Raw genomic sequence first — 72089 nt, forward strand, 5'->3', positions numbered from 1 at the left:
CCTCTAAAAAAAAAGCAGAATTGGCCAAATGGGAAAGGAGGTCTAAAAGCTCACTGAAGAAAATAATTCCTTAAAAATTACGATGGAGTAAATAGAAGTTAATGACTCTATGAGAAATATCTCATTGGAAAAACAGCTGACCTGGAAAATAAGTCCAGGAGAGATAATTTAAAAATTATTGGACTACATGAAGGCCACAATCCAAAAAAAAAGGAGCCTATACATCATTTTTCAAGAAATTATCTAGGAAAAAGTGACCTTATATTCTAGAACTGGAGGGCAAAATAAAAATTTCAAGAATTCACTGACCACCTCATGAAAGACATCCCAAAATGAAAACTCCCAGGAATATTATGGCCAACTTCCAGAATTCCCAGGTCAAGAAGAAAATATTGCAAACATCCAGGAAGAAAAAAAAATTAAGTATATTGGAACCACAGTCAGGATAACACAAGATTCAGCAGCTTCTACATTAAGGGATCTGAGGGCTTGGAATATGATATTCCAGAGATCAAAGGTGGTAGGATTAAAACAAGAATCATCTACCCAGGAAAACTGAGTGTAATCCATGAGGGGAGAAAATGATATTCAATGGCTTAGAGGAATTTAATGCATTCTTGAGAAAAGAGCAAAGTTAAAAACAAAATTTGACTTTCAAATACAAGACTCAAGAGAAGCATAAAAAGGTAAACAGGAAAGAGAAACCATAAGGAAATTATTAAATTTGAACTGTTTACATTCCAACATGGAAAGATGATATTTGTAACTCATGAGACCTTTTTCATTATTAGGGTAGTTGGAGAGAATATATATAGACAAAGGGCACAGGGTTACTTGAATATGAAGGGATGATAACTAAAAAATAAAATTAAGGGATGAGAGAGGGTACTGGGAGAAGGAGAAAGGGAGAGGTAGAATGAAGTAAATTATCTCACATAAAAGAAGCAAGAAAAAATTTTATAGTGGAGGGCAAGAGTGGGGAGGTGAAAGGGAAAGAGGGAAACTTACTCTCATTAGAACTGGTTTAAGGAGTGAATAACATACACACTTAGTTGGGTATGGAAATCTATCTTAGCCTAAAGGAAAGTAGAGGAAACAGGGATAAGAAAGAGGGGTGGTGATAAAAGGGAGGGCAGATTGGGGGAGGGGGTAATCAAAAGCAAAGAGTTTTGAAGAGGATCAGGGTGAAAGGAATGGATCTAATAAACGGGGGTCAGGATAGAATAGAGGGAAATATAGTTAGTCTTTCAGAACATGACCATTATGGAAGTGTTTTGCATGACTATACATGTATAACTGATATGAAATTGCTTGTCTTCTCAATGAAGGTGGGTGGGAGAGAGGGAGAGTAAGAATTTGGAACTCAAAGCTACAAAAACAAATGTTAAAATTGGGGTTTTAAAATATTTAACTTGGAAATAAGATATACAAGCAATAAGGTATAGAAATCTATCATACCCTACAGGAAAATAGAAGGGGAAAGGGATAACAGGTGGTGATGATAGAAGGAAGGGCAAATTGGGAAAATGGGTGATCACAAGCAAAACACTTTTAAGGACAGAATGAAAGAACAAAGAAACAGAATACTTGTAGGGAGGGGAACAGGGTGGAGGAATGGTAACTGTGGGGGAAAAAACTTTGAAGTTTCTCTGATAAAGGCCACATTTTGCTAACATATAGAGAACTGTGTTGAATTATAAAAATAAGAGGCATTGCCCAATTGATAGATGATCAAAATATATAATCAGTTTTCAGATGAAGTAATTAAAGCTCTCTATAGCCATATGAAAAAAAAATATTCTAACTCACTATTGATTGGAGAAATGAGAGATAAAAGAATTCTGAGGTGCTCCCTCATAATTATTGGATTAGATGATAGGACAGAAAAGGTAATTGACAAGTGTTGGAGGGGGTATGGGAAAAATAAGACATTAATGTACTGCTGTTGGAGTTGTGAATTTTTTAAAACATTCTATAGAGCAATTTGGAACTATACCCAAAGGGCTATAAAACCATGCACACCCTTTGACATAGCAATACCACTACCAGGTTTGTATCCCAAAAGAGATAAAAAACAAAATGGAAAAGGGCCTATATGTATTAAAATATTTATAGCAGGTTAACCAGGGGGGTTGGAGCCAAGATGGCCGCATGAAGGCAGTGTCTTACCGGAGCTCTCTCACAAGGTCTGTCAGATTCCCATAAAAAAGTGAATTTGAGCAGATTTGAGAGAGTCAGAAACCGCGAGCAGTCTGCGTGGGGCCAGTTTCCGAGCCGGGAGAGTCTGAAAGGCTGAAGACACGATCCTGTAGGCTCGGAGAGTGCTCGGTGCGGAGCTGCTCCAGACCAAGGCTGAAGCGGCCGGCCGGGAAATCCATGTGGGAGACGGGCTGGGAGAAAGCTGGGCGCCCGAAACCGGCAGAGATCCCCAGGCCTCCCAACACAGGACGGCAGTCTCTGGGAGTGACGAGAGGCAGCGCAACACCACCAGCCGCGAAAACACCCAGTCCTGACCCTTGCAAAACCCAGGAACTCGGCTTCTTGAACTTCCGGAAGACTCAATGGCCAGGTAAACGGCTCTAACCCCTCCCCCCCCCCCAGAGAATTCCTTGGGAAAAAAAAAAAAAGAGAGCTGAAACAGAGGAGAGAGTAGCGGGGCTTCACAGGACAAATACTAGAAGCTCATTAGTCCCAGAGGGGAAGAGTCGGCAGGGGGCCAAGCCAGGAGCCCAGACATAACCTTGCTCCCCCAGGGGAAGCGCCAGTCATCAGATCAAACAACAAACAGCTGAGACCATTGCTGAAAAGCAAGTGCTGGAGAGCACTCACAGGGAGTGAAACGCCAGGGAGCCAGACCCCTCCCCCACACCTCAGGAAACTGAAGGTTATAATTCTAGACTCACAACCCCCAGAATAAGAAAGCTGGGACAGAAAGCCCTGAGACTCACAGATAGAAATTCGTTGTAAAGCCAGCAAAAGGCAAACCAACATGAAGAAGAACACAAAAAAACCGAGGACAATAGATTCTTTTTATGGAGACAGGCAGGATCAAAATATCGACATAGAAGAAGATAGCAATGACACGGTAGATACATCAGATACCTCAAAAGCTAATATGATCTGGTCTCCAGCCCAAAAAGCACTGCTGGAAGAGCTAAAAGAGGATTTTAAAAACCAAATTAGGGAGCTAAAAGAAAATATGGAAAAAATGGAAAAAAGGGAGAAAAAATCCACTGACGAAATCAAGTCCCTAAAGAATAAGATTGGCGAAATGGCTATGGAGATTCAGAATCTAGAGAGAGAAAAGGACACCCTGAGAGGTGAAATCAACCAATTGAAAATGGAGGCTCAAAAGCAAAATGTAAACACTAACTCATTTAAAATTAGACTTGAGCAAGTGGAAGCTAATGAATCTATGAGGCATCAAGAGGTAATAAAACAAAACGTAAAGAATGAAAAAATAGAAAAAAATGTGAAATATCTGATTGGCAAAACAACTGACCTGGAAAATAGATCTAGGAGAGACAATTTGAGAGTTATTGGTCTACCGGAAATCCACGATGAAAAAAGGAGCCTTGACAGTATCTTCGAAGAAATCATCAAAGACAACTGCCCAGAGGTCCTAGAACCAGAGGGCAAAATAGTCATTGAAAGGATTCACCGATCACCCCCTGAAAGAGATCCCAAACTGAAAACACCAAGAAATATTATAGCCAAATTTCAGAGCTATAAACTCAAGGAGAAAATACTGCAAGCAGCCAAAAAGAAGCAATTCAAATATCGTGGAACTACAGTCAGGATCACGCAGGATCTCTCAGCTTCCACATTAAAAGACAGGAGAAATTGGAATATGATATTCCGAAGGGCAAAGGAGCTGGGACTACAACCAAGGATCAACTACCCAGCAAAACTAAGCATAACTTTCCAGGCAAGGCGATGGACATTCAATGAAATAAGGGAATTCCAGACCTTCCTGATGAAAAGGCCAGAACTCAATGGAAAATTTGATCTCCAAATACAAACCTCAAGAGAGACATAAAAAGGTAACCAGGGGGAAAAACCCCACAAACTTCATTAACCAATAAGCTTAGGTTGTTTACATCTTTATGTGGGATTATATCATCTTATGTATGTTTTTTATGTATATGTATATATATATATATATATATATATATATATATATATATATATATATATATATATATGTATACATATATATATATATATATACATATACATATATAAGTCATTCTTGTGAGTGGTACAACTATTGTGACAAATGAAAGGGATATACATAGGTTGTGAATGCCTGTATAAATTAACTGATGTAAAGATATAAAATATAAATAAGAGATATAAAGGGAGGGCTATGAGGGAAGTGGTAAGGAGGTTGTAGAAAAGGGTAAATTACACCAAAGGAAGTGGCAAAAAAACATATCATAGTAGAGGGAAAGAAGGGAGGGAGAAGAGCAGTATTTGAGCTTTACTGTCATCTGATCTAGTTCAAGAAGGGAATAACATACTCTGATAAGTTTAGAAATCTAACTTGTCCTACGGGAAGTGGGAGGGAAAGGGGGGAAAAAGGGAGGGGGGAGGGCAGAAGGAAGAGGAGAAGTAGCAAGTGGGTAACGGTAAGATAAGGGAGGGGAATAAAGAGGGAGGGTTAACTGAGGAAAGCGGCGGTCAAAAGCAAAACTTTGTTGGGGAGGAGAAGGGGAAAGGGAGAAATAAAAGCATAAACAGGGGGAATTAGGATGGAGAAAAAGACACAGCTAGAAATCATAACCCTGAACGTGCAGGGAATGAACATTCTCACAAAACAGAAGCAGATAGCAGAATGGATTAAAAACCATAATCCTACAATATGCTGTTTACAAGAAACGCATCTGAAACAGGGGGATACACTTAGGGTTAAGGTAAAAGGCTGGAGTAAAATATATTGTGCCTCAGCTAAAGTAAAAAAAGCAGGTGTAGCAATCCTAATCTCAGACAAAGCAAAAGTAAAGATAGATCTAATTAAAAGAGATAAGGAAGGACATTATATCCTGCTAAAAGGCACCATAAACAATGAAGCAATATCATTGCTTAACATATATGCACCAAGTGGTAAGGCATACAAATTCTTAGAGGAGAGGTTAAGGGAGTTACAGGAAGAAATAGACAGCAAAACTATAGTATTGGGAGACCTCAACCTCCCCCTTTCTGAACTTGATAAATCTAACCTCAAAATAAATAAGAAAAAAGTTAAGGAGGTAAACAGAATTTTAGAAAAGGCACATATGATAGACCTCTGGAGAAAACTGAATGGGGATAAAAAGGAATATACTTTCTTCTCAAAAGTACATGGCACATACTCAAAAATTGACCATGTACTAGGGCATAAAAACCTCACAATCCAGTGCAGAAAAGCAGAAGTAGTCAATGCATCCTTTTCAGATCATGATGCAATAAGAATCATTTTTAATAAAGTACCATGGAAAAATAAGCTAAAAACTAATTGGAAACTAAATAATTTAATTCTAAAGAGTGAGTGGGCCAAAGATCAAATCAGAGAAACAATTAATAATTTCATTCAAGAGAATGACAATAATGAAACAACATACCAAAACTTATGGGATGCAGCAAAAGCAGTTCTTAGGGGAAGTTTTATATCTCTAAATGCCTACATGAATAAAATAGGAAAAGAGGAGATCAATGATCTGGGCAGACAGCTGAAAAAGCTCCAATTAAATACCAAATTAGAAATACTGAAAATCAAAGGAGAGATTAATAAAATTGAAACCAAGAAAACTATTGAATTAATAAATAAAACAAAGAGCTGGTTTTATGAAAAAACCAATAAAATTGACAAACCTTGGCCAATTTGATTAAAAAAAAGAAAGAAGAAAATCAAATTACCAGTATAAAAAATGAAAAGGCTGAGGTCACCTGTAATGAAGAGGAAATCAAAACAATAATTAGGAATTATTTTGCCCAACTGTATGCCCATAAATTTGACAACCTTAGAGATATGGATGAATATCTACAAAAACATAAACTGCCCAGACTAACAGAGAAGGAAGTGAAATTTCTTAATGACCCCATATCAGAAAAAGAAATTGAGCAGGCCATCAACGAACTCCCTAGGAAAAAATCTCCAGGGCCAGATGGTTTTACATGTGAATTCTATCAAACATTTAAAGAACAACTAATTCCAATACTTTGTAGACTATTTGGGAAAATAGGTGAAGAAGGAGTCCTACCAAATTCTTTTTATGACACAAATATGGTACTAATACCCAAACCAGGTAGAGTTAAAACAGAGAAAGAAAATTATAGACCAATTTCTCTAATGAATATTGATGCAAAAATTTTAAATAAAATATTAGCAAAAAGATTGCAGCAACTCATTACGAGAATAATACACCATGACCAGGTAGGATTTATTCCAGGAATGCAAGGCTGGTTCAATATTAGGAAAACTATTAGCATAATTGACCATATCAACAACAAAACTAGCAGAAACCATATGATCATCTCAATAGACGCAGAAAAAGCCTTTGACAAAATACAACACCCATTCCTATTAAAAACACTAGAAAGCATAGGAATAAGTGGAACCTTCCTCAAAATTATAAATAGCATCTACCTAAAACCATCAACAAGCATTATTTGTAATGGGGATAAACTAGATGCATTCCCAATAAGATCAGGGGTGAAAAAAGGATGTCCATTATCACCCCTATTATTCAATTTGGTTCTAGAAACATTAGCTGTAGCAATAAGAGAAGAAAAAGAAATTGAAGGAATTAGAATAGGAAAAGAAGAAACTAAATTATCACTTTTTGCAGATGATATGATGATTTATCTAGAGAATCCTAGAGAATCAAGTAAAAAACTACTTGAAATAATAAACAACTTTAGCAAAGTTGCAGGATATAAAATAAACCCACATAAATCCTCAGCATTCCTATACATTACTGACAAAGTCCAACAGCAAGAGATAGAAAGAGAAATTCCATTCACAGTTACTGAAGGCACTATAAAATATTTGGGAGTCTATTTGCCAAGACAAACCCAGGGCCTATATGAACATAACTATGAAACACTTTTCACGCGAATAAAATCAGATCTAAATAAATGGAGAAATATCAGTTGCTCATGGTTAGGCTGAGCTAATATAATAAAAATGACAATTCTACCTAAATTAATCTATCTATTCAGTGCCATACCAATCGAACTACCAAATAATTTTTTTACTGAGCTGGACAAAATAATAACAAAATTCATTTGGAAAAACAAGAGGTCTAGAGTATCTAGGATATTAATGAAAAGACATGCTAGAGATGGTGGTTTAGCCACACCAGATATTAAACTGTACTACACAGCAGCAGTCATCAAAACTGCCTGGTACTGGTTAAGAAACAGGGGTGTGGATCAGTGGAATAGGATAGGTACACAAGTAGGTGAAATCAACAAGTTTAGCAATCTACTCTTTGATAAACCCAAAGAAGCCAGTTTCTGGGCTAATAATTCACTATTTCACAAAAACTGTTGGGAAAACTGGAAAATGGTAGGGCAAAAACTGGGCATAGACCAATATCTTACACCATATACCAAAATAAAGTCAAAATGGTTTCATGATTTAGGAGTAAAAGTTGATACTCTAAGTAATTTGGAAAAGCAAGGAATAGTTTACTTATCAGATTTGTGGAAAAGTAAAGAATTCATGACCCAACAAGAGATAGAGAGCATTACAAAATGCAAAAAGGATAATTTTGATTATGTCAAATTGAAATGTTTTTGTACAAAAAAAGCCAATGCAACAAGAATTAGGAGGGAAGCAGAAAATTGGGAGAAAATCTTTGCAACTAGTATCTCTGATAAAGGCCTCATCTCTAAAATATACAGGGAGCTAAGCCAAATATATAGGAATACAAGCCATTCCCCAATTGAGAAATGGTCAAAGGATATGAACAGGCAGTTTTCAGAGGAAGAAATTAAAGCTATCTACAGGCATATGGAAAAATGCTCTGGATCGCTGCTGATTAGAGAAATGCAAATCAAAACAACTCTTAGATACCACATCTCTCCTGTCAGATTGGCTAAAATAACAAATCAGGAGAATGATAAATGCTGGAAAGGATGTGGGGAAATTGGAACATTGTTGCATTGCTGGTGGAGTTGCGAGCTGATCCAGCCATTTTGGAGGGCGGTGTGGAACTATGCCCAAAGGGCTATAGAAATGTTCATACCCTTTGACCCAGTAATACCACTTCTAGGGTTGTATCCCAAAGAAATCACACAAGCGGGAAAAGGACCCATATGTACAAGAATATTTATAGCAGCTCTCTTTGTGGTAGCCAAGAGTTGGAAAGCAAAGGGATGCCCTTCAATTGGGGAATGGCTGAACAAGCTGTGGTATATGAAGGTGATGGAATACTATTGTGCCATAAGAAATGGGGATGATGCAGACTTCATAACAACCTGGAAAAACCTACACGACATAATGCTGAGTGAGCGGAGCAGAGCCAGGAGAACGTTGTGCACAGCCACAGATATGTGGATTCCGTGAGGACGAACCCTGACATACTGCACTTCTCTCAGCAACCTAAAGGGGCAAGGACAACTCCAGGGGACTCACGATGGAGAATGCTATCTTCATTCAGAGAAAGAACTGCGAAGTTTGAATACAGACTGAGGCACACTACATGCTCACCTTTTCTGCTTCTCTTTTGTTTTTGTTTTTGGGGTTTTTTTTTGTTTTGTTTTGTTTTGTTTTGTTTTTTTTTTGGTTCTGTTTCTTTTTTCTCATGATTCATTCCATTGGTCAAAATTCTTCTCCACGACTTGACTAGAGCATAAATTAATTCAATGCGAAGTTATACATGACAGTTATATGAGACTTCATGCCGTCTTGGGGAGGGAGGGGGGGAGGGAGGGGAGAAAAACTGGAACTCAAAACTATGTAGAACCGTGTGTGGTAAACTAAAAATAAATAAAGAAAAAAAAATTAAAAAAAAATATTTATAGCAGCTCTTTTCTGGGGGTAAAGTGTAGGGAGTTAGTGCCGACCCCGGGGCTGCTCGGACCCTAGCGCTTGGCCTGTTTCCTGGGTAGTACCAGACAGGCTTAGTAGGAGTTGGAATGGTAGGTGCCCGGAGGAAAGACTTCCATCCCTAGCAGCCCCCCTAGCAGCCCCCCTCTTGCTCTGATAGCCATCCTTTCTCATGCAGGCAGAGACCATTCACCAAGGACTCACAAGCCCAGTAGGAAGAACACAGCTGGCCACTACCTAATGCTCTTGAACCAGTGCCTAACACAAACATGCTTTAATTAATGGGAACTTCTTTGATACTTTACAAGGGCATCCTGCCCAGTGCCTCACATAGCTCATACAGTTCTGATAATCAGTTTGTATCCTGCCTGAGCCTTCCCAGGCCTCTTTAGATACTGTAGAACAGCACTCCCCTCCTGTTCCCATACTCCTATGGAAACCACCTTACCACAGCCCTAGTTTTCCCATATGCTTGTAGGCAGTATAGTTTACAATAATCCAGATTCTTCCCACCGGATATCGCTACTAATCTAAGTGCAAAAATACATTACTAAAGCACATCCCTTTTTTCCCACGCTTTCATCCCCTTGAACACCTGCTACTGCTTATGCAGTGCAAAACCCTATAAAACTGGATAATGTCTGCCAATAAATAGGAGTTGTAACCATCATTGCTTCCACCTGATCATTGGGTACTGAGATAGGGCAACTTGCTGGTCGACCCTAACAGTAAAGAACTGGAAATTGAGGGGATGTCCATCATTTGGGGAATAAGTTGTGGTATGTAATTGTGATGGAATACTATTGTACTATAAGAAATGATGAGCAGTATGCACTCAGAAAAAAGTAGAAAGACTTACATGGGTTGATGCAAACTGAAATGTAATGGTTACAAAGTAAGAGCAATATTGAAGGATGATCAGCTGTGAATGACTTAGTTATTCTCAGCATTACAATGATCCATGACAACTCTGAGGGACTTAGGATGAAAAATGCTATCCATACCCAGAGAAAGAAGCAATGGTGTCTGAATACAAATTGAAGCAACTTTTTTTTTTCACTTGGGGCTTTCTTGTCAAAGATACCGGAGTGGTTTGCCATTTCTTTCTGCAGCTCATTCTATAGATGAGTAAACGAGAAAAACAGGGTTAAGTGACTTGCTCAGAGTCGAATAGCTAGTTAGTGTCTGAGGCAGGATTGGAATTCATGAAGATGTATCTTCCTGAATCCATACCACCTAGCTGCCCTAATGTGTACTTAAATAAGAGCAAACCCAATATGATAGGAGTATTCCCACAGGGTAGTAGCATACTTGAGAAGTAAGACCCCTGAATTGAGGAGAGCAGTGTGGGCTCTGATCTTTATTTTGATAATTGCCAAAATTGTGACCTTGGATGACACAACTTTTCTGCACCTCACTTTGCTCTACTACAAATAAGGAAAGAAAATTTATAATTGATGAGATAAAGTTACATTTTTATGTGATGGGGCAAAGTTTCCATGTGATAAAGTAGTTTATTGTGCTTTTCAATAGTGACTTAAATGTTTTAAGTCATATAAGTGCATCATTCATACAAACTAATAAGTTGTTTTGGTATAACTCCCTTTTAAATTTAGAAGCCTTTGAAGGAATAATAATGTATTTAGTACTGCATCCCTGAAAAGCTATGTTCTGTATCAATTATTTTTGATGGTGTCATTATTTTTTAAGGTAAAGAGAAATTTCCTGTGTGAAGATCAAATATTCTAACATCCTTTGTATCCATTTTATATACTCTACACAATTCTAAGCTATGAATGCGAGACTGAGTCAAAGGATTTGTGACACATCATATGAGGAATAAATGTTACAGTATTTTTAATACTCTCCAAATCAATAATAGGTTGTTATTAGTACTTCCTTCCAACTTTTTCTCTTTCAGTGATTTATTGTTTTCTTGTAAGTATTTAAAATTTTTTGAGAGATACAAGTTGGAAGTAATTTGTATAAAGTACATGAAATGGTAAATTATCTATCAAAAGGTTACTCATATTCTCATATTTTAGTTATAAATGTGTGACATACTTTGTTAGAAGAAAATGGGGAAGATTTGCAACAGAAAGGAAACTAATGAAATACCTCATTAGTATTTCATAAACTGTTGTGGAAAACTTGAGATAATGATTATGGATCTTAGTGTTACTCTCTAGTTTCCCAGAGAACTTAGAGTTTCAGTCACCTATCTTGACATTTTTCCATGTTTTACATTATTTGTGAGCTTCCCTTTTAGCATTTGATTGAATGTCCCTGTTGTTACACTGAACTTCTTTCAAACACAAAGCTTCTATATTCTTCTTATTTGAATATTCTCTCTTTCTCAAGAGTTTGTAATTTAGTTTATGATTGATACTGAATTGCTTATTATGTTATTTGTGCTGCTTTTACTCTTCATATCAATTAACTTTTTGGCTTTCCTTTCAGTAGTTAAGACAATCTAGAATTTTCAATGTGCTCTCATTTTCCAGAAACCATTCTTCATGTTTCTTTTTTATTACCTTTAATAGGTTTCTTTTTTATTAACATCTAATACTTTTGATTTTCTACTATGTGTTCCAGCTGGATAATGGTATAATCTTATAATGCATTTCATAGCTCAATCAATGATATTCTTCAGTCACTTTTATATTTATGGTATTTTACTTCTGTAGCTAAGTGGCACACTGGATAGAGTTCTAGGCCTGGAGTCAGGAAGTTCAAAGCTAGCCTCAGACACTTACTAGCTACGTGAACCTGGGTAAGTCACTTAACCCCATTTGTTTCAGTCTCCTTAGCAGTAAAATGAAATGGACTAGGAAATGACAAAGAACTTTGGTATATTTGCCAAGAAAATCCCAAATGGAGTCACAAAGAGTCAGACATGACTGAAAATGACTGAACAACATTTTATTTCTACCCTTAGAGCATTCCTTAAGAAATCCCACCTTTCCTAATTACCATGGCACCAACTACCACAGTACTGTTGTATTCAGACCCAGAAATATTTTTAGGCTAAAAAAAATTAAAAAGAACATTTCAAAATTCTTTCATAAATGTGTATGTCCATCTCCTTTTCAAAACCACCCAAGAGAAAGTATATGTCTATATATATTTATATGAATATGTATATATCTTTAGATATAGAGAAACATATCCAAACTTAATTGTAGAGGGGTGGGGGGGGGCAGGAGGAAGGGGAAAAAAAAGAACTAAGTAAAAAAGTGCACAGCAGAGAACAAGAGAAAACTTACAAAGGAGCAAAGAAAAGATGGACAGGACCATATCAGCGCAGGAACAGGCCTGGGGCTGAATTGCTAGCTGTGGTGGCAATCCCCAGGCCTCTTGGTACAAACAGGAATCTGTTGGGGCTAGCTGAGACAGAAGTGCAGAGCCTGCAGCAGTAGGAGCAGCTACTCCTGGAGCTATCAGCCCACATCATAAAGGTTTGAAACTCACCTCCTTGAACTTCCAGGAGCCATGATGACTCAATAAACTCTAAGAGCCCTAGTCCTTCCATTGAATAAATGCTGAGAATACTGCCCTAGAAGAAACACTAGAATAGAGGAGCCAGAAATGGGGGTTCAACAGTCTTTTAGCTTGAGAGGCCCCTGTTGCCGTAATGGAAGGAGGCCAGTGCAGGAAGGGAGACATCCCAGCTAAGGTGGGAGAAGAGTTCCTGAGCCCAGGGGTGGGTGGAGCTGTCAAGCACCATCACCAGGACCCCAGGCATACCTTTCCACAGGTAGGGGAATTGGCAGACACCAGTGTATACTTATGCCTAAGACAACCCGTGCTACATAGCATAGCCCTAGGGGAAGAGGAGACTTCCAGCAGTCAGACCACCCCTCCCCCATACCTCACACAGTGACCTCCCTGGGGAAACTCAGAAAGACTTCACTGGGTCTCCATCCTTGGCACACACCAGGCAGCTTCAGTTCAGCATTAGGTGAGCTGCAGCAGTATACAGCTTGTAGCTGACAAAACCAGAGTCCACAGTAAACAAAGCCAGTAACCAGGCTCTTAGCTCCTGACACAAGAAGTTTGGGACAGAGGCCCCTGCACTCTAGAAGCAGATAGCCACTTTAAAAGCCAGGAAAAAGACAACCACAATGAAGAAGCAATCAAGAAGAACAAGGACCATTTTTTCATACTATGGAGACAGGGAAGATAAAAATACCAATTAAGAAGAGGATAACATTGACACTATAGCCACATCTGAAAGCTCAGAAGGGAATATAAACTGGTTTCAAGACCAAAAAGAATTCCTGGGAGAGCTCGAGGAGGATTTTAAAAGCCAAATTAGAGAGGTAACATGAAAAAATGGAAAAAAAGTTCACTGATGAGAACAAATCTTTAAAAAGTAAAATTGGCAAAATGCTTTAGGAGGTACAGAACCTAATTGGAGAAAATGACTCCTTAAAAAGTAAAATTGGCTAAATAGAAAAGGAGGTACAGAGGTTAAATGAAGAAAACAATAACTTAAAAATTAAAATTGGACAAGTAGAAGCTAATGATTCCGTGAGGAATGAAGAACCAATCAAAAAAAATCTAAAGAATGAAAAAAATAGAAGAAAATAAAAAATATCGCACTGATGAAACAACTGACCTGGAAAATAGATCCAGAAGAGATTATTTAAGAATTATTGGTATACAACTAAGCCATGATAAAACCAATAACCTGGACAGTAACTTCCAAGAAATCATCAAGAAAAATATCCCTGAGGTCCTAGAACAGAGGGCAAAATAGTCATTGAAAAAAATCTACCAATCACCCCCTGAAAGAGATCTCAAATTGAAAACTCCAAGGAATATTGTAGCCAAATTCCAAAACTATCAGGACAAGGAGCAAACACTGCAAGCAGCCAGAAGGAAACAATTCAAATATCATGGAACTACAGTCAGGCTCACACAGGACCTTAAAGCTTCTATATTAAAAGATAGCAGGGATTGGAATATGCTATTTCAAAAGGCAAAGAGGCTTGGACTACAACCAAGGATCAACTACCCAGCAAAATTGAGGATAATTTTTCAGCCTAGGAGATGGACATTTAATGAAATAAGGGAATTTCAGGCCTTCCTGATGAAAAGGCCAGAGATCAATGGAAAATTTGATCTTCAAATACAAAATTTATGAAAGACATAAACAGGTGAACAGGGTGGCGGGGAAGCTTCTTATTCAATAAGGGCAAGTTGTTTACATCCTTATATAAGGTTGTGTTGTTTTGTAAATGATATATATATAATGTTAATCCTGAAAAAGGGCATATATATTTTTTTCTTCTCATTCTCTTTTTTTCCTTTTACTTGAAATTGTAGTTGAACCAAGAATGGCCTTAAAGATCAGTCTGATTTTCTGGTGTTAGGGTACTGGGTCAAAAAGAATAAGGGATAGACCTTTTCCCTCTCATTCTTTTCCTTTGATTCCCACATGCCAAGGACTAGAAGTTCATTCTCTCTATGTCTACTCCCTTTCCTGATACCTCCATCTTCCTGCTGCCAGACTTAGAGCTAAAAAAGATCTCAGAGAAACATCAAGAACATAGTTCACAAAAAATACCTTTCATATTATCTCCTTTACACACAGTTCTAGAGCCATAGAGACAAAAATGAAATACCTCCTGCCCTCAAGGAGATTATATTCTCTTTTTTTTGGTGGAATTTTAATTTATTTATTTAATTTATTTGATATTTTTAGTTTTCAGCATTGATTTTCAAAAGAGTTTGAATTACAAATTTTCTCCCCATTTCTACCCTCCCCCCACTCCAACAGGGCATATATCCCAGTTGCCCCATTCCCCAGTCAGCCCTCCCTTCTGTCAACCCACTTCCCCCCCCCCCCCCCCCAATCTCCTTTTCCCTTACTTTCTTGTAGGGCAAGATATTTTTTTTTTTTTTGCCACATTGCCTGTATATCTTATTTCCTAGTTGCATGCAAAAACTTTTTTTTTGAACATCTGTTTTTAAAACTTTGAGTTCCAAATTCTCTCCCCTGTTCCCTTCCCACCCACCTTCCCTAAGAAGGCAAGCAATTCAACATAGGCCACATGCATATCGTTATGTAAAACCCTTCCACAATACTCATGTTGTGAAAGACTAACTATATTTTGCTCCTTCCTATCCTATCCTCCTTTATTCAATTCTCTCCCTTGACCCTGTCCCCTTTTGAAAGTGTTTGTTTTTGATTACCTCCTCCCCCTTTCTGCCCTCCCTTCTATCATCCCCCATTTTTAACCTTGTTCCTTCTTCTTTCCTGTGGGGTAAGATATCACTTGAGTGTGTATGTTTTTCCCTCCTCAGGTCAAATCCAATGAGAACAAGATTCACTCATTCCCCCTCACCTGCACCCTCTTCCTTTCCTACAGAACTGCTTTTTTTCCACTTTTATGTGAGATAATTTACCACATTCTATCTCTCCCTTTCTGCCTCTCTCAATATATTCCTCTCTCATTCTTTATTTTCATTTTTTAGATATCATGCCTTCATATTCAACTCACCCTGTGCCCTCTGTCTATACATATGTATATTCCCTTCAGCTACCCTAATACTGAGGTCTCATGAATTATACACATCATCTTTCCATGTAGGAATGTAAGCAAAACAGTTCAACTTCAGAAAGTCCCTTATGATTTCTTTTTCTTGTTTACCTTTTCATGCTTCTCTTGATTCTTGCGTTTGAAAGTCAAATTTTCTATTCAGCTCTGGTCTTTTCACTGAGAAAGCTTGAAAGTCCTCTATTTTATTGAAAATCCATTTTTTGCCTTTGAGCATGATGCTCAGTTTTGCTGGATGGGTGATTCTTGGTTTTAATCCTAGCTCCATTGACGTCTGGAATATCATATTCCAAGCCCTTCCATCCCTTAATGTAGATGCTGCTAGATCTTGTATTATCCTGATTGTGTTTCCACAGTACTCAAATTATTTATTTCTAGCACTTGCAGCATTTTCTCCTTGACCATGGAGCTCTGGAATTGGGTGACAATATTCTTAGGAGTTTTCTTTTTGGGATCTTTTTGAGGAGGCAATCAGTGAATTCTTTCAATTTCTATTTTACCCTCTGGCTCTAGAATATCAGGGCAGTTCTCCTCGATAATTTCTTGAAAGATGATATCTAGGCTCTTATTTTTTGATCATGGCTTTCAGGTAGTCCAATAATTTTTAAATTATTTCTCCTGGATCTATTTTCCAGGTCGATGGTTTTTCCAATGACATATTTCACATTGTCTTCCACTTTTTCATTCCTTTGTTTCTGTTTTCTAATATCTTGATTTCTCATAAAGTCACTAGCTTCCACTTGCTCCAATCTAATTTTTAAAGTAGTATTTTCTTCAGTGGTCTTTTGGACCTCCTTTTCCATTTGGCTGTGGCTGAGTGAGAAGAGCAGAACCAGCAGAATATTATACACATTTACAGACATATGGTATCTATGATGACTAATTTTGATAGAGTTGGCTCTTCTCAGCAATGCGAGGTTCTAAGACAGCTCCAAAAGACTCATGATGGAAAAAGCTATCTACATCCAGAAAAAAAAATTAACGAGTCTGCATTCATATTGAGGCAAACTATTTGCTCTCTCTCTCTTTTTTTTCTTTTTGGTTTTATTTCTTCTTTCTCATGGATCCTTCCATTGGTTATAGTTCTTCTTTACAACTTCACTATTCATAAAATAAGTTTAACGTGAAGGTATATGTAGAACCTATATCGGATTACATGCCATCTTGGCAGTGAGGTGAGAGGACAGGGAGGGGAAGAAAATTTGGAACTCAAAACTTGTGGAACTAAACGTTGTAAACTAAAAAAAAAAATAAATTAAAATATATATATATATATATATATATATATATATATATATATATATATATATATTTCCCTTTCTAGCAGAAGGGGGTGGTGGTGAATCAAAGATCATCATCCATTCTAGAAGAGGGATTGATCAAAAGTTAAGTTGCCTTTTCTGGATGCTCTAAAAAGGTTAGCCAGAGGTTAAGTTCCTTTTTCCAGTCTAAGGTGATAAGCTCCTTTTTTTTGAGCTAGAGTCTAAATTGAGTAATGGAATCTTCTAAGGAAGATGGAAGGGGTGGGGGGGGGGGAGTATATCACCAATGCGATACTCACAGTGGCTGCTATGAATATACTACTGTATTTACAGATTTGAATCACAAGATATAACAGACTTTCTTCATTGAAGACAAAACCAACACATTTATTCAAACATTAGAAAGCTAAATTCATCACGGTAATAAAGAAGTCTATACACATTACCAGTGCAGGGGCCACTGCCATCCCCAAGCCTTCCCTCTGTCAGGCCTCCCCACAAACAAGCTCCCTTAAGCAAAGTTACTCTCTCTCTTACTCACTCTAGTAGCGGCCCTGTCTCTGTCCCAGCTGTTACTGCTCTGTTCACCCACTCACTTCCTGCTCCACCCCTTCCTGCTCCACCTGTGTGGCAAACTCTTCCCATCACAGGCTCATGTGACTCAGGCTTCCATGTGACTCAGGAGCTCAAAGCAGGTCACATGGGCCTATTAATGGATGGGAAAGATCTTCCTATTGCATTAACATTACAGAGGGTGACTGCTAAATACTGACCACAAGTTCCTCTTTCCCAATATACTTTCAGGTTACAAAAGGCACCACCTCCAAGGTAAGGAATTTCTGGGTAAGGATTAAGGAAGTCTGCCTTGTCCAATTGAATTATGTTCAAAACCAGTTTCTGTCAATTTTTCATTCCTCTTTTCTGTTATAAAAATCAGCTCTATAAATGACCCCTTGTCTCTGACCTCTGATGAGTCAGGTGATTTGATTCAATAGTCAAATGATAGCTTTGCAATTTAGTTGAAGATGGCTTGGTAACTTTTTCCTCAGTTACCTTTTTATTTGAGTTAATTAATTTTAAGTGGGTAGAGCTCTGGACTTGTAATCCAGAAGATCTGGATTCATATAATGCCTCAGACACTTGCTAGTCTTTTGACCTTTGAAAATTCACTTAACCGCTGTGGGACTCAGTTATCTGAATAATGAGAATGTTTTATACAAGTAGATACAATAACACTTAAATTCCCATTCAACCATAAACCTATGATGCAGTGATCCAAAAAAAAAAAGTTCCATCAAATTTCAATTGTCCTTGATGTTATCAAGTTGGTAGTATATTTTCAACAGAGTAGATATCTATATAGATGAAATCAGGGAAACAGACATTTATCAAAAGTTTATTAAGTCCCAAGCATAATGCAAAACATATTCTGATGTTGCAATATCCTTGTGCTATCATGATTGTGGAATTTACTGAATGACTTTGCAATAACCAGTGATCAGTATATATGTACGTGTGTGTGTGTGTGTGTGTGTGTATGTATATATAGACTTTTCTGAGTGATCATTCTAATGGGGTGCTTAGGTGCCTGTGCTTGGAATCCAATCCCAAGATCACATTTCTCCCTAGCCTTCAAAACACTATCCCTGGCATTTTCTCCCCAGCCCATGAACACTATGCCAAGCAATTACTCGTGAGTGGCCCTCAACAAAACCCTTATCTTTTTCCCTGGTATAGTAACAAATCGCACCTGTAGGAATTATTAGATTGCACTGACTTTGTACCAGCTCATAATGGTATTAAGTACCCACTGGACTATCTATACCAAGTCCCTGTCTCATTATATGCATGCTGGACTCTTTATCATGTGTATCCTAGACTTCAGACATATGTATACTCCCTACATTTATCTTGTCAAATAAGACATTGATTGGTGGAAGACTGGGCAATCCTCAGTTGTCCTCGACCATTATTTAACTTAGTGGCATAGAAGACCTAAAAAACACACACCCCTGTGGCACCCTCTTAGGCTTTTCCTGGGGAACTCTGGGTAAAGCACCAGCACAGTAGATACAAAAAGCGTATATTCCTTTAAGAAGTGAGCACTCCTTAACCACTCTTAATCCTACCCTGAATCACCTAGTTAACATATTTGGCTCATGTTTTACTATAGTTTATCTTATATAAACTTTAACTGTACCCCTCTAAGGTCACAGGTTCCCTAAGAACTACCTTTGCCACCTTGACTTAAAGAATGCTTGAGACTGTGAATTCATTCCAGATGACCCTCTCCTGTACTTCAGTCCTTGAGGTATCCCTGAACCCCCTCAAACCACATCAATTCAATAATTAGTAAATTGATAATAAAGTGCTCTTTTTACTCTCTCAGATGTTTTTGGGATTTTGAAGCAATTCACTTTCAAAGCTGATATTGTTTTCTTCTTATTATTTATAGTTTCTTTAAGATGATATGTATTGTAAATTCATATAAAGAATACAAACAAATAATCTGCCTATATTTGGAACAATTACTATTGTTCTCTTCCTTTAGTAATAGATTATTGGTGCTTTCTCTATTAGAATAGGTGAGATCAAGCTTATATATCGAGGAATATGGCAAAGTATAATGCTAATGATTCATTCACAATTGCTATGTCTTGGAGCCAAGCACTATGAATTTTGTACACCCGCTTTAATTTCCATTTTTTACAGGGAAACTAGCATTTCACATCCTTTCATATAACTGTTCTTCCATTCATTATATTAATGGGGTACAAGTTTTCTTTTTGTTAATTGATCCAACTTGTGTTTTACTTGTGTCAAGCTTCTTGAAGTGATATAAATGATGAGAACCCTCTAAATTCGGGGTCCCTCTCCCTCTCCTCCCTCTCCCTCTCCCTCTCTCCCTCCCCCTCTCTCTCCCTCTCCCCCTCCCACTCTTCCCCTCTCCCCTTCTGCCCCTCTCCCCCTCTGCCTCTCTCCCCCTCTTCCCCTGCCCCTCTCCCTCTCCCTCTCCCTCCCTGCTTTTGGTTGCTGGTGAATTATTTATTTTGTTCTTTGGACTTCTTTGGCTTATTGTATCACCTAATGAAATATTAATTGCTGGTTAAGAGAAAACAAAAATTTGGATGTGTTTTTATTTTCTGAATTCTTTTTTAAAAAGATTTTTTAGTTTTGCATTTCATTAGGAAATAGGGCATTCAAGTTTTCTTCTCTATATATTAGTTATATAGTGATACAAAATCCCAATGCATTTCCACAGATATTCAGAAACTTTCTCAAGTCATCTCTACCATGGTGGTGTTTGATACCTCTCCTTAGGGAGATTTCTTTGTGGATTGAAGGCTAGGATACATAGGACCATGTTCCCTTCTATAATTACTCTTATGGCAATGGATGCTTCGTAAATAACTGTTTGGAAACCTTGAAAAGTTTTTGAACTTTCAGTCAAACATTGTGGGAGAATGCATCAATAATTATTACAGGTGACACAACCATTTAATATTACTGTTTTTGATATGATTGATCTGCTAGTTGAATTTTTGCCATAAAATATTAAAAATGGCTTTTCAGAGTTTCAATCTAAGCATGAGCAAATCCTCTTTCAAAGTCATTTGAAATATTTGTTCAATTTTTAAATTAATTTCATTAGGTATAGAGTTTGTATTAAGTGAAAGTCATTTAATATGTTTGACATACTCATGAATGTTACTTTATGTTCAAATAGCACACAGTTTTCTTTCTTCCTTTTTTTCTTTTATCCTTTCTCTCTCATTCTCTCTTAGACCAAATTTGAACTTTGTGCAAATAACATGTCTTTATTAATCTTTATCAATATTGCTAATTTACCACCCAGTAAACTTTAAATTCATTAATGGCAGGAACATTTCATATTTGTATGAGATCCTGTTCATAGTGTGTTGTACACTTGATAAATACTTGATGAACTCACTTCTATCTGAAGCCCTTGGGATGCATCTTTGGCTTCCATCTTTGGCTCCTATTGCATTTTTTTCATCCTTTGACTTCCAAGCATTCCAGAAAAGATACATACATACATACACATGTACATACATATATATGTACATACAAAATATACCTAATTTTAAAATATAATTTTAGTTTTTTGATTGGATTTAATTTGAAATAAAAGGAGATATTGGAAATAAAGTGAACACTCAAGAGAAAGCTTATTTATGAGTGACTTTAAAGAGCTTTTCTCATGAAGGCTAAAATATAGCTTTATCTTTAAAAGAGTGTGGAACAAATTTGACCATTGGCTATAAAACATATTTCCTTTCTATCCAGAGCAGTCAAATTAAGCTTAATTCAATTCAACAAATATTTAATGAACATAAAAGAGTATTATTCAATATGACATAAAACAATAGAAGACAAATTATAGTTGTTAACATTTTATACTTTTTAACTAAACCTTATCTTTCAATTTAAAAGTTATAAAGTCTAGATTTGTGCAATCAGTGTGTATGTCAATATAGAACTCACTAAAAAAAATGGCCACAAAGATGAAACTGAACTATTTCACTGTGCATTTTTACAGCTAGCACTTATTCTAGACAGAGCCACAGGGTTGACATTGATCTCCCTGTGGATTGACTTAATTGACCATTGATTTCACCATAGGCCAATGTAATAAATCATACTGCACTGCTGGTTGATACTAATTCAGTCCATGTCCCTGCCTCCATTCTATGCCTTCGCCTATCCATCCTCTACAGTGTTGCCAGATGAATCATCCTAAAGCACACAGCTAATCATGTCACACAATCTCATTTAAAAACTTTTAATGGCTACTCATTACAAAGAAGTAAAATTCCAAAGGCCCATGCCAGGAATTCAAGGACCTGCATTATTTGCCCCCCAACTGACTTTTCCAACCTTATCTCCTCTTATCTGCCTTCATGCTCTTTACGTTACAATCATTACCTATTTTCTCTGAACAAGGTCCACATTTTTCTCACTTTGTTTCTTTGATCATGCTGTTCAATCTATCTCTAATGTTTCCCCTTCTACTCCAGCTCTAATGGTATCATCCTTCAAGGCCTAGGTCAAATTCCTACTTCCCCCTGAGACTTTACCTAATCAATAGAGGAGAAAGTACATTATCTTTCTTCTTCATTCTGTACCTATTTTATTCACTAACTCATTTTATTTTCCATTATTGTTATTTTATGTGCTTCCTATCTACCAAACTCTACTATTTGTCTTTGTAACACATTTGCATAGTATCTATCACATTGGATTGTACATAATAAGTGCTCAAAAATATAATCTGAATGAGGAAGAAAATTCATTGGCAAAATTTATTGTAAGCATATGTTAAAATTTATTGGCATATTGACCAATGCTCCATATTTCTATCCCAATTTAAAATATAAATAGATAATTTATTGTGAACTTTTAATATACTGTCAAGAAAAATAATGTATCCTTAGGAAAGTCATATGTAATGAAGAAGAGAAAAGCAATAAAGGTAAAACCATTTTAAAGAAAGCTTGGCAGGAGATCCAATCATCCAAATTCATCTCAAAGATATTTAAAAATTAAAATAGAAGCACAAAGAGAAAATGGGAAAGATCTAAAAAAAATTTATCTTAAGAAATTATTTTCAACTTCAAGGAAAATGAAGCCATCTCACTTGGAATCCAAAACAACGATCCAAGATATGATTAATGCAAAGGTAGAAGTAATAACAAACAGAAAAACATAGAAGAAATGGGTATGTTAGAATGAGTGTATACCACAATGATATTTTTTATGTGAGAGAAAATTGTAAAGATGGTGAGGGATTGATATGCAAGGTATTTCAACCAGGGAAAGATGCCAAAGCTGTGTAAAAATATACTACCTTACCTTATCAATACAGAAATGTTGCAAATAAAAGAATCCATAAACTCTGACATATATGTCAGTCTTACAAAATACAGACTGTGACTCATGTAAATATGAATTGAGGGAAGACAAAATGAGAATACTAGTAGGGAACAAGTAAGCTTTTGAAAGCAATATTCAACAACAGATTGCATCTTTACCATTTTTACAATTTACAAAGCAGATCACACATGTTATCTCATTTGATGCTCACAAAATCTTTGTGAGTTAGATTCTATTGTTATTCTCATTTTATGTACCTAAGGAAACAGAATAAATGAAATATTGACTTACTCAAGATAACATAATTAGCAAAAATGTCTGAAGTAGATTTTAAACTCAGGTATTCCTAAATCTAACTCCAGAACTTAATCTACTATGCTATTTTAGTTGCTTGAAAATCATATTGTATTTTCTGATTATAAAAGCCTTTAATTCATAGATTCAAAAAAATCTTGTAAGATTTTCCCTGACATTTCAAAACTACGTAAGATTCCTTACCAAGCACACAGAGAAAATTCTGTTTAGTGACCCTATATGTAAAATGGGAAGATGTAATCTCAACCAAGATGTCTGACACTGATGGAGGAGATTCAGTGCAGAGTCTAGTTTGAAGAGGTTTTTCTATGGATGGTCAGGTGTTCCAGATGTTTAATGCTGGTGGTTTAATGCTGGTTTAATCAAGATCTGGTATATTGCATAACCTTTTCTAAGAAATGTATGACTACTCTAAATATTTTAATATGACCATCCACATAGTAAAAAGAATATAAATGCATAACTGTTTTCTAGGTTACGGCTTGCAATTGCATGGTCAGTCTTATCCAAGTGCCTTTATTTATAATTGGATCAGATAGGACAAAGGGACCATGAATTGGAACTAGAATTAAATCATTTAAGGAGTGTGAGTTAGATAGCCCTTGGAAAATTAAATTACAAAGATCTTTTTTTTTTATAATTTCAAGATTCTCCAGGAAACAAATAACCATCTTTTTCACTTTCTTTTTTTAAGATACCTCTATTCTACAGGTATATATTCAGATAGATAGATAGATAGATAGATAGATAGATAGATAGATAGATAGACAGATAGATAGATAGATGTAGATGTAGATAGATAATACCAAAACTAAAAATATCTGTAAATAATGAAAAATGAATACCACACAACAGACAGTTGAAAAAAGAACCATATGTCCCCAATAATGAACTTCAAGGAAGAATGGGTGTATTAAGATATCCTCAAAGGAATGTATGATAGGGAAAGAAGATGAGTAGCTCTTATGACAAGACTGAGGAATGACAAATGGTCAGCCCTAACTAACCACTAGTATTTTTGTGATACCTTTAGAAATCAACTGGTATCTCTAGTATTTTGGTCAGTAACCTGTGTTTAATTAATGAGAGATGATGTCCAAGAGTAGAATAAGAGGGTCGGGAATGGATGTCTCATGATAATACCCCTGGAGAAAAAACTCAAATGAATAAGATAACAGATCTATTTAATTTCTCTAATGTTATATAATTTTAGACCTGTTTAAGAGTATTACTATTTACTAAGAAGTAAAAATAAAATATTCTCAAAGTGGAAGGTTTTTAGGGAGCTTTGGGAACTAGCCATTCTATAGGAGAACGATTTCTGCTTTGATTCCATTTATTGGTATACTATAAAACTGTCTTTGAATAAAATTCATGTTCACTTTTTCATGTAGCGTAGATGTGTATTCATGCTTTATCTGTTATACTGTTTATAAAATAACTTCTTGAACAATTCCTATCTTAGAAAGAAGAAAAATATGAGGTGTTTTTTTTTTCATCTAAGCTTGGGAACAAAAAATTTTTCTGATGATATCTGGAGAACAGACTGCTTTAAAACTTAGGAGAATACATGATAATTCTGTTTTTAATAATAAAAAATCTTGGCACAACAGGATTTGAAATCCTGCCCCTAATTGCATCTTTCTTTCCCTAATGAAGCCATTTAATAAAATATATAAAAGCCACGAACATATTTTTTCCTTTAATATCAAAAAAAGGATTAAATATTTTTCAAAACATTTTAAGAATTAGAATTTTTAAAATATTAATTTTAAGCATTATAGATTTAGTGCTAAAATGAACCATAGGAAGATAGTAGTTATTGAGTCTAACTGCTACATATTATTGGTTAGTAGAGAGGCCATGAGACATTAAGTGATTCTATTACATGACATATTACTTACTGTACTTACATTCCAGTAGTTCTCAAAGTGTGGCCCATTGACCCCTGGGGATCACTTGATGCCCTTTTGGCAGTTCAGAAGGCCAAAACTTGTTTTTAACAATTCTTTGAAATTTTAATTTTCTAGTACAGTAAATCTGTGATATAACACACACACACACACACACACACACACACACACACGCAAACTTTGAGGATCCCCAATAATTTTTAAGAGTGAAGAGATCCTAAAGCTAAAAATGTTTGAGACCCACTGCTCTAGCATATGTAACTTGCATTAATCTCCTAAAATTCAATTTAGTGTAGTATCTGAAGTACAAGATTTGGAATCAAGGAAACCAAAATTCAAAAGACTCTTACAATACTTTCTAGCTGTGTGACAATGGGTAGATCTTTTAATGTCTCTGGGCCTCACTTTTTTCATCTGTAGAACCTTTGTGATAGAACAGAGAGGATGATATGAGAGAATTATGTAAAGTAGTTTAGAAACCTGATGCTGCTGCTGATGATGGTGATATAGCAGAATGGTTTATTATAACTGAAAGTAATTATATTCACACCAGTTTTATATTGTCTACCTTGGAAAATTTATTTTAAATTATAGATTTTAAAAGAATGCATACATACACACACACACACATACACACACACACACACACACATATATATATATCTATAACACATACTGTGGAGCTGCTCTTCCTACCCTTCCCTGCCACCTGAAGGTTTCATCATCAGACCTCAGCTACTATATCACATTAATTAAAAAAAAGTACAAATTCTTTGGTCCCCAGAAGTTCATGTTGCCTTCTTTTGTCCAAAACAAGGAGAAGATAGATAGCAAGGTTAAAGTGATCTTGATTTCCCAAAAGTGAACTTTCTAGTGTTTTTCTGTTTGTTTGGGGGTTTTGTTGTTATTTTTCTTGTTGTCTCCTAAAAGGCTTTCACCACAAACTACCAGGTACTTGAAGCCCCCATTTGAATTAGTTTTTTTTTTTTTTATTTTAGGTAAGGGTCTTAGGACATAAACAAATTCCTCAACTAATCCAAAGAAAATTCTGATGTATTGTCCCTCTAGTTTCTCCAGTAGTTTCAAGAAGATACCTAAATTATTCAAGGACTTTTCACAGGGTCAATAACCTATCATTGGTTGATTGGTTAATCCAAAGAAAATGTCCAAACTTTGTTTATGTCTACTGAAAAAGTTCTATGTATTCTGAGCTGGTGAGATAGTTTGGTGAGTTTTGTTATTCTAAGTAGGGTGGAGTCATTGTCCTGCCTCCACCCTACCCTTACTCAAGCATATTTATCTTGTCTTAAAAGTTTGCATAGTAACACTTCACTGAAATATATCATTTCTGCCAAATCATGTTCATCTTTTTTTTCTAAAAGTCAAAGAATGAAGTGCTTTGCAGTATTCCCCTTGATGCTGTAGCACATTACAAGAAAAATATATTACTTCAGGTTCTTATCAATGAGATTAATTAATCATTTTTTTTTCCTTTTTCTTTTTCTTTTCCTCAATTTTGTTTTCATTTTTTTATTCCTGTTCTCTTTTCATTTTTCTTAATTTTCTTTTCCTTTTCTTTTCCTTTCTTTTAGCTTCCTTCCTTTCTTCCCTCTCCTCTACTCTCATGTCTTTTCTTATGTCTTACATATGTCTTTTCTGCTCTTATCTCATGCCACAGGCTAAAAATGCAAAGTACAGTGATTATCTGTGTTATTTATGTTATTCATAACTAAGGGAATTTGTTCAGAGTAATGGAAAACTATAAGGCCATATTCTAACATTTTTTTTCACTTCATTGATATGAATATTAGGAAAAAACTAGTTTTGGTTTTTTGCCCTTCTGCCATTTGGGTATACTTCACTTATTGGAATCAGAGTATCAAACTAGTTTATTAATTCTCTGACTTTCCCTCTCTTTTAAAAAAAAGTTATATTTTCATGGGAAAATTTTAGTGTGTTTTTGTAGATAAATCACTGAAAATATGATCATAATCCTATAATTATGAAACATCTATATTTGATCTATATCTGTGCTAGGAGACTGACAAAATGAGTTAAATATAGGTCCTACGACAAAGTAGACAAACTCAGCTTAAATAATTAGGTAAAGTTAAATAAATAAAGGAAATGATGCAAAATTAAATAAAGGAAACATGATGCTTTTACATACATACAGTCAAAGGCCAAGCGAATGATGGAGATTGAGTATATTTCAACATTATAGTGTCTGGGAAGATACTTCCTAGCCTTTAAGGAGGAAGTCCTTCAGAATTTACATATTTATAGAAGTGGAGTCTGTTATTGCTCTAACCATTACAAGACTTTAGAAATGCTTTACAAAGATTCAAATTAGAAGTAGGAAAAGTATTGCTCAAATTCATTTGAATGTAGAAAATAATTTTTTAAGAGATTAAATATATATGTATATGTGTATATATATACATATGTATATATATATATATATACACATATACATATATATGTATATATTGAATCTCTTCTCATGGAAGATAGCATGATTACATGATAAGTATTTTTTAATCCTATGATTCTTACAAGACAAATGATTCAGATCTTTCACATTTTATGTCAATAGACCATAGAATAGTTTCAGTAAGACTTTAATGTTTTCTGTTGACCTCAGCTGACACTTTCCTTCCTATAATTGCAACATTTTTTTTTCATTGTTACTGGATCCATGATAAAATGATGCTATGGTCTATTTATTTTTAAGTGGCCCTTCATTGTGCCAGCAGATGGCATTAGTGACTATTTTTGGAAATGAACATCTGTGTGATAGAGCTGCCCGATTGAGGAAATAGATTTTAACAGAACAAATATGATTGTAAAAGAATTTAATTCCCAGCACCTAGAATGGTGCCTTGAACATCATAGATGCTTAGGAAATATTTGTTGAATTGTTGAGTTGAATATTGAATATCAAATAGTTCTATTACATTGGTGAGGTTTGGTTACTCCTTCTTTTGATCTTTCTTAAAGAATGGGGATCTGGATGTATAACATCTAAAATTACTAATTGAGAATATGATTTTGTTATTGCTTGATTTTATTGTAATTTACTCTTCAAAAATATGCATAATCTTTATATCAACTTAATCTAAAAGAAAAGATAGCTAAAAATTAATCATCTTTTACTGTAATGAATTAAGATGTGCCAAATACATACAAAGCTACTCATGATCATCTAAAGTGAATTCAGTTTAGAAAAGTTTGAAGGTATTTCTCCTATGAATGAGAGAAAATCATGTGAAAAGGCATGAACTAGAGAGAGCAATCTGATCTATAGGCACTAGATACTATTAAAGGTCTTCCAGGATGACAGAACCACTAATGCAAAAAAAAAAAATCACACTGTTGTTAATGCATTTAAATATTTATATTCTATCAATTGAGAAAACTCCAAACCCCTCCCCAAAGGGGATCAGTAGTACCTGATGCACACACACACACACAGACACACACAGACACACACACACATACACACATGACATACATATATAGAAACATATGTTTCTATATTTGTGTGTGTGGAGAGAAGCAAAGTAATACATAAACACGTATATTTGTGTGTGTATATGTATGTGTATATATGGTATGTGTGTATGTGTATATATGTGTGTGTCTAGAGAAGAAGAGAGAGGGAGGGAGGGAGGGGGGGAGAGAGAGAGAGAGAGAGAGAGAGAGAGAGAGAGAGAGAGAGCATGTTTCCAATAAGCCAGGAAAATTCAACTGATGAATTTTGTCAGATATTAATTTGTCTTGAATGTGCTCTGATTTTCATGGTATTAAGTGGTAAGCCAGAATAGTAATTAGCTTATATTAAAGCTTAATTATAGCTTAATCAATCTTTCAAGTATGAGATGAATCCATGCAAGACCAGATGTTATTGACCTGAAGTGAAGATTTTAAACTAGAATAGGAATACAAAACACCATTTAGATGAGCTGAGTTGATAAACCACAGGTAGAAGTATACATTATTATGTCTGCATGCATACAACATATTGGTATTTATTTAAATAGTCTTGTCAACATTAAGAAAACACAAAGGAAGAAAATATTCTCTTTTGCTTTTATATCCTTGATTCTCTGACTTACACTTTGGAATTTCACTGGTATGAACACTCTATACACCTACGCTTGTTATAGAATTAAGCCATTTTTTTTACTGCTTTAGATATATTTCATGCAAATTCAACCCAATATCAGAGTATATTCAATAGGAACAAAAAATCTGATATGCTTCAGATTTTACCATAAGAGTAATGGACATCCCTATGGATGTAGAGCTAGAAAGGTGACCATTTCATCCAATGCTCTAATTTTCCAGTTGAGGAAACTGAGAAACAGGGAAGTTCTTGTGCTAGCATCTAATTCTCCTCAACCCAATCTATTCCACTGGAGCTACAGGTATCTTTGGACAATCTCTGAGTTGCTAAGTCTGATCTGAAAAATTCACCGAATATGAAGTTCCTCATGATTACCTGCCAGTCATTTCATCTGGGATGGAATTGATTTAGTATCCTTGTGAATGGACAAAACACCATGGAAACTATTTTCTTCCCTTAAACTTTTTTCCCCTAAAAGGAGTTATTTCTTCACCCTTTTTTAAAAATAATTTTACCCTCTGATTTCTCTATGTAGCATCATAAATACATTGCTTCAGATTAATCACTTCATAAAAACCTAATCAGTGCCTCCCCTTCCACAATCAGAGGGCCCCCAACGTATATGGTACTGATGAGTTTTGTGTTACAGGGCTGATGGGATCTTGCAGGATGAAGATGTTCCTGAGACATATTGCTCAAAAGTTCAGAGGAGTGCAGCTGGATGGGTTTAGCTATGGACAGGAAATGGGGGAGGAGGTAGAAAAACATGAAATCTCTAGGGTGAATCTGCAGTTCTGATAGAAGTGGCCAGAGATCTCAAAAATATAATAGCAACTCAGAAAGGGTTGAGTGCTCCTTCATCTTACTCAAGAGACTGCTGTTAGAAGAGACCACTTCCGGGAACCAAGATGGCAGAGTGAGCAGTAAATGACCATGAGTCTCTCATACTTACCTTCAAACAACCATAAATTAGCATCCCAAAACAAATCATGGGATAGCAGAACCAGCAAAAAGATGGGGGGAAACAATCTTTGAGCCCCCAAAGCTTTTAAGATCAGCAAGAAACATCTCTTTCAATTAAGTAAAGGAGGAATGTAGGCCAGGATAGGAAGCATCTAAGCAAGCCAGCAGCAAGTCCCACTTCAACAAACCAGTAGTAGATTCTGAGCACTAGTTCAGAGAAGCAGGCAAATGCCAATATCAGAAGTTCCCACTTCCACCCCTGCCGCCACCTACATGCCTCACCGTGGCCAGGGAAACTGGCAGACTGCAGCACTGGAACTTCCAGGTGCTTCAGGGTAGCCCTTGACAAAGAGACATACTCTAATGGCCAGACTCCACATGCTTTGGCATAGCCTTGGGCAAACAGCCAGCAGCCAGACTGCCACATGCTTCAGTATTGCCCAGGGCAATGCAGAAATATACTACCAATATCAGTACACATCACACACCACCACTAGGACCCTAGCTCAGCACCACATAAGCTGCCAGATCCCTAAGGCCCCCAGCATTGCCAACCACCTGTAAAAATAATGTGGCTAGCAGCTACTGTGGGGGTGAAAGACCAACACAAGACCAGCAACAAGAGCTGCTAGCACATGTTCTTTGATCTGCTTTTCTAAGGAAAGCAACTTTAAGGGGTTTACAACCTCACTTTAATTAAACCTACATATATCATTCACTTAGTTCAGGAGGAAAAGCCAGCACCCCGAACTTCAGAGCAAATGCAAATAGAAATTACAAACAGAAAATATCGACAGATCAAATAACACAATTCAACAGATAGACTTTGTCTAATCAAGATATCACATACATAGTTAACAAAAAGAGAGGCACCAACATCTGGGTTTTCTTTAAAGCTGGGGGGCTCCTGTGGCTACCCAGAGTCTCCACACCAACACTCTTCCAGTTAGTGAGAGCCCCAGACAAAATGCTAACCTCTGAGTTTTTATATCCTTTTTAGGAGCTGAAGAGTTCATGCCTAATTAGCAAAAGGGTGTGGGCCTGGGGCTTAGCACCTAGTAAAACTTAATCAAAGGCACTTGATTACTTTAGCATTCTTGAAGAGAAAACAGTAAAAAAAAAAAAAAAGTCCTGTCTTAATTACCAATACACCACCTCTCACCATAGGACCTCAGCATAACACCAGACATGAGGGTCAAGAGTAGGCTTCAGGACAACATAAGTATGGCACCAGGTAAACAGCCAGGGCTGGCAGCCTCTGGCATTGGAAACCTGAGAGAGCGCCCCTTCCACTCTCAGAGCAGAGCTCATTTTTTTTTAGAGCTCAAATTTTAAAGAAAGGATAAAGGCCAAAAAAGATGAGCTAAAAAAACAACAAACAATCTGACCATAGAAAGTTATCATGGTGACAGTGAAGACCAAGACACAAACTCAGAAGAGGTCAACAAGGTCAAAATGCCTATGAGGAAAACCCCAAAGAAAAACAGGGAGTGCTCTCTAGCCCAAAAAGAATTCATGGAAGAGCTAAAAACAAATTAAAATCATATAAGAAATGTAAAAGAAAAATTGGGAATAGAAATGAGAATGATGCAAGAGAATTAGAAAAAAGAGTCAAACAGCTTGAAAAAAGAAAAGAACTGCTTATAAAGTAGAATTGGCCAAATGGAAGAGAAGATACAAGAATCCACTGAAGAAAACAACTCTTTGAAGAATACAATTGGCCAAATGAAAAAGAAAGTATAAAAGCTAACTGAGGAAAGCAACACCTTAGAAGTTAGAATTGGGCAAGTGGAAGCTAATAACACTGTTAGATGTCAAGAATCAACCAAACAAATTTAAAAGAATGAAAAAAAATGGAAGAAAATGTAAAAGGCCTCTTTGGAAAAACAACTGACTGGAAAATAGATCCACACGAGACAATATCAGAATTATTCAGCTACCTTAAAGCCATAATCAAAGGATGAACATTTTTCAAGAAGTTATCAAGGAAAACTGCCCTGATATCCTGGAACCAGAGAGCAAAATAGGCATTGAAAGAATCCACTGATCACCTCAGTAAAGAGATTGCAAAATAAAAACTCCTAGGAAAATTATAGGCAAAATTTGGAACTATCAAGTCAAGGAAAAAAGTATTACAAATGGCCAGAAAAATAAATTTCAAATATTGGGCAGCCACAATCAGAATTACACAGGACTTGGCAGCTGCAACATTAAAGTCAAGGTCAAGGAAAATTGATATTCTGGAAGGAAAAGGAGTTAGGACTACAACCAGGAATCACCTACCCAGCAAAAATAAGCATAATACATCAAAGGAAAAAAATGTTAAATTCAATGAAATAGAAGGATTTCAAACTTTCATAGAGAGAAGACCAGAATTAAACCAAAAATTTGATCTCTAATATCAAGACTCAAGAGAAGCCTAAAAAGGGAAAAGAAAACACAAGTTATTAAATAGAGCTAAACTATTTATATCCCTATATGGGAAAAGGATACTTATAAATGTATCATTAATAGTACAGCTAGAAGGAATATACATAGACAGAAAGTACAGGTATAAGGTGAATTTGATGGAAGGACATTAAAAAAATAAGGAATAAGAAAACAGAGTACACTAGGTACAGAAGGAAGAGAGAGGGAGAATGAGGTAAATTATTTCACATGAAGCAGTGGAAAGACTTGTTACAGTGTAGGGGAAGATGTGATGGTGGCTGATGGGTATTGCTTAAACCTCAGTCTCATCAGTACTGTCTCAAAGACAGAGTAATGCACAAAGTCAGTTGAATATAGAAATCAATCTTACCTGACAAGGAAGTAGGAAGGGAGGAGATTAAGTAAAGGATGAGAAGAGGGACAAGGACTGACAGAAGGTAGAGCAGATCAGGAGGAAGAATAGGATGGAGAGGATTACAAAGTTAGTAAACATGAATACGAATGTGATGAACTCTCCCATAAAAAAGAAGTAGAACAAAATAGATAAAAAAACAGAATCTTACAATATGTTGCTTGCAAGAAACATCCTTGGAGCAGAGAGACACACATAGTATAAAAGTAAGGGGCTTGAGTAGAATCTATTATGCTTCAGCTGAAGAAAAAATAGCAGGGGTAGCAATCCTGACCTGGGTGGGGGGAAAACAAAAAGTAGACCTAAATAAAAGATATAAGAAAGAAACTACATTTTTCTAAAAGGTACCATAGAAAAATGAAGTAGTGTCAATACTAAACATATATGTACCAAGTGGTATAGCATGAAAATTCCTGAAGAAGTTAAGTGAGTTGCAGGCTCATGACCAACAAAAAATAGACAGTACTATGAAATGTAAAATGGATAATTTAGATTGTATTAAATTAAATTAAATGTTATTAAATTTAAAAAGCTTTTGCACAAACAACTTAGAAAAAGAAATTGAACATGCCATCAATGAATTCCTTAGGAAAAAGTCCCCACAGGGTCAGAAGGGTTCGCAAATGAATGCTACAAAATATTTAAATAGTGATTAATTCCAATGCTTTGTAAACTATTTGGGAAAAAAAAGGCAAATAATAAGTCCTACAAAACTCCTTTTATGACACAAATATGGTTCTGATACCTCAACCAGGAAGAGCTAAAACAGAGAAAGAAAATTATACAATTTTCATCCACCAATTTGCATCAACATTGATAGAAAAATTTTGAATAAAATACTAGCAAGGTAATTACAGCAATATATCACAAGGATTCTAAACTAGGACCAGGTGGAATTTATAGTAAAAATTAAGTGTTGGTTCAGTATTAGGAAAACTGTCAACATAATTGCTCATATCAATAACAAAAGCAAAAGAATTATATGAACATATCAAAAGGTGCTGAAAAAGCTTTTGACAAAATACATTCCTATTAAAAACACAAAGAGAAAAGGATAAAGGAGTTCCTTAAAGTGATAAGCAGTATCTACCTAAAAGTATCACAAGCATTATTTGTAATGGAATTAAGTTATAAATGTAACAAAATCAAAGGTGTAGCATGGATGCTCCTTATTATTATTATTCAATATGCTACTAGAAATGTTAGCTATAGCAACAAGAGAAGAAAAAGAAATTAAAGAAATTGGAATAGGAAATGAGGAAACAAATCTTTTACTCTTTGTAGATATGATGTTATACATAGAGAACCCTAGAGAATCAACTAAAAAAACTACTGGAAACAATTGACAACATTAGCAAAGTTGCAGGATATAAGATGAACCCACATAAATCACTGGGATTTTTTATATGACCAAGAAAGCCAAGCAACTAGAGATAAAAAAGAAAATGCCATTTAAAATAATTGTAAACAATATAAAATATTTGGGAGTCTACCTGCCATCATACACCAAAGAATTATATGAACATAATTACAAAACACTTTTCACACAAATAAATTCAGATATAAACAGTTTGAAAAATATCAATTTCTCATGGGTAGTACAATCCAATATAAAAACATGACAATTCTGCCTAAACAAATTTACTTATTCAATGCCATACTGATCAAACTACCAAAAAGCATTTGATAAAGCTAGGACAAATAACAATAAAATTCATCTATAAGAACAAAAGGTCAAGAATATCAACAGAATTAAGGAAAAAAAATACAAAAGAAGGTGGTCTACCAATACCAGATCTCAAAATAAAGCAGTAATCATCAAAACTATGTGGTATAGGCTAAGAAATATAGTAAAGGATCAGTGAAATAGATTAGCTACATAAGACACTGCAGTCAATGACTATAGTAATGCATTGTTTAACAAACCCAAAGACTCCAGCTTTTTGGGAAAAGAATTCACTATTTGACAAAAAAGTGGTGGGTAAACAGGAAAATGACAGGACACAAACTAGGAATAGCTCAACATCTCAAACTATATACCAAGATAAGGTCAAAATGGGTGTGTGATTTAGACATAAAGGATTATTTCATAAGCAAATCAGAAGAGCAAGGAATAATCTACTGATCAGATCTATGAGGAGGAGAAAAATTCATGACCAAACAAGAGATGGAGAGCATTATGAAATGTAAAATAGATAATTTTGATTATATTAAATTAAAAGGCTTTATTTTAAAGAAACAAAACCAATGTTACCAAGATTAGAAGGAAAGAAAAAACCTAGGAAACAATTTTTTTTTAGCAAGTGTCTCTGATAAAGACCTCACTTCTCAAATATATAGAGAACTGAGTCAAATATACAACAATACAAGCCATTTCCCAATTGATAAATGGTCAAAGGATATGAACAGGTGGTTTTCAGAAGGAGATATCAAAGCTGTCTGTAGGCATATGAAGAAGTGTTCAGAATCACTTTTGATTAGAGAAATACAGATTAAAAAACCTCTGAGGCACCACTTCACACTTATTCAGATTGACCAATATGACAAAAAGGAAAGTTGCAAATGTTGGAGAGGGTGTGGGAAAACTGGCACACTAATACACTGTTGGTGGATTTGTGAACTGATTCACCATTCTGGAGAGCAATTTGGAACTATGCCCAAAGGGCTATAAAACTTTGATCCACAAATATCACTACTAGGTCTATATCCCAAAGAGATCATGAAAAGAAAGGAAAGGAACTACATGTGCAACAATATTCACAGCAACCCTTTTCATGGTGGCAAAATATTGGAAATTGAGGAGTAGCTGAACAAGCTGTGGTACGTGTATGTAATCAGTAGTGACATTCTGCCAGTTTGCATGGGTTCAATAGAACCAATATCTAATTTTAGGTTTAGTTCCATGAACCAGTTGTTAGTGTTGTGCAGGGGTGCCGTGCTCGCTAAGTCAGTGGTCATGGTGGTGTCTCGGCTAGGTTCCCTGGAGAAAGAGTGGTTAATTCATTTGAATCCCAACACTGAATGTAATGGAATACTATTGTTTAGATTTCAGAAAAACCTGGAATGACTTGTAAGAATTGATGCAAAGTGAAACAAGCAGAACTAGGAAAACATTGTATAAGTAGCATTGTATGATGATAAACTATAACTGACAGTTTTTCTCAGTGACACAATGATCCTTGACAAGTACAGAGGACTCATGAAGGAAAATGCTGTCCACATCCAAATAAAGAACTGATGGGCTCAATGCAAATCAAAGCATTTTTAAAAATTTACTGTATTCTTTTTTGTGTTTTTTTTCTTTTGATCTCTTTCTTCTTTCACAACTGTGACTAATACAGAAACATATTTTACATGATAGCACATGTATAACCTATATTGAATTGACAATCACTTTTGGAAGAGGGGAGGGGAAAGAGGGAGGAAAAAAATTGGAATTACAAAATCTTGTAAAAATGTGTGCTAAAATATTTCTTTAGAGGGGCGGAGCCAAGATGGCGGCTGGTAAGCAGGGACTAGAGTGAGCTCTGTACTGAGTCCCTCCAAAAACCTATAAAAAATGGCTCTGAACCAATTCTAGAACAGCAAAACCCACAGAACAGCAGAGGGAAGCAGGGCTCAAGCCCAGTACAGCCTGGATTGTCTCTGGGTGAGGTTTATCCCACACGGAGCTGGGAGCTGGGAGCTGGGAATGGAGTGGAGCAGAGCCCAGCCTGAGCAGCGTGGAACAACCAAACTTGGAGTCGGGTGGATGGGGCCCCTAGCGCCCTGAATATGTGAGCTGCGGCAGTTACCAGACCCCTCAATCCACAAACACCAAAGACTGCGGAGAAGGTTAGTGGGAAAAGCTGCGGGAGTGGAAGGAGTTTGTGGTTCAGCTTCCAGCCCTGGGGGCAGCGGAGGTGGGCAGCTACAGTTGCTGCTGCTTCTGGCCCCAGGCCCACCTGGTTGGAGGAATTAAGTGGTGGATCAGAGCAGGAGTGCACAACCTGTTGAAGATCTAAGCCCAGCCCGGGCTGGGGGTTCTTGGGGAAGGAGGAGTGCTGGTGTGACAGAGCTGGCACCTCCCCCCCAAACGTGGAACATAGAACTCGTTACTCTACAAGCAGTCATACCCCATTGAAAAACTCAAGGGTCAAGTTAGTTGGTTGGGAATATGGCCAGGCAGCGAAAGCACACCCAGATTCAGTCTCAGACTTTGGATTCTTTCTTTGGTGACAAAGAAGACCAAAACATACAGCCTAAAGAAGACAACAAAGTCATAGAGCCTACAACAGAAGCCTCCAAGAAAAACATGAACTGGTTCCAGGCCATGGAAGAGCACAAAAAGGATTTGGAAAAGCAAGTTAGAGAAGTAGAGGAAAAAATGAGAAGAGAAATGAGAAGGATGCGAGAAAACCATGAAAAACAAGTCAATGATTTGCTAAAGGAGACACAAAAAAATACTGAAAAATACACTAAAGAAAACAACACCTTAAAAAACAGACTAACTCAAATGGCAAAAGAGCTCCAAAAAGCCAATGAGGAGAAGAATGCCTTGAAATGCAGAATTAGCCAAATGGAAAAGGAGGTCCAAAAGACCACTGAAGAAAATACTACTTTAAAAATTAGATTGGAGCAAGTGGAAGCTAGTGACCTTATGAGAAATCAAGATATTATAAAACAGAACCAAAGGAATGAAAAAATGGAAGACAATGTGAAATATCTCCTTGGAAAAACCACTGACCTGGAAAATAGATCCAGGAGAGATAATTTAAAAATTATTGGACTACCTGAAAGCCATGATCAAAAAGAGAGTCGAGATACCATCTTTCAAGAAATTATCAAGGAGAACTGCCCTGATATTCTAGAGCCACAGGGCAAAATAGAAATTGAAAGAATCCATCGATCGCCTCCTCAAATACAGCCCAAAAAGAAATCTCCTAGGAATATTGTAGCCAAATTCCAGAGCTCCCAGATCAAGGAGAAAATACTGCAAGCAGCCAGAAAGAAACAATTTGAGTATTGTGGAAACACAATCAGAATAACCCAAGATCTGGCAGCTTCTACATAAAGAGATCGAAGGGCTTGGAATGCGATATTCCGGAGGTCAATGGAGCTAGGATTAAAACCTAGAATCACCTACCCAGCAAAACTGAGTATCATGTTCCAAGGCAAAATATGGATTTTCAATAAAATAGAGGATTTTCAAGCTTTCTCAGTGAAAAGACCAGAACTGAATAGAAAATTTGACTTTCAAACACAAGAATCAAGAGAAGCATGAAAAGGTAATCAAGAAACAGAAATTGCAAGGGACTTACTAAAGTTGAACTCTTTTGTTTACATTCCTACATGGAAAGATGACATGTATGATTCATGAGACCTCAGTATTAGGGTAGCTGAAGGGAATACACACACACACACACACACACACACACACACACACACACACACACACACATATATATATATGTTTATGTATATATAGAAGTGAATGTGTGTGTATGTATATATCTATGTGTATATGTATCTATGTGTATGTATGTATATATATATGTGTGTGTGTGTGTGTGTGTGTGTGTGTATATGTAAAAGAGAGAGAACAGACACAGGGTGAGTTGAAGATGAAGGGAAGATATCTAAAAGAAATAAAATGAAATTAAGGGATGAGAGAGCAACATACTGAGAGAGGGAGATAGGGAGAGTTAGAATGGGGTGGATTAGCTCACATAAATATGGCAAGAGGAAGAAGTTCTGTGGGAGGAGGGGAGAAGGCAGGTGAGGGGGGAATGAGTGAACCTTGCTCTCATCAGATTTGGCCTGAGGAGGGAATACCATACATACTCAGATGGGTATCTTACCCCACAGGAAAGAAGAGGGAGGATGATAGAAAAAAAATAAAAGCGGGGGGGATGATGGAGGGGAGGGCAGATGGGGGTGGAGGTAATCAAAACGAACACTTTGGAAAGGGTCAGGGTCAAGGGAGAAAATTCAATAAAGCGGGATGGGTTGGGAAGGAGCAAAATGTAGTTGGTCTTTCATAACATGAGCATTGTGGAAGGGTTATACATAATGATACACGTGTGGCCTAGGTTGAGTTGCTTGACTTCTTAAGGAGGGTGGGTGGGAAGGGAAGAGGGAAGAGAATTTGGAACTCAAAGTTTTAAAAACAGATGTTCAAAAACAACAACAAAAAAGTTTTTGCATGCAACTAAAAAATAAGATACACAGGCAACGGGGCATAGAAATTTATCTTGCCCTACAAGAAAGGAAGGGAAAAGGGGATGAGAGGGGAGGAGGTGATAGAGGGGAGGGCTGACTGGGGAACAGGGCAACCAGAATATATGCCATCTTGGAGTGGGGGGGAGGGTAGAAATGGGGAGAAAATTTGTAATTCAAACTGTTGTGAAAATCAATGCTGAAAACCAAATATGTTAAATAAATAAATTTAAATTAAAAAAATTTCTTTACATGTAATTAGGAAAAAATGCTACTTAAAAAGGAAAAAAAAATATGAAGAGGATGTGATGAAAATTTTTTAAAAGATTCCTCTTTTTGATCCTCTAATCCAGTCCAGCACAGATAGGTAAAAGGCCTGAGCCTCAGAGAGAGCAAGTAGTTTGGGTTTCTTCATGAAAGTTTATGGTAAAGGGTAAAATGACATTATTCATCCAGAAAAGACAATGGGGAATTTAGAATTTCCAGAAAGATTGGGTGAAGGATTTCCTGCCAGACCTAATCCAGTGTGGCCCTTCACTGGCGAATGGAATCTTGGTCTTTTACAAAGTGAGAACTGGTGAGAAGGATAAAACCAAGTGAATCTCAGGACTCAGCTCAAAGAGACCCAATGAATAAAACTCAGCTAATAGTTAACCAAACTAACATTTAAACATAATCAGTGTTTCTTATCAAAATAATTTTTGGATTTTTGATGCAATTCTATGTCTTGAATTTCCACTGCTAGGTTTTCTTTCCCCACTGTCTATTTTAAATCACTTTCTTAGTCCCATCCACATTTTCCCCCTCTTTATCTTCTCCTACATATTGCTTCTTGCATATAGAAATTTTCATTACTACTTTATCACATTATCCTATTAAATAGTCCAATTTTCATTAAAGTTAAACAAAATAGAAATACATTAAACAAACAAACGAAAAAACTCTTCTTCAATTTTTCAAACACAAGTAATAACTCCCATGCCACGAATACTCTAAGAAGTACCAAATCTTTTGGATAAATAAGTAATGCACACCTGTAATTGCAGGTGATTTATTGTAGTAATACTAGATGGCAAGTTGATGACAGCAAGCACATACCATAGAGATCATTTTATATAAATTTCCTGGTTTTAGTAATGCATGTATATATTACCAATTGCCAGAAAATTTCTTTCTAACAAATTCATTATTACAATGATGTTCCCATTAATCTATTTTTGTTGTCCTGCTTTACAGAATCAAATTTATGTGCAAAGTATAGATTATTTGCCATCTCAATGAATCTATGAGTCACATGAAATTAATTAAATTCATTAAAAAAACATGAATTCATTTCTAGGCACACAGAAACAAACAAGAAAAAAAATTCCTTGCTATTATATTAAAAGAATATAACATATACACAAATAAGTACAATCTTCAATTGAATATAGATCTCATGAATTTGAATGCTGCTTCTAGGGATTCAAATGATAACCTACCTAAATCTATCCATACTATAGTCAGCACAGTGCCCGGTATATAGTAAATGCTTAATAAACATTTGTTGCCTGCCTGCTATACAACCACTTAAGTCATACCCATGACATTTTCTAGGGACAGGCTGCTTAATGTACTTCAGGCTGCCTTGCTTTCTCCTGACATTTCAAGGTTATTGAATGGCTATTTGTAATTTCTTTCCATATAACCATGTGCCTTTTCATTGCCTTCTGAGTGATATTTGTTTTCGTTTCTGAGATTTTTTTATATTTATAATTCACAGCTATATTATAACACTAGATTATTCTTATTAAAATGAAGAACACTTATTTCTAGGAAGAACGTAGGTGTGTATGAGTTTTCATATACATATACATATAGTACATGAGCATATAAAATATGCATATGTATACACATACAGGTATATAAGATATGCAAATACATATACATATATGTATATGAAAAAACAATAAAAAGAAAATTATTGAACACAGAATTCAACAAGAAGATGAAAGTAAGCTATATGGTATTAAAGTAGCAAAATCATTCTAAGTATATAAAACATATACATGTGTATACATACAAATATATCATATATAATATATTTCTATATGGATATATATTCATGTATATGTGCATGTGATATAATAGACAATTTTCTATCACATTCTAGGTTCTTCTTTATCCATTTCCTTGTGGATGGTCAGGCAAAATTTCTTTGAATAATAATGATCTCTTATATAATGCTCTAAAATATTCCAGGGCTTGTTGAAAGAAAAAAATTGTCTTCTGAAAACACTCAGATCTGGGAGATCTCACCAAATAAGTTCAGTGCAAGCAAAATTGAGAAAGATGAGAGTATTTTCTATATTTATTTTAATCTTTTATTAGTACAATAATATCCCTATTAGTCCAACTTTGGCTATACTTTATAGACCCAAAAATGTATACAAAGTATGTATTTTGGTATCCCCCATCTATGAATTTTAATGAAGTCAATAAAATCCATCAACCACTTATAAATCACTTACTCTATGAATGGAATTATATTAGGTACTGAGCATATAAAGCCAAAAGTGAATAGTCTTCTTTCACAACATGACTAACATGGAAATGTGTTTAATATGATTTTAAGTGTATAGCCTGTATCAAATTGCATGCCACTTGGGGGAGGGGAGGGAGGGGAAAAATTTGGAATTCAAAATCTTATAAAAGTGAATGTTGAAAACTAAAAATAAATAAATAAATAAATGATTTTTAAAATCAACAGCAAAAAGTGATGATAACAGGGGGAAGAGGGGAAGGCAGAATACATCTCATTAAATAGAGGTAAAAGCAGGCAGAGATGTAGATACACTTTGTTTTCAAATTGCTCAATAGATAATATCTCACTTGATACTTACATGAACCCTGTGAAATAGATGGTGTCATTTCCCCCATATCACAAATGGGAAAGCTGAGCTTCAAGTACTTCAAGAAGTCAAGTGCCTTGCCCAGGGACACACAACTATAAGTCTATGAGGCAGAATTCAAGTCAAGGCTTTCCTGACTCAAAGTCTAGCATTGTAGCCACCATGCCACCTAACTGCTGGGGAGGTAGACCAATGGAGATAGCCTGTTAAGTTTGGGGAACAATTAATAGTCTAGTTTCACTGGATTATATAGTTCATGAATGGAAAAAGTATAAAATAAAGTTGAAAATGCATGTGCATCATATTGTCAAAGACTTTAAATTCCATCAATAAATATAAGTAAAATACAAAAGTATTTGCATTCTATCTGATGAATGATGGAAATAAACTGAAGGGTTTTGTTTGTTTACTTTTTACTTTTGGCAGGAGATTAACATGGTCATTCTAGCACTTGAGGAACACTCTTTTGGCTGTTGTGTGGAGGATGAATTGAAGAGGATAGGAATTGAAATCAGTGAAATCATTTAGGATTACAGATGACCAGATGAGAGGTGATAAGAGTATGGACTATGTGAGTAGAAAAAAGACACAAATGAGAGCTGACATGAAAGCAGACTCCATAAGACTTAGTAAGTGATTCTGAAGTCAGCATAATATAATATTTCTATTGTTAATTCAGCTTATTCAATTTTAGATAGTTGCATAACTGATTTTAATATAGTTTGATAGCAGCTAGCACCAAACGCCTCTCTTTATTATTTTTTATTTTTCAATATAATCTTTCATTCTGACCCTTGATAAAATCAGGGAGGGGAAATAAATGGCTCCTAATTACCTCCCAGTTTTAAAATCATGACCTATGGTTGGATATGGTGGGGAGGGAGATAGAAAAAATATGTGAGAAAGATGTTTGAAAAACAAATTTGTGTCACTGGGAGAAGTAACAGAAATAGTAAAGTTTAGAAGAAGGTCATGAGGCAACCTGAAAGTGATAGTTATAAAGAATTTGATGATGAATGACTGGAAATCAGGAGAAACATTAGATCCAGAAATACAGATTTGGGCATAAGTTTCATAGAGATGACACTTGAACTCTCGAAAGTTAACAAGTGCCATGAAAGATCTATAACTATATGACAAAACAGGAATCATCAAAAACTGTTTGGTACTGGCTAAGAAATAGAGTTGTGGATCAATGGAAAAAGTTAGGGAAAACAAAACACAGGAGTAAATGACTATAGTAATCTACTGTTTGATAAACCCAAAGATTCCAGTTTCTGGGATAAAAACTCACTACTTGACAAAAACTGCTGGGAAAACTGGAAAACAGTATGGCTGGAACTAGGCATTGACTAAAATCTCATACCACATCCCAAGATAAGAACAAAATGGGTACATGATTTAGACATAAGGACTGATACCTTAAGCAAATTAGGAGAGCAAGGAATAGTTTACCAATCAGAACTATGGAGAAGGGAAGAATTTTTGACCAAACAAGACATAGAGAACATTATGAAATGTAAAATGGATAATTTTGATTACATTAAATTGAAAAGTTCTTGCACAAAAAAAGTGAATGCCACCAAGATTAGAAGGGAAACAGGGACCTGGGAAACAAGTTTCACAACCAGGGCCTCTGATAAATGCCTCATTTCTAAAATATATACAGAAATGATAATTCATTCCCCAATTGATTAATGGTCAAAGTATATGAACAGGCAGTTTTCAGATGAAGAAATAAAAGCTATCCATAATCACGTGAAAAAAAATTTCTCTAAAACAATATTGGAGAAATGCAAATTAAAACAACTCTGAGACACACCATCATACCTATCTGATTGGCTAATAGGACGGAAAAGGAAAATGATAAATGCTGGAGAAGTTGAAGGGAAATTGGAACATTGATGCATTATTGGTGGAGTTGTGAACTGACCCAACCATTCCAGAGAGCAATTTGGAACTAAGCCCAAAGGGTTATAAAACCGTTCATACCCTTTGACCCAGTAATACCCACTACTAGGTCTGTATCCCAAAGAGATCATAAAAAAGGGAAAAGGACCCACATATACAAAGATATTTATAGCAGCTCTCTTGTGATGGTAAAGAATTGGAAATTGAGGGAATGCACATCAATTGAGGAATGGCTGTGGTATAAAAATATAATAGAAGGCTATTGTTCTATAAAAACGATGAGCAGGTGGATTTCAGAAAAACCTTGAAAGACTTATATGAACTGATGCTGAGTGAAGTGAGCAGAACTAAGAGAACATTGTACACAGCAATAGCAAAATCATGCGATATTAACTATCATAGACTTAGTCCTTGTTTTCAATACAATGATCCAAGAAAATTCCAAAAGTCTCATGATAGAAAATGCTAACCACATCCAGAGAAAGGACTATAGAGTCTGAATGCAGATAGAAGCATACTATTTTTACTTCTTTTGTTTTTATTTTTTTGTTTTTTTTCTTGTGTTTTTTTCCTCTTGTTCTGATTTTAGAACTTAACATTTTACAGAAACGAACACTGAAAACTATGTTTACATGCAATTTTAAAAATCTTATTGAGATTTGAAAAACAAAAGAAAGTTAATGAGTAATTTTTCTTCTTCCCTGGAAAGAAAAGAAACTCTTATACTACTCATTCAAACAGTGTATTCTTAGCCTAATATACCTGTCCTTTCTTCCACTAAGGAGTACAGTTGTAACTCAAATTTGTAGTCTAAAAATTTAAAAGAAAATTGTACAGAAATTTTAAGCAGTGACAATGAACAAATACAAGAGATGAAGGGAGCAGAAAAAATATAAATGCCAAGAGCTAAATTTGGCCTGTTAAGGAATAATTAATTATTCTATTAGCTCTTTTTCTCTTATTAAATTTAAACCAATATGATATAAGAATATGATCCAAGGCAAATAGTTGGGGTCTTTTTTGTACCTCATATTTTTTTTTAATGCTGATATATTTTGTTTTAGCACAACTATCCTTTACCTACAAATATCCTATTTATGCTGCTATACAAAATGGATTCCTTCCACCATTAAATTAAGAAAAATTGTTTAATAGTTGGATTATAATTGATTATTCATGAAAATTTTGACTTTTGTAGCTCACTGATTATTAACATAAAGGAAATCTGTGCATCTTAAACTTAACAGAATGATACCAACATTTTCTCTTTTATTTGCTATTAGCTTTATTGCTTCTAGATGCTGTTTTTATTTTTATTGCTATTATTATTTTGTTTAATATTCTTTTAATTCAGCTTCTTTTAGTTCTCTCCTTCAAGGCTTCATGTATTTTACCAAATTCTTCATTTTTCATTGTTTTAAGAACAGGAACAATGTATTATATTCCCAAAAGATAGTTGATATAGCTATTGCAAAATTTGGGGTATACCTATAGTTTTTTTTTCCAGATTTTACTTATTAGAAACAATGTATGTATACACACAGACACACATACATACACACACACACACACACACACACACACACACACACACATACACATTGCTCATTCATTGTCAAAAACCTACTTCAAATACAGGCCCTTGGCATCTCTGGGTCAAAGGCTAGGAAAAATTTATACATATTATGCTTGCTTAATTCCAAATTAATTCCTAAAATAATTGAACCAATTCATAGTTATACTAGTAATGAGCCTATATGTCTGTTTTACCACATTTCCTCCAATTGCAAAATTCCCCATATTTATTATTTTTGAGAGGCTACATAATGTAGTGAATGGAGAACTGCCCTTGGAACCAAAAACCAAACAAATAAACAAACAAACCCCTTTAATTGAATTCTTGCCCCTGAGAAATCCTGGCAAAAAATGTCTTGATCTTTCATTTCTTTTGATGAAATAGCTAGCTATGTTTTACTTATCATCTTTTTTCTCAATTTAAATCCTGATTATTATCTCAATTTCCCAGTCTCAAATCTTATCTAATATTCCTTGCATTTTTGCTCCATTTATTTCCCATAAAGACAAGTGTCTTAATGAACTTTTTTGGCTATAGTAATGAAACTTTTTTGTTAAATGCTGCATGACAACAGTTGAATAAAAATCTATCTATCTAATATACCCACCTACCTATCTATTATTTATCTATTTCCTTTTTTGTCTATCTGCATGTAGGAAAAATTTAAATGGTAAACTAGAATACCTGGAAAATCCTTATTATGTAAAATTATATAGTCTGTTGACAAGTTTAGCTATCATCATGTGGGAACATCTTATAATAAGGCAAATTTCTTAGCAAAACAAAGAGCTATGTGTTTCTAATATGAGAATTGTCCTCTTCATTGTTCCAGTTTAGATCCATCAAGTTAGATGCTTTTACATGCTAACATTAATGTGGTGAAACATTTGTAAACTTTAATTATATTTATAGTCATAAATATCATAATTTCTTGGAGAAGTTACCAAATTTAGTTATATCTTCCCATTCAGCTTTCATACACAATCAAATGTGCTATGTTACCATAGCATTGATAATATAAGATCAACCTTCCAGTCCAGCCTTAGAAACAGGGTTTTCAAAAGGAGCTAAATATTTGCTTTGAGTCACATTCTTTTTTTAAGTTTCTCTTTTTATCCATACCTCTTTTGTTATTTAATATTTTTAGTTTTCAACATTGATTTCCACGAGATTTTGAGTTACAAATTTTCTCCCCATTTCTACCCTCCACCCCACCCCAAGATGGCATATATTTTAATTGCCTCTTTCCCCAGTCTGCCCTCCCTTCTATCACGTCCCACCCCCTTTGTCCTCTTTCCCCTTACTTTCCTGTAGGGCAAGATAGATTTCTATGTCCCATTGCCTGTATATCTTATTTCCTAGTTGCATGTAAAAACAACTGCTTTTGAGCATTTGTTTTTAGAACTTTGAGTTCCAAATTCTCTCCCATGTTCCCTCCCCACCCACCCTCCTTGAGAAGGCAAGAAATTCAACATAGGCCATACATGTATCATTATGCAAAACACTTCCATTATAGTCATGTTGTGAAAGACTAACTTTATTTCCCTCCATCCTATTCCTTTACACTTTATTCAGTTTTCTCCCTCGACCCTTACCCTTTTCAAAAGTGTTTGCTTTTGATTACCTTCTTCCCCATTCTTCCCTCCCTTCTACCAACCCCTCTTTCTTATCCTCTCCCCCCACTTTCCTGTAGGGTAACATACCCAATTGAGTGTGTATGTTATTCCCTCCTTAAGTCAAATCTGATGAGGGCAGGATTCACTCATTCTCTTTCACCTACCCTCTCTTCCCTTCCAACAGCACTGCTTTTTTTTTTTTGCCACTTTTATGTGAGATAATCTGCCCCATTCTATACCTCCCTTTCTCCTTCTCCCAATATATTCCTCTCTCACCCTTTAATTTAATTTTGTTTTTTTAGATATCATCCCTTCATATTCAACTTACCCTGTGCCCTCTGTCTATAAATATATATATATATATATATGTATATATATATATATATGTATACATATATATGTGTGTGTGTGTGTATATATATATATGTATATATATATATATATATATATATATATATATATATATATATATATATATATATTTGTATATTCCCTTCAAGTACCCTAATACTGAGAAAGGTTTCATTAGTTACTAATATCATCTTTCCATGTAGGAATGTAAATAAAACAGTTCAACCTTAGTAAGTCAATTATGCTTTCTCTTTCTTGTTTACCTTTCCATGTTTCTCTTGATTCCTGTATTTCAAAGTCAAATTTTCTATTCAGCTCTGGTCTTTTTATCAAGAAATCTTGAAAGTCCTCTATTTTATTGGAAATCCATATTTTGATCTGGAGTATTATACTCAGTTTTGCTGGTTAGGGGATTCTTGGTTTTAATCATAGCTCCTTTGACCTCCAGAATATCATATTCCAAGCCCTTCATTCCCTTAATGTAGAAGCTTCTAGATCATGTGTTATCCTGATTGTGTTTCCACAATACTCAAATTGTTTCTTTCTGGTTGCTTGCAATATTTTCTCCTTGACCTGGAAACTCTGGAATTTGGTGACAATATTCCTAGGAATTTTCTTTTGGGCATCTTTTTCAAGAGGTGATTGGTGGATTCTTTCAATTTCTATTTTACCCTCTGGTTCTAGAATATCAGGATAGTTATCCTTGAGAATTTCTTGAAAGATGGTATCTAGGCTCTTTTTTTGATCATGGCTTTCAGGTAGTCCAATAATTTTAACATTATCCCTCTTGGATCTATGTTGAAACTATATCAGATTACATGCAATCATGGGGGAGTAGGGAGGAGAGGAAGGGAGAGAAAATTTGGAACTCAAAAACTTGTGGAACCGAGAGTTGTAAACTAAAAATTAAACAAAAAAAAACAAATCCCTATGCCTTTGTACCCACAAGGGGAGTCAGCCTGGGTGTTCTTGAAATACACTCTTCTAGCTAATTATATTCAAACCATATTCTCTGCCCACGTTGGATTGGGGATGACTCTCTGTTAACTTCCAAAATCCTATTGTTGTCTTTCAGACATTCCAAATTGTATGACCAATAGACATCTAAAACACAGTATGTTCAAAACAGAACTCATTATCTTTCCCCCTAAATCCTCCCCTACCCCACTACCTTCCTTTCTCTATTACTGTAGAGGACAACACCAACCTCTTTGTCACTCAGGCTTACTACTTAGGAAACATCCTGGATTCCGCAATATCTCTCAACTGCCATATCAAAACTGTTGTCAAGGCCTATCAATTCCACTTTTGCAGCATCTCCCCAATATAAGCCCTCCTCTCCTCTGACATTATGACCACTCTAGTGCATGCCTTCATCACTTCATGCTTTGGTTATTGCAATAGCCTGCTGGTGAGTCTGCCTGACTCAAGTCTCTCTCCACTCCAAATCCAGCCCCCATTCAGGCACTAAAGTGATTTTCCTAAACTGTAGGCCATGTCACCTTCCACAAACCAACACCCCCTATTTCCACTCAATGAACTCCACTGGCTTCCTACTGTCTCAAGGAAAAAATACCAAATGCAGTTTGGCATTTATAGTATTTCATAATCTGGCTCATGCTAAATTTTTAGTTTTCTTATACCTTATTCCTAAGCAAAAATTTTTTGATCTAGTGATATTGATCTCATGGTTGTACTATGAACAAGACCCTCAATCTGTAGGCTCTGGGCATTCTCTCTGGCTATCTCCCATGCCTAAAATACTCTGACTACTGATCTCCTTGGTTTCCTTTAAATCCCAACTAAAATCCTACATTCTACAGGAAGCTTTCCTCACCCTAATGTCTTCTAATGTCTTTCTTTGGTTAATTATTTCCAATTTATCCTGTAGATGCATCACTTTGTTTATATTTGTTTGTATATTGTCTCTTCCATTAGGCTGTAAACTCCTTGAAGGTATGGACCAGTGGTGAGATTCAGCCAGTTCGCACCAGTTTGTTAGAACCTGCAACTAATTTTAGGTTGAGTTCCACAAACTGGTTGTTAGCAGGGGGTGGGGCCTGCCCCACCACATCAGCAGTGTGGGAGGTGCCTCAGCTCAGTTCAGTGGAGAACCAGTTGTTAATTCATTTGAATCCCACCACTGATAAAGACCATTTGCATTGTATCCTGAATGTTAAGCACAAATGCCTGTCATACAGTGGGCACTTAATAAATAAATATATTTATTTATTATTCATTCATTCACTTATTTATTTGTTTGTTCTCTTGGAGAACTGGAAATCAACCATCCTGACCTTTAGATTATTCTCCATGATGCCAAGATAGTATGTACAAAAGGTAACTCCAAATAGAAGTAAAACCAAATCAAAGACAAGGGTTGTCATACAGAATTCATTGATATGTTCTTCCACAAAAGTATTATTGTAATGCCTCGAAATGATGCAGAGGTTGACTTCCCTTCCAGTTCACACTTCTAACAGAATACACATTCAGTCAGTCTAACAAAGTGGAAAGACTTCAAATACAAAGTGAACAATCGACTTTTTAAAAGAATATTATCTACCAGGTGATTATTTGTTTTCAGCCATAGTTTCTCACTAAGAGCACTTAGCAAGATATCAAGATTTTGAGATCTATGTTAGTAGAGGGTTGATACACACCCATTTAATCAGAGGATCCTTGAAAGGTTAAAGTCGATAGCATCTTGATAATTACAGAGCAGCCAGGTGGTATAGTGGATAGAGCACCTGACATGGAGTCAGGAATCCTTGCATTCAAATCTGACCTCACACACTGACTGGCTTTGTGACCTTGAGAAAGTCACCTAACCCTAGTTTGTTTCAGTTTCCTTATCTGTAAAATGGGGATAATAATAGCACTACCTCCCAGAGTTTCTATGAGTACCAAATGAGATAAAACACTTAGCACAGTTCCTGGCACACAGTAAGTACCTTATAAATTTTAGCTGTTATTATTACTACCTGATGGCAATGAGACAATGGTGCCTTTTCTTAAAGTGCAAACTAAGATGTTTATGGCCCCTCAATTAGGACAAGCTAAATCTCTGAGAAAAATACTTAAACACACACATACACAAACACACACGTACATATACATATATGCAAATATATAATATGCTTATATATATAGAAAAATAGGAATTATAATAAAAGCACAGGAAAAGACAATGCAATATTGTTGTATAAACATAGATGTATAAGTAAGTTGTCCTTCTGGTATCATGATTGCTTGTTATTTACTAAAATTTTAAATTATCTTTTTCTGTTAATATATATTTTGAACTACATTGGACATATTTTAAAAATTATATGGTTTGCCTGATAAACAACATGACGCATTCAAAAATAGGTTAGAATTAAGATTTTGGAGGAACATAGAGGGAGCATGGTATCAGGGAACAAACACTAGGTTCAGAGTTATGGGACATGGGCCTCAGTTCCACCTCACTTACGAATTACCTGTGTGACCTGGGACAAGCAACTTAATCTCTCTGGGCTCCTGATTTTTGTCATTGCTGCTGTCGTTGTGGCCTGCAAAAGAAGAGAATTGGATGTTATGGCCTATGATGTCACTTTTTCCTCTAACTCTATGATCCTCTGAACTAACTTACTAAATCGCCTGACTGAGAATTTGTTATATTTTTCACCTTTCTCAAAGCAAATGTAATTTTGCTGACAGAAATTTTAAAAAAGTGAACAAGTAAAACCTAGGACCTCTTATATCTTACCTTTTGGGCCCTGATTGGCAACGCTTTTTCAAGTAGATAGAAGGAAGTTGGTAAGAAGACACCATCATTCAGCAAAGATTACAGAATTCTACTTTGACTCATCTATTGTTGAAAATTATATTTATTTGTTCAGATTGTGACATATATATATATATATGCACATATATATATATATATGTGTTCTCTTTTTTTTTTCCATTTGTCTATCTGTCTGTCTGTCTAGGTATGAATGAAGAAGCCCTGACTCCTATATTAGGGATTATTTTTTGTCTATTTCACCCATCCTGCTTCATTTTAGAGGTTGCTTCCTTGCTCATTCTGTTTACCTGATTCCACTTTTTTTCTTTACCTTGTGCTAAGCAAACTTATTCAAAGTTTCCATTCTTTCCCAGTCCCATCCCTGCTATCACTTACCAATAGCTACAGACTTAAAGCCAAAAGTTATTGGAAGAGCTTATATTCTTACTATAAAACTACAACAATCAGCTATGCCTCTGGGTTGCCAGAGGCAGATGTCATCCAGAGTGAGTTGAAAGGAATAATGACCTTCTGGGACCTTGACATTAATAGTACAACCTGAATGAAATATGCCTCTTTGGAAAACTCTATATTTGTCCAAAATTGGAAGGTAACCTTATTGTGAGGAAGTTAAAGCCTGGTTCCCAAATGACTTGGCCTCCTTGCTTCTGTGCAGAAATAGAGTGCAAAGTGGTAACAGATAAAATGTTATCTTTGTTGTTTATGGAATACTCTGAAGTTTTAAAAGCCACTTCTCTTCCAGCCCCTAAGGAGTTTTAAGAATGAGGAAAAGGTGAGCTGAAAATATGCATTACCTTTTGGTTTGAGTGGCGAAGTAAAAAAAAAATCTGGAAAGTCAAAAATTCTATTAAAAACATGATTTGCAACCACAGCTATATGTTCTGTTTTATGCCCTGAAAAATTGAAAAGAGGGTTTGTCATCAGTGAAACTGAAACTGGGACTACCGAACTGGATTCAGTAGTAATAGGGACTGCATCATCAACATTAATTAGGTGTAGAAATGGTTCTTTCCTAAACATTTAAGTGAAAATATCTTACTTGATCTTTTTAGGGGGTAACATGTGGGGTCATGGGAGGTTGAAGGAATGGACAGTGGAGTAAGACAGAATATTGGAAAACATTTTACTGTCTTCCTAGGCAAAGTGAATATAATGAACACATTGTTACACTTAAAGGACATAAGAGGAATTACAAAACATGACAATTAAAACAAAGGAGCCCCTTTTTCCTCAACATACTAATTAAAGTTCAACTTCTCAAATCATTCCCTCACAATATGCTTCATACAATTTTAAATACAAAAACAGGGAAGGTAGTAAGAAAATACAAATAATATATTATGGGGTTTATCCAACCTTATGTATATACACAAATGTACACATATAATTACATATATTCATATGTACAGAAACATATATACATGCATATGTTTATATGTGTATATTTACATATACTTGCACACCTGTTATAAAGACAAATTATAATTATTCTAAAAACAACAAGAGGGGGTAGCAAGGTGGCGCGGTGAGTAGAACACTGGCCCTGGAGTCAGGAGTACCTGAGTTCAAATCCGGCCTCAGACACTTAACACATTTACTAGTTGTGTGACCTTGGGCAAATCACTTAACCCCAATTGCCCTGCCTTCCCCCCTGCAAAAAAAATAAATAAATAAATAAATAAATTCATGAGTATTCAGAGTGCCTACTTTTGTGAAAGGTACTGTAGTGTTTGTTTTAATAGGACCTGTAATTTTGTTGATGTTGTAAGGAGCTTCTGACCAGACAGTAGCCAATATGGAAAATCATAACTCAATCTAAAATCTTTGAAGACAGGCCAAACTATGCCTCTCATTTGAGGCCCAGCTTAGTTGTACTAATTTGTTGAAGATCAACACCAGAAGGCTGGCTTCTAGATTGTTTTCGCATGACTTTGGCAACAGAAATTCATGAAACTGCCTGCTATTTTGATGAGACACCCTCAATAGAAGGAACACACCCACATATGAAGTAATACATTTTTAAATACTGAAGAATAAATCAATTGATTACCCCAACCCCTCCATCTTTATTTTACAGAATTGAGTCTCTATTTTTCTCCTCTTTGAATCCTGCATTTTTAAAAATATAAATATTGGGAAAAAAAAAACTTTCTCATCACTAATCTACTTCATAAAATCCTGAGGTCCCAGCCACTCTGGAATAGTCTTATACCTATTCCCACAAACTCATGTTCCTGTGACTCCTGCTATGGGAAAGACTTTGGATTTTCAAAGGAATTGCTAGAGGTGGATAAGCTCTGGAATACTGAATTATACTGAAAATATTTCAAGTATATTCCTGGAAGGATCTTTACAAAGACCAGGATATCAAAACACAGAAACTCAGTATCAATAGCTTTACTAATTTGTTGTAGCAAACAAGAAAAATACAAAATGGCTCTCAAACCCATTTTAGACATCTTTCAACAAGTAGAGGAACTAAGGTCTCACACTGTGTCCTGAGTTATCTCTCCCATTATCCTGATTGATATCTGGCCACTGGACCCAGATGGCTCTGTTGGAGAAGGGGAGGCTGGTGACTTGCACAGACTTCTCCCACTCAAATCCAGTTCAATTGCAAGTCACATCATCATCTCCTTGATGTTATGGTCCTCTTAAAGAATAAAGGACAAACTACAACAATCACAAAGGAGCCAACAGAACAAGTCTTATGTCTAAAGATAATTTGAACTATTCTTTCCTAGGACACTTGGTTATCCTGCCTTCAAACACTCATGATGCAAATTTGTAAAAAAGTCAAACATGAACACACATCCAACTTCTGTGTTAACATCTGTTGAAGAGGTTAGGGAACCTTATGAATATCTGGATAAAGATGCTTCAGATTGAATCAATATTCTTTATTACCCTTTTACTTCAATGCAAAGATGAATTTGGGAGAGAGGTAAAAGATGTCTCATTTCTCACTCTAGGTTGGGGGAGAGGAGGGAAGAGGTGAAACTGAATCTTCATATGTAAGTTAACACAAAGTACAAAGAAAGTGATGTCAAGAAGAAAGGAGAGGGAAGAGAAGGAAAAAGGATGGGCAAAAAGGAAAGGGAAAAGAAGAGAATAAGCACTTATATAGTACCTACTATATACCAGGAACTGTGTTAAGCACTTTACAAATTTTATCAAGGAATGACTCTAATTACTAGGGAAATCAGGAAATATAGGGGATAGCACCATAATCACCTAAATTGTGCTTTGAGGACTTAAGCAATTCTTCAAAAGATAATTGTGATAGGTTATTCCTTCCCCCACCACATTCCCCATTCCTGTTTCATATTAGGAACAACTAATACATCAATTTGAATGAAATGGAGAATTATGAAGATGGCTAATTTGAAAAAGGATCTGAAAATGTAACTGGTACTCAGTTACATAGTGCAGGTTTTAAAATATGAGGCTATGGATTTTTTATCTTATTCTACAGGAAGTAGGGAACCATGAGGGATTACTGAGTTGGGGATGACATGGTCAGATCTGTGTATGAATATCAATTTGGTATCTATGTGGAAAATAGATTGGAAAATGTAGAGGTTAGAGAAAAGAATGACAAAAAGTTATTCCAAAAGTCCTGGTTAATATAGGTGATGAAGGCCTGAACTAGAAGTCATGCAAATGGAGAAAAAGAACATTTTTGAGAGAAGTGGAAGTAAGATCAACAAGACTTAGCAACTGAATGGATATGGAAGTTGAGGAAGAGACATCAGCCAAAGGTGATTCCATAGTTGTGAATGAGTGACTAGAAAAGAATGTATATCTCACTCTTAAGAATCAAAAGATCCCAAATGCTTGTAGGCTAACCAGAAACCTAGTGTTTATATAATATTAATATCTTATTTGAAAATAGAATTGGGAGAAATTAAACACGGCGAAAAATTTTGAGAAAACATTAGCAAAATGAAATTAGTAACATTTTAACCAAGAGGAAAGACTGATTATTGACATGGAAGTTATTTCAGAATAGGTGTTAATCTATAGTCAGACCATCATTTTTTTTAGAATAAGGATCAAAATCTATAACCAATTACAGAAAAGAATAAAAAATCAGATTACATATTCTATAAGTCATTAACCCAGAGTCTGACCTATTTAAACAAGCAATTGGTATTGAAAATGGCAAATGGATATAATAACTGATATCAGAATAATTTTTAATGGTAGTTTAATGGATATAAATCAGTGATTACAAGGAGTCTAAAAGATTCTACTCACTTCTTCAACCAATAATTATCTTAAATCTTTGTAAAATGGGGACATAGAGATTTCAAGTAACATAACAATTTAGAATATAACATCATTTGTAAAATCTTACAAAGGAAGATTGAGAAAATTAGGAACAATAGAGGACAAATGCAAAAAGATGAAGAAAAATCCAATGAAGAGAAGAATGTCTTAAAAAGGAGAATTGTCCAAAGCTAAGAAAATGCAGAAAAATTCACTCAAGAGAAGTACTCCTTAAGAGGCAGAATTGACCACATGGAAAAGGAGGTACAAAAGTTCAATGAAGAAAATAATTCCTCAAAAATTAGAATTGAGCAAATGGAAGCTAATGATTTTATGAGATGTCAAGGAACAATCAAGCAAAATCCAATGACAAAAAGAAACAATTCAAATATTGTGTCACTACAGTGAGGATAACACAAGATTTAGCAGATTCTACATTAAAGAATGAGAGGGCTTGGAAAATCATATTCTGGATGGCAAAGGAGCTTGGATTAAAACCAAGAATCACCCACCCAGCAAAACTAAGTATAATCTTTCTGGGGGAAAAATAGACCTTCAATGAGATAGAGGACTTTTGAGTATTCCTGAGGAAAAAAAACAGAGATGAATAGTAAATTTGACTTTCAAATACAAGATGCAAACAAAGCATAAAAAAGTAAACAGGAAAGTGGTATCAAGAGGGTGTATTGGTAATTAAGGTGGGACTTTTTTACAGTTTTAGAATGCTAAATTAGTTAAGTGACTTTGATTAAGTCTTACTAGGTGCAAAGCTCCAGGATCATACCCTTTTGCTGATTAGGTGTGAATTCTTCCAGCCCTGGACAGTATATAAAAACTCAGAGGTTAACATTTTGTTTGGGGGCTCACTCATGGAGGAGTATTGATGTGGAGACTCTGGGTAGCCATCATCAAGAGCCCCCCCCCCCCACAACCCCACTTGTAAATCCAGATGTTAATGCTTTCCTGGTAATTATGAAATTGTGATTTGAATCAGATGAGGTCTGTCTGTTGATGTTTGTAATTTCTGTTTGTATTTGCCTTGAAGTTCAGGGGGGTGATCTTCTTCCCCTGAACTAAATGAATGATACATGTATGTTTGATTAAACTGAGATTGTTAATCCCTTAAAGTTGCTTTCCTTAGTAAAGGAGATCAAAGAACCTGTGTTGGCAGCCTTTTCTGTGTGCTGGTTTTTGCTGGTCTTACACAGCCACAGTAGCTGCTAACAGATTGTTGCTAATGGGGGAAGCAGGAAGGAGAGTATATGAACCTTATTCTCATCAAAATTGGCTCAAAGAGGGAATGATATACACACTCAGTTGGGTATAGCAATCTCTTACATAAGGCAAATAGCAAGGGAAGAGGATAATAAAAGTAGGGTAGCTGATAGAAGGAGGGCCCTTTAGGGGGAGGTAAAAGTCAGAAGCAAAACACTTTTGAGAATGGACAAAGTAAAAGGAGAGAGAATGGAAGATAAACATTGGGGAAATAGGATAGAGAAAAATAACATAGTAATCATTACTGTGAAAAAAAATCACATTGAGGATCTCTGATAAAGACATCGTTTCTCAAACATAGAAACTGAGTCAAATTTATTGAAATCAGAGCCATTCCTCAATTGATATATGGTCTAAAGGTATGAACAAGCAATTTTCAGACAAAATAATCAAAGCTATCTGTATAAAAATGCTCTAAACTACTATTGATGAGAGAAATGCAAATTAAAACAACTCTGAGCTACTACTTCATACCTGTCCAATTGGCTAATGTGATAGAAAAGAAAAATGAAAAATGAAAAATGTTACAGGGGATGTAGGAAAATTAAAACACAAACGTACTATTGGTAGAGTTGCATACTGATTCAACCATTCTGAAAAGCAATTTTGAAGTAAGTCCAAAGGGATGTAAAACTATGCATACCATTTGACCTATCGATACCACTACCACATCTATATCCTAAAGAGATTTTTTTTAAAAAGAAAAAATACAAAAATATTTATAGCAGTTCCTTTAATAGTAACAAAGAACTGGAAATTGAGGAATCGTCCATCAGTCAGGGAATGGATGAACAAGATGTTGTATATGATTGTAATGGAATAATATTGTGCTTTAAGAAAAGATGAAGGCCAAAAAATAAAAAATAAAAGATGAAGACCATGAGAGTGGCTGGTGCAGGCCCTCGTGCTCCTCCTCCTCTGAGGGGGATGGGCGCTGCTGCTCTCAGACTGCTCCTTCTTGGGCACCACTGCACAGCTCCCGCTGCAGCGCTCCCAGCATTCTTCCCCTTCTCAGCCCTGGAACAGCAGGCCCCCAGAGCTTGTGGGGCTGATGAAGCCGCCAAACCATGGAATGGACTTGAGGGTGGCTGTCATCCTGCACTCCCATGACCAGACCATGCTCCTGACCGGCAGGGCTTTGAGCATGCACAGGGCCCCCCAACCCCCTATCCTCCAGATAGACACATGGAACTGGTTGAGGAGTTGCTGGATGGTGGGCTTTGGGAGCTGTGGGAGTAGACTGGTCTGCAACTAATCCAAGGCCAGTACTCCTGGTTCCCTCTGGGACCATGGGAGTCTGCCTATCCCCCCCATACTGAGCCAAAGTCACACCAGATATATCACCATATCATTCTATATGTAGCGGTTACTTCCCAGGAAACAGAGCAGCAGCTGCAGGAATGGATCCAACCAAACCAGGAAGAAGTCCATGCCTATGCCTGGCTGAAGCCAAATGTATTGGCGGCAGTGACAGCCTCTGAAGATGGACCAAAGATGACTGAACCTCTCCCTCCATACCTGTCACATTTTCTTCAGGCAGTGGGGCTTCAGGGAGATGTGGCCCAAAGCCTGGACCTCCTGTGTCCACCCTTCTCCAGAAGTCTTTGAACACGAGGAAGAATGAGGAGAGGGTCAGTATGGGAATCAAATTTGTTCTTGGTCTATGGCTCCAGCATCTGAAGAGGTCTTCAAAGTATCACACGCACACACCCCTCCCCAAAGCCATAATCAGAATAAAACTGGATATTGAATGTCAACCCTCCTCAGCACCACCAAAGGAGGCAAAGGTTTCATCTTTCAGATATAGATCTCAAGAAAGCCAAATAGATGAGACACTCGCCATTTCCCTATGGACATACCTAGGATTCACAACCTTTATTGTCAGTGAGAACATCACCACAACTTTAGAAATATGAAACTAAATTAAAACAAAGGCCATAAAAGAGGGAAGGGTAAATTTGGGGGAGGGAGGACTGAATGTCTCCCCCTCCAAAGGTGCAGAATGAGTTCCATGACCATAACTCTAAGACTACGGATTCCACTGGAAACTCAGACCCCAGGATAGGGAGCCTTGGGAAATCCTCATCAACTTAAATATACTTGTCCATCTGTCTGCCTGCCTGCCTGTCTGTCTGTCTATCTAAATAGAGAACCAGGCAACAGGACAAAACCCTACCTCCTTTTCCATCCCAAACCTTAAAGAGGCAAAGGAGGTAATCTCCTCATCTCATCCTCAGACTGAGAAAGGAGCAAGGGTCATCTTTGAAGTTTTGGGGTTTTTCTCATTTATGAAGCTGCAAGTGAAAATAGAAATCTCAGACCCTGGTGGGGAAAAAAAAAAAGAAATGATAAGCAGGATGACCTTAGGAAAAACCTGAACTTACATGAATTAATGCAAAGTGAAATGAGCAGAACCAGGAGAATATTGTATACAGTAAAAGCAATATTTTATGATGATCTACTATGAATACTTTAGCTGTTCTCAGCAATGCAATGATCCAAGACAATTCTTTAGGACTTATCACGAAAGTACTGTCAATCTCCAGAGAAAGATCTAGTAGATCAGTGGTGTCACATTTGGTGTATGGGCTGCAAAAGGTCCCTAGTGCCTCCTGAACCAGATTAAAAATAAATTTGGAAATGTTTAACCAAAAGACAAAACAAAACAAAAAAAATGTGGCCTGTTAAATTTGACACCACACTCTAGATGTTGCTATTTAAACATAGCATTGTGTCAATTGCATCAAAGCTGAAGATTTTGGATCACACTAGAAAAGATGTATTATGATTCAGAGGACTTTGGTCTGTCCATACAATACTGTAAAGATTAAAGGATGAAGAATATCTATTGCTGATGTTTCAATATACATTTGGAAAAACACCCTATGAAACTCCTTCAATAGAATGTACATCTCAGATTCTTTGTAATCAAAGCTCCACATGTTCCTCTCTTACCTTTTTTTTTTGTAGGGAATCTAAGTATACTATATTGTCTTCTTTTTAGTACATCAATAGCTTCTTTATAATCAATAGAAAAGATTCATCAATAATATTACCCTTAGGCAAATGTTTGCCTAATTAGAACTTCAAACAGTTGTATATAACTTAACATCTTGCAAGGAAATTTTCAATTAGAAAAATAGATTCTTATAACTGTAACAGGAATGAAGGAGTCTCAGCACAAGGTAGTCTTCAATTATTTGAACAATATTTTTTACATGGTAATGATTAGTTTGAAGTAAGCAACTATAGTTACTTATAATAAGAGCATCTCACTATTTAGTGGTTTATAAAGTACTTTTTTTCTCACAGCAGTTTTGTGAGGTAAGAAGAATTATTCTAGTTTTCCTAATGAGGAAATTAATTGCAGAGATCCTTTTAAAATTATCTTTACTTCCATGGTAGGCAAGTGATAGACTTTTTTTTTCAAATAATTTTTTATTGCTGTCATTACTTTTTATATTGCCTCAATCTCCCCTTAACAATTAGCTTCCTAGGCCATTTTATTTTCATTCATTCATTCATTAAACAAGCAGTTATTAAATGTCTACCTAATGCAAGTGCAATACCCCAACAAAAGGTCACTTAACTGATAATTCTCTTCTAGGGACCAATTTCCTCATAGACCCTCACTCTGGCCTGTTGCTACTGAGTTAAAGGCACAAGCCTCTCAGCCTGCTGTTTTATTTGTTGTTGTTGTTTTCTTTTTCTTTTTTGTTTAGGTTATGTATGGGTAATCATGCAAAACATTTCCATAATAGTTATGTTGTGAAAAAAATAACACACCAAAAACAATCTTCAAGAAAAATAAAGTAAAAAAATATAGTTCAATCTGTATTCAGACAGCATCAGTACTTTCTCAGGGGATGGATAAGTCCTTCAGAGTTGTCTTGGATCATTGTATTGCTGAGAATAGCTAAGTCATTCACAGCTGATCGTCTTACAATATTGTTGTTACTTTGTACACAGAACAATTCACTTTCCATTAGCTCATGTGGTCTTTCCAAGCTTTTCTGAGAGCATCTTGTTCATCATTTCTTATAGTACACTAGTGTTCCATCATAATCACATGCCACAATTTGTTCAGAAATTCCCCAATCAATGGATATCCCCTCAATTTCCAATTCTTTGCCCCCAGAAAAGAGCTGCTGTCAATAATTTTGTATATATAGGTCCTTTTTTTTAATCTCTTTTGGGACACAAACCTAGTATTGGTTTTGCTAAGCCAAAGGATATGCATGGTTTTATAGCCTTTTGTGCATAGTTCAAAAGTTCTCTACAGAGTAGTTGTTCAACACAAGACCACCAACAGTTCATTGTCTCATTTTTCCCGCATCCCCTCCAACATTTATCATTTACCTTTTCTGTCCTACTAGCCATTCTAATAGGTATGATGTAATACCTCAGAATTTTTTGAATTAGCATTTCTCCAATGAAAGCATTTTTTCTATGTGGCTGTAGATAGTTTTGATCACTTTAATCTGAAAACTGTTCGTAACTTTTAATCATTTCTAAAAATTGAGTAATGCTTCTTATTTTTGTAAATTTGACTCAGTTCTCTATATGTTTGAGAAATGAGGACATTATCAGAGAAATTTGCTACAATTTTTTTTTCCACAGTTAGTGTTGCTAACTCTATTTCCATCTATCTTATCTCCCTGTTTATTTTGTTCTCTCTCTCCTTTCTCACTGTCCCTTCTCAAAAGTGTTTTGCTTCTAACTATCCCTCCCCTAATCTGCCCTCCCTTCTTTCACTCCCTTTTTTCTTATTTCCTTCCCCCCCTACTTTCCTGCAGGGTAGGATAGATTTCTATACCCAATTGAGTGTGTATGTTATTCCCTCTTTGAGCCAATTCTGATGAGAGTAAGGTTCACTCACTCCCCCTCAATACCTCCCTCTTGACCCCACTCTATGACTTTGTCTAAAACAATCTATCTGCACCTAGAGCCAAGATGGCAGAGTAAAGATAGATACTTACATGACCTTCTCCCTAAACCCCTCCAAATTACTTTAAATAGTGACTCCAAAAAAATTCTAGAACAGCAGAACCCACAGAAAGACGTGGTGAAACAATTTCCAGACCATGGCAAGATAGAAGGTTGGCAGGATGAGAGTGTAGCACAGTCCATTTCAAGATACAGTGCTATCACTTGAGAAAAAGTAATTTAAAAAGTTAATATTTGGTAATTAAGATTAGCAAAGAGATTATAATAATCTTATTCAATGAGTTTGTTTCCCAAGGTACAGATAATCTATATGGTAAGGAAGTACCATTCAAACTTTTTGATCATACATCCTATCGGTTTAAAATATAGACATAATAATTATTTATAAATTGTATGTATTCTGCTATAATAAGAATGTCTGATATAATATAAAAAGAAAAAAAATAAATTGTACAGTAAAATAATATTTGATGCTAGAGGTAATAAGGAGCCACTAGACTTTATTAAGTAGGAGAATGACATGTTCAGGCTGTGTAGGAAAATCATTTTGGCAATGTAGAGAATGGATTGGCATGAGAGAGTCTTGAGGCAGGTAGATCAATTAAAAGAACATTATGATATTATAGGAAAGAAGTGATAAGACTATGTGAGTGCCAAAAAGGGAAACTCTCCAAGAGATTTTGCATTGTGGGACCTTGGGTAATTGGTTGGACAGTGGTGTGTTGACAATAACAGGGAACTTTGGAGTATCGATGTGTTTTGTTTTGGTTTGTGTGTGTGTGTGTGTGTGTGTGTGTGTGTGTGTGTGAGCTGTGTGTGTAAAGATAATATTATGAATGATGACCCTAGGCAAATCATTTAACAACTGTCTACCTCAGTTTCCTCAACTGGAAAATGGAAACAAAAAAAACCTACTTTACAGGGTTATGAAAATCTAATGAAATATTTGTGAAGTACTTAGCATAATACCTTCCACATAGCCGGTGTGTAATAAATACTTATTCCCCCTCACCCTACCTCCCTACTCTTCAAATGACTCTTGCTCCATTCATGAGGTGATCTGGATGTTAGGAGATTTTGCCAGAATTTTCCCAATGACACCTATACAATTGTTGTATAAAGCATTTACTTTAGATTTTGAACTTCACTGATAGACTGACTGGCTGAAGAAGTGGGACAGTATTTCAACTTCCACAGTAGCAGGATTGGAAGAAAGAGTCAGTATAGTAGAATAAATGCAAATGTGCTCACATTGGAAAAAAAGACACATGACTGGTAGTGTCTATGGGTTTTATGAAAACTACCTGCCTACTTCTGTTAGCATCATCAATCTTTGTCTATTCTGCAATGCCTGTACCCCATGAAGCTATTTCCCCAGAGTGCCCTAGCCAATACTTTGGAAACCAATGCTCCAGGAACTATAATTGCTGGTGGATACTTTAAAAGATTTAAAGTTCAAGTAGGCTTTATATAATCCAGCTTTACTGAATATTATGTCCTTTTACACATTTTGTCTTTAAGTAAAATTGTCCTGCTTGCTGTACTCCATTCATTACATTCCATATTCCTCATTTCTATGTCATTTTTCATTTCCACTTCCTGGAATATGCTTCTTTCTCATCTTTTTAGAATTACATGTTTCCTGCAGAACTCTAGTATGGTAATTAATTACCTTTTATGTGGAGTCTTTCCTGAATCCCTCAGTTTTAACTTTCTTTCCTCCTCTGAATTTTTTTTCCTTGTATTTCTGTTGTAAACTTAGTTTTGTACATCTTGTTACTCTCAATTAAATACACGCACCTTGAGGGCAGGAACTGACTGTTTCATGTTGTTCTCTATATCCCTAGTGATAGAGAGATATGTAGGTATAGCTAAATAGAAATAATTAAGTGTGCATATATTTTGTCTTAATTTCCCCTTTATTGATTATCTTATACCTGGTGATAAGAAACCTTTTCTGCCAGTTTTTACTTTTCTATTCTGCTATCATATTTTCTTAATAAAATTTACCCTGCAATGTAAAGGAAAACTATTTATTACAAACTGCTTAATTAAATAATTTTAAAACATATCCCTTTCTGAAAAGTCTTCATGGTATAGTAGCATAAGTTTAAACATGCAAATAAATTATCATTTTTAAATCTGTATAAAGAAAAATAGTATATTTTTGCATGTAAGTAGGGTTTCTTCTTAATGAATAAAGACTTTTCTCTAACTTTTCCTCCCCTGCTGGCAAGAATTTAATGTATATTGTCTTTCTTTAACTTGCGATTTATCTGTTGAGATGGAAATCTCAAGCATTCTAATCAATTTAAATTCTTCAATTCATGTCACATTCAGTGGTTGAGCATTCATGCTTGCTAAGGTCAATTACCTTCTTACTATGTTTCCCTATAGACTTCCTTTGGCTGCTAACTCAGAGTTGGTACCTTGGCTGCTCCTCCATGAAATCTGTTCCTTAGAGCATTTTTCCTTTTCAAATCCTCATAGCTCTCTGTTAGCAAATAGTGAGGTGCTTTTGTGTTTTTTGTTTTAGATAAAGGTCTCTTTCTCACTGTTAAACATTCTTTCCTGATTTTCTCAACACCTTTTCCTTGGTTTTGATGCTAATTTAAACTCCCAACACATTCCTCTAGAGGGAAGAAGGAAAAGGAAGATCTCAAGCCTCAAGGTGAAACTGATTTGGGCTATGAGGAATAAAAATTCTCTTGCATAAGCAACTGAAAAGGAAAGTGCTTGTAGTTAAAGCACAGATAAAACCAGTAGTGGAATTAAGACAATAGTTTGGTACCTTGACTCCACTGAAATGAAAAAATATTGGTCTCTGATACTCAATGTGGAAGTAAAGACAAGATACTCTACCTCTGGAACTGTTCTATTGTCTGTAAAGTTTAAGTTGTTATTATGATTATGTTCTGCATAACTCATATAGTCATTGTCCTCCCTAGGCTTACATAAGCTCAGTCTCCAATTCATTGATCAGAGAATTAATCAAACTCCTTAAACACTGGGATGATTTAACATTCAACAAACCACAATTTTATCTCCATTTCATCGTTATTTATTTGTAATGTTTCACATGTTTTGTGACATGAACTATTAAACCCTATTTAATTAAATTATTGTGAATTCTAAAACTTAATAGATAAAATGTGTTAAACATTAAATATAGAAGTATCATTTTTAAGACCAATGTCCTGATTTATGGCACCTTTTCAGTTTGAGTCTTTGCCTTTTTTCTTTACTTCTATTTTTTTTTTTGCTTTCTCAAACAAAAAATAAGAGAAATATTTTAAGTTCCACAACTTCTACCGTTAACCTCTGTCATTTATAACACACCCTGCATTTTGTCCTTCTCTCTATGCTATCAACTAAGGAATATACGATTTGAGTGAGTTTTTCTCTTTGATTATAGAACATTATTTCAGAGCATTTTATTAAATGATGTTATTTTTGAAGACTTAAAAATCAGGCTTTACTTAAAAGTTACTTTTTTCCCTAGCTATTGAAAAGTGGTCAAGTGAATTTCAAAGTCACGGCTTGAACCTTGCAAGGAAACCAGCCTCCAAAGACTTTTTCCTCTGTTTTGTATGTAGAATGAGTGTCTTTAAACTAATTATCTGAACCTCTTTACACATCTTACCTGTCACTTTTATTCTGTATTGTGTTTCTCTCTATAGGTTCCATTAGCTTATCTGTCTCTTTTTTAAATGGAAACTTCCTACATTTGTTCCTTAAAATTTTATTAGGTCAATGCCATTTGCTATAGCAAATTTGCTTTTGGACATTAACTCAAGAAAAATATTAAAGTAAATCTCCAGTGGGAAGTCTTTTATATTAGAGACTTGTCTATTATTGTCTTAACTGAAATCAAATTTCAGATTATGACATACTTGTTAGGATAAAGATAAGGACTAGACCTCCAATTTTGTTAACGTAGGGATATTTCAGATGAAGAAATTTCCCTTACCAAAGCAGAACAGCATCATCTCTGCAATGTACAGTCTTAGAGACTGGTCAAGAATATGGAAAGATTAAGTGACTATCTACTCTACATGGCATACCAGATAAGGAGTTGGCCTGGTAGTCCAGAGAAATTAGGTAATTTTTTTTAATCCAGTATGTTATTTTTTTTTAACTTTGCAGTTCTTATTCTTACTCCTTCCCATCACAAAATGTGTTTTTGACTCTTTGTTCAGGGGTTTTCTTCTATGTTGCTGCTTTATTAAGATTAGATTTTTTTTCAAAAAGTATGTCAGTCTTTAATATATCTGTTCCTTTATGTCAATATTAAAAAATATATTTCCAGAACATTGTGGGACTTCCAGTGCTAAGATGGTAGAGTAGGGAATGAACTCCTTTGAGCCTTCAAAGTTCCCCTCCAAATAACCTTTAAAAAATGCCCCAGGACCAATTTAGGTGTGGGAAAGCAATTTACTAGCCTACAACACTTTGAAGGCTAATTAGAAAAGGTGTGTCTCATTGGTATTGATGGGGTACAGGCCCCAAACGGAGACCTTTTTTCCTAAACCCTAAAAGGCCCGTTTGTCTTTAGGCCCTGGAAGAAACCCCTACCTTGAACTCTCCTTGACTCTTCCCAGTTTGGTTCGGTTTTGGCCTAAGGCTATAGCCTCGCATTATCATTAGGCCCAAATCTCTACAGAAACCTTCCCACCCTTGATACTATCCATATCCATGCCTTCATCTACTTCCCACCCTTAATCCCATTACCTCACCTTGCCCTCCTTGGACTTCCCCTCAAGACCCTCCCTGAACCCCTCCTCTAGTCACCCCAGAAGACCCCTCAATCGATCTGTGTTTAAATCCCATCCGGCTTGCAAAAGGCGCTCAGATTCTTTAGGAGTCTAGCCTATGGTGGGGCTGCTGGAGGATCTGGCCACTGTAGCTGGTCTCTAATAAACTTTCTCTTTTCTTTGGCTAAGAAGGCCTGAGTCGAATTCTTTCGGCAGGACCCGGTGCTTCAATATCTCAGGGTGCCGAGCACCCCTCAACCTTAAACCTCTTCAGTATGAGAATAGAGTGTAGTCAGTGAACTGCAGAAACAGGCTGTAGGCCCATAGCTAGACTCTAAGCCATAGATCAAACCACCAGATAGGCTCCTGCTTTCTTACTCCAGGCCAGCAGCACAGCAAGACCCCACCACTCATTGCAGGCCACCGGTAATGCCCTGCCTCCATTCCTTGGTAGCAATGAAGCCCCACCCCACTCCCAGGGCAGGCCAGCAGTGAAATCTTATTGATAGCTTAGGTCAATTAGGAGGCCCTGCTGCCAGTATAAGGCAGCAGGGAGGATCCTCTCCCCCACCCCCATTCAGTGCAAGCCAGCAGCAAGGCATTGAATTCCAGCACAAGAAGCTTGGGACAATGCAGGAGCATAGCCCCAACTCTTACAAAAATGCACAAAGTAACAAAATAGGAAAGAAAACAAAACTTGGGACAAAAGGAAAGAAAAAAAAAAGATTTGACCACAAAAAGTTACTATGATGAGAGGGAGGATGAAGGCACAAGCTTAGAAGAGGATAATAGTGTCAAAATGGCTACAGGCAAAGCCTCAGAGAAAAATGTAAATTGGTCTTAGGCCAAAAAAAAAAAAGTCCTGGAGGAGCTCAAAAAAGATTTAAAAAATAAAATATGAGAAATGGAAGAAAAATTTGGAAAATAAATGCGATTAATGAAAGAGAATAATGATAAAAGACTCAAAAGCTTGGTAAAAGATCACTAAAAAGGGGGCAGGGGAAGATATGCAGAAATTCACTGAAGAAAACTCCTTAAAAAATAGAATTGGCCAAAAGGGAAAAAAAAAAAAGGTATGATAGTTCACTGAAGAAAACATCTCCTTAAAAAGTAAAACTTACCAAATAGAAAAGGAGGTACAAAAGCTCACTGAGGACAATAATTCCTTAAATTTAGAATAAGGCAAGTGGGAGCAGATGACTACATTAAACATAAAGAAATGCTAAAAACAAAATAAAAAGAATGAAAAAAATAGGAATGAGAATTTTTTAAGAAAAAAACTGACCTCAAAATATGTCTAGGAGAGATAATTCAAAAATTATTTGACTACCTGAAAGCCAGTATATGGGAAAAAAAAGTCTGAACAGAAATTATCAAGAAAAACTGATCTTATATCTTAGAACCAGAGGGCAAAATAGAAATCAAAAGAATCCACCAATCACCACCTGAAAGATATCCCAAAGTGAAACCTCCCAAGAATATCATAGTCAAACTCCAGAGCTCCCCAGCCAAGGAGAAAATATGGTGAGCAACCAGGGGAAAAACAATTCAAATATCATGTGAGTATTACACAGGATTTAACAGCTTCTACATTACAGAACTGGAAGACTTGGGATATATGTCAGAAGGGAAAGGAGCTAGGAATACAACCAAGAATTATCTATCCAGCAAAACTGAGGGTACTCTTTCAGAAAGAGGGGAGGAAGAGAATGGATATTTAATGAAAAACAGAACTTTCAATCATTCCTAATTTAAAAAACACAGATGATTTTTTAATGGTCTTCAAATACAAGATGCAAGAGAAATAGAAAGGTAAACAAGAAAAAAAGAAGAAAAATATGGGACTCAAAAAGGTTAAATTATCTATATTACTACATGGCAAGGTGATATTTGTGACTCTTAAGAATTTTATCACTATAAGGGCAATTAGAAGGAGTATACCAAGACAGAGGGTGCAGGTATGATTTGACTATGATGGTATGGTAGCCAAAAAAAAAAAAAAAGAAGAAGCAAGAGAGAAGATTGCACTCAGAGAAGAAGGAAGAGAGAGATAGAATGGGTAAATTATTTCACATTAAAGAGGCATGAAAGATTCCATACACTTCAGGGGAAGATGGGAAGCTGGCTGGTAACACTTGAATCTTATTTTCTTCAGAACTGATTTAAAGATAGAATAACATACATCCTCAGTTGTACACAGAAATCTACCTTACCCTACTGGGATATAAAAAGAGATGAAGATGATAGAAGGGCTTGACTGATAGAAGGGAGGGCAATTGGTGAAGGCAGTGGTCAGAAGTAAAACACTTCTGAGGAATGACAGGGCAAAAGGTGTGTGGGCGGGGAGGATTAACAAGTTAAAAATAAGATGGAGGCAAATGTACATTTAGTTATCATAACTGTAAATATGAATGGAATGAACTCACCCATAAAAAGGAACAGAGTAGGCAATTATATAGCTCATTATATGGCAATAAATTTGACAATCTAAGGGAAATTGATGAATATTTACAAAAATATAATTTGTCCTCATTAACAGAAGGGAAAATAGAGTTTTTAATCTTAGAAAAACAAAGTGAATGAGCCATCAGTGACCCATTTTAGGGGAAAAGTATTTCCCATGGCTGGATGGATTCACAAGCAAATTCTATCAAATGTTTAAAGAATAATTAATTGTAGTGCAATATAAACTAGTTGTAAAAACAGGCAAAGAGGAGTCCTAACATATTCCTTTTATGCCACAAATATGTTGCTAATACATAAACCAGGAAGAGTAAAAACAGAAAGAAAACTATAGAACAATTTCCTTAATGAATACTGATACAAAAATTAAATAAAATGCCTGCAAGGAAATTACAGCAATATATCACAAGGATCATACACTATGACTAGGTGGGATTTATACCAGGAATTCAGGGCTGGTGAATTATTAGAAAAAGTAACAGTAAAATTGACAAAGACATAGATAATAATTGACAAAAGACATAGAAAAAGCCTCTGACAAAATACAACACCCATTCTTATTAAAACAGTAGAGAGAATAGGAATAAATGGATTTTTTTCCTTAAAATGTTAAGTAATATCTACCTAAGAGTACTAGCACATATTATCTGTATTGGGAATAAGTTAGAAACCTTCCAAATAAAATCATGGGTGAAGCAAGGATGCTAGTTATCTCCATTATTACTCCATGTTGTACTAGAATGATAACTATAGCAATAAGACAAGAGAAAGAAATTGAAGGCATTAGAATAGGCAATGAGGAAACAAAACTATCACTAATTACACATGATATGATAGTATACTTAGATAATTCTAAAGAATCAACTAGAAAAAAACTATGTGAAATAATTAACATCAGCAAAGTGGCAGGATATAAATAAAACCCACAGAAAACATTAGCTTTTTTACATATTACCAACAAACTCTAGTAGTAAGAGATAGAAAGAGATATTCCATTTAAAATAACTGTAGACATTATCACTTATTTGTAAGTCTACAAGCCAAGACAAATGCAGGAACTATATGAACACAATTACAGAACACATTCCACAAAAATACAGTCAGATCTTAGCAATTGGAAAAATACGAATTTTTCATTGACAGGCTGAAGTAATAATAAAAAATGATAATTATACTGAAATAAATGTACTTATTTAGGGCCATACCAATCAAACTGAGAAAAATTATTTTATGAAAGTAGAAAAAAATCACAAAATTCATCTGGAAGAACAAAAAGGTCAAGAATATCAGGGGAGTCAATGAAAAATAATGTGAAGGAAGGTGGGAAGCCTAGACATAACAGAAAAAAAATTGTATTATAAAGCAGTAATTATGAAAACAATCTGTTACTGGCTAGGAAATAGAGTGATGGCTCAGTGAAATAGTTTAGGTATACAATACATTGTAGTAAATGATCATAGTAATTTAATGCATGATAAACCTAAAGATCCATAGTTTTGGGGCAGAATCTCATTATTTAAAAAATAAAAAGCTATTGGGAAAATTAGAAAATGATATGGCAGAAAATAGGAAAAGACCAACGGTTCCTACCATATACCAAGGTAAAGTTAAAATTACTACTTTATTTAGACATAAAGGATAATAATAAGCAAATTAGGAGAGAATGGAATATTTTACCCATTAGGAATATGGATAAGGAAAGAATTTACAATGAAAGAAGATATGGAGAGCACTAAAAATGTAAAATGGACAGGTTTAATTATATGAAATTATTTTAGTTTTTGCACAAAAAAAAATGCAAAGTTAGAAAGAAAGCAGAAGCCTGTGGGAAACTTTACAAGTATCTATGATAATGGCCTCATTTCTCAAACAGAGAACTGAGTCAAATTTATAATAATACAAGTCATTCTTCAATTGATAAATGGTGAAAGGATATGCACAGGGGGTTTTCAGATGAAGAAATTAAAGCTATCTATAGTCATATGAAAAAAATGCCCTAAGTCACTATTGATTAGAGAAATTCAACTTAAAATAACTCTGAGGTACCAACTCATACCCATCAGATTGGCTAATATCACAAAAAAAATAAAATTGTAAAATTTGGGGTAGATGTAGGAAAATTGAAACACCAATGTACTGTTGGTGAAATTATGAATGGATTTAACCATTCTGGAGAATAATTTGGAACTGTACCCAAAGGGGTATAAAACTACAAACATTTTGACCTAGAAATACCACTATTAAGTATACATCTCATACAGATTAAAAAAGAAAACAACATAGATTAATTGGAATGCTATTATTATAAAAGAAATGACAGGCAGGCTGCTTTCATGAAAACCTAGCAAGACATACATGAACTGATGTAAAGTGAAGTAAGCAGAACCCAGAGAACTTTTTACACCATGACAGCAATATTGTATGTTGATCAACTGTGAATGACCAATCTATCTCAGCACTACAAAGTTTCAAGACAATTCCACAGTATTTATGTAATGAAAAATGCTATCCATGTCCTGAGTAAGAACTGATAGAATCTGGATGTAAATTAATGCAAAGTTTTGTTTTGTTTTTTGCTTTATTTTTCTTGGGTTTTTATTTGGGGAGGGGGTATTTTTCTTTGGGTGTTTTCTTTTACAAAATGACTAATATGGAAATATGTTTTGCTTGACTGCATACATGGAGTAGGGCATAGAGGGAGGGAGGAAGAGAACTTGGAAATCAAGTTTAAAAAAATTAATGTTAAAGATTGTTTTTACATGTAATTGGAACAAATAATTGAACACAAAAAAAAATTACAGAGCATGGATCCAGAAGACCAGGAATCAAATCTGAATTATTGTGTCTACTGTCTGTGTGATGTTAGGCACATAGTTAACCTCTATGAACCCCAGTTGCCTCATGTATAAATTAGGGATATCAGTACTTATACTACTTACCTCAATGGTAAAAACAAACACTTATTGATTGATTATTTGATAATATATTATTTCTAAATTAAGATCACTTTGATATTATTTCTTGTAGGAGTCATATTTTATAAATTGTGTATTTAAAACTATTTAAATCAAGATGAAAAATGATAAAGAAATTTGGCCTCAGAGCCAGGAAGTCATAGGTTCA

At 35.6% G+C, this 72089-nt stretch overlaps 1 pseudogene; it reads left to right on the plus strand.

Annotated features, from left to right (window-relative positions):
• The first annotated feature begins 39584 nt into the window (after positions 1–39584).
• On the plus strand, positions 39585–58539 carry LOC118847182 (annotated as a pseudogene).
• Positions 58540–72089: the final 13550 nt, after the last annotated feature.

Source organism: Trichosurus vulpecula, chromosome 4 (genome assembly GCF_011100635.1).
Source record: "Trichosurus vulpecula isolate mTriVul1 chromosome 4, mTriVul1.pri, whole genome shotgun sequence".
Lineage (NCBI taxonomy): Eukaryota > Metazoa > Chordata > Mammalia > Diprotodontia > Phalangeridae > Trichosurus > Trichosurus vulpecula.